The sequence below is a fragment of the Adiantum capillus-veneris genome, chromosome 21, assembly GCF_014529385.1.
Source record: "Adiantum capillus-veneris isolate H3 chromosome 21, ASM1452938v2, whole genome shotgun sequence".
Classification (NCBI taxonomy): Eukaryota; Viridiplantae; Streptophyta; class Polypodiopsida; order Polypodiales; family Pteridaceae; genus Adiantum; species Adiantum capillus-veneris.
The window spans coordinates 40,253,073-40,325,161 of record NC_140951.1 but is presented as its reverse complement, the minus strand read 5'-3'; the positions used below and the strand labels follow the sequence as shown (position 1 = coordinate 40,325,161).

At 40.9% G+C, this 72,089-nt stretch overlaps 1 pseudogene; it reads right to left on the bottom strand.

Annotated features, from left to right (window-relative positions):
* Nucleotides 1–30,921: 30,921 nt before the first annotated feature.
* Nucleotides 30,922–36,883, bottom strand: LOC147430826 (uncharacterized; annotated as a pseudogene).
* Nucleotides 36,884–72,089: the final 35,206 nt, after the last annotated feature.

Here is a 72,089-nt window from a genome sequence, read left to right as displayed (position 1 = left end):
CACGTCGGTCCATAAAAATCACAAACTAGAAAAAACGATAGATAATACCAATGTTAATGTCAATCTAGGGCAATGTGATCCGGGCTCATATTGTTGCCAATCAGTCTTCTCATCGCTATCTGCATCAACTGCTGAAATAACACGTACACATGGAGACTTGAAGCGTGAAAGATGTTGATGGAAGACCTCTCGATCACTATCTATGCAGAGACAGTGTCTAGACAACTCAACGCAAACATTGCCCAAGCCACCACATCCAAAAAACATATCAACAATGTAGGTGTGCTCCGCAGTAAATGTCCGCACAAGCCAGCTAAAAAAAGAAAAAAATATGCGTATTTTTACTTTATGTAACATAGTCCAATAACGCATAGCAGGAAGCATATATTCTTACCGAAAGAAGTTAAGGCTACACTCGGCGACACCTCTAAGAGCGTGTCCTCCAATGTACTCTCCGTCGGCGCGCTCCACCGGTATTCTCGACTTGGCATTGAAAGAGTTGTTGTCCACGCTCTCTCCATCTCGTCCATTGTAGATAGGACGTTGACCCTTATGATAAAGGGTGAAAGCATGTTAACCTGTCACGCTTTTTGTGCTAGTTAGCAGTTTCAAGTTAGCACATCTTCAAAAAGTTGGGCGTCCGGTAAATTTTTTACAAATAATATCAAAATTTATCGGGGGTTGTACATTTGAATTCCTTGTTTCAAGTGCTTTCTATTGATATATAATATGTCATAGATCTTGGGGATGTAGCTCAAGTTATTGTACTAGTTAGAATATGTCAAAATTGTGCTAGTTAGCATTGTCCGGGACATGAAAAAACATGACCTGTTAACATGCCTCCACCCTAAAACAATCCTAGCAATAGTGTTTCCACCTACAAATTACAATTAGAATGTGATCTAATTGAAGAAAACTACGAGCATACTTTTCAATCAACAAATAAATTTACTTACTCTCTCAATCTCAATGGTCTTTCGCACATAACCATCGGGGATCAAAATAAGGATGGTGTGCATCATTTTGAATCCCATCTTGATGGCATGGCTAGACACAATGCCAAAGTGATCAGTGGAGCTTAAGGTGATGTACCACCCATTGTCTGCCACATACTTTAAAGCTATTATGGCCACTTTCTTACTTAATTTTTGAGAGAATTGATTCCATGGAGGGACCTGCATAATACGCATTGTTAATTTAATTTCCAAAACTATCATAGACTGTCCATTGTGGTTTTGAAGGATGCATACCTCGTTCTCCAAAAAAATTTCAACTTTAAAATTTGCTGGAAAATCCACAAACAAAAGAGAGGCCACTTCTTTGCTCTTTTCCCCATCAACATGGGCTGAATGAAGAAAATCCAAGATCCTGCATACGATCAAATACATGTATTTCAAACATTCACAACACACACCACACATAGTTATTCTTTCTTTTCACATATGTTTACCATTTCTCATCATCGAGATAAATTTTGTAAACATCTAGCGTGTTGCCAATAACGGTCACATCACAATCTATGAAAGGCACTACATAATCAGAAAATAAAATATTTCATCAAGAATTGTTGAGTAGAAAGAAAGTGACAGTTAGATATCTTTACAAGAAAGTTTACCTGTGGAGCCTTGAGCACCTTTTTTGTTCTTTTTGGGAGACTTCTTGGGCTTCTTGGATCTAACAAAATCCAATCGTTTCTTTATAGAGGAGATTGTACTATTGTTTACTCTTTTCGAAGAGGTGGCTTTCTTGGAAGCTGAGCCAATCTCCTCAATACCATTTTCATTTCTTTCAAGAACGTGCTCTAAAGAAAACCAAAATATATTTCTCACAAACATAATCTAAATAGTATGAGCACTTTAATAATTTTGTAGTTTTTATAAATGCCAAAAATAACCTTTATATAAGTTCCCTTCATCACGTGGGTAGGTGCCTCGAGTGTAATCTAGCCACCAAGGGCAATACTCAATTTCCCAAGCAATCAAACCATAATCTCTCATCCATAGTGGATACATACACTCCTCACAAGAGAGGTCCCTCCAACTTTCAACAGCAACTGGAAACTTCTCCAACAAAGTTTGATCATAAAGCTGAATTAGCCATCTACATAAAATGCAGTTAACTTTATTTGAGCTCCTTTCCTAAGTGACTTATTTATTATACAAACTCTAAGTAAAAAATAGAATAACAACCATAAAGATATCAATTGTATTACCTGAATAATACTCTCCTCGAAGATTCCATAAGCTCTGGAATTTTTTCATCCGACTCTTTTGTGTTGAGCTTACTCCAAAGCTCCACAAAAGCTTTATCAATGTGGTCCCTCAATTGGTGATGAAACCATGCTTCAAAGCCCTCCGGCATTTCTTCAATCATTTTCCATTTGATTCTCAAGCATTGCTTCAAGATACTTCCCCAATACCACTCTTTACGCAAGTACATTCTAAATTTCATTGCACCAATATAACGCTCAGAAGTAACATCATCTACACAGCAATGCATCAAAGAGTGCAATATTTCCTTTTTCCTATAGAGCAAACAATAAACAAACCATAAATGCATTGATTCATTTGATGATTTCATGTGTATTTTTTATCCAAAAATTATTACCTCTCTGGTGATATTTTAGAAGTTGCCAAAGAGTGGACCTTGTCTCTTGTAAGTCCCACTTGATCCTTTTCTCTTATCCAATTGAAGTTAAATAACAAAGAGAAGAACCCCTGGCCATTGGCGGGGTTGGCAATGGCCAACATCTATGTTGCATTAGCACGAGATCAAATCAAATCAATTTTTCAATCAAATAAATCAAATTCAAATGACATGTCAACTTACAATTTTGTAGAAATTCAAACGTGAAGGGTGAGAAGAGAAAGTGTTTACCTTATAAGCTCTTTCTTTGAATGTTTTTTCTACTCTTCCTCAAGCAACCATTTCCTTTTCTGGCAGTGAAATCGAGGGATCATTGATCTCTTGCATCTCTTTGATAAGAGACAAGTCAAAGTCTTCCTTTTGTAGAGCAAATGAAAAAAAAGTAATATTTTACAAAATAATGTCAAGCTTTAGAAATTACATAAAAAGTGTACTTTAAGGAAAAAATATACTTTCCATATGATCATTTCTAATAAAAGAGCAGGAGCGTTGTACCAACTCCCGTTAGATGCCTTCTTCTCACAAGCAAGCTCTACCTCTATCCATCGAACCCAATCTTGGGGAAAGTCTTTCATTAAAGAATCTTTGCTTGCCACAGCCAGTTTTTGGAACAAGAAGATCTCCTGCCCAAAATTTGCTCACACTGGTTCTACCAATCCTAAACCACGATATCTTAAATTAAATGGCAAGAGAATGACATCGATAAAGTAATAGCAATAACTTTCAAAACAACAAATGTGCCTACTCATTTTGAGAGCGCAAAGCTAGCATAAGCTCCCCCTTTGCACTTCTATCAACATAAACAAATTGACACTTGACAGAACAATGTTTCCACTTTATCATTGAAAATTCTACAACAACAAAAAAGAAAACTAGAAAGCATAGAGTAATACAAGACAACTTTACAGTAAACAAAAAAGAAATCACTTACGTGTTTTTATTAAGCGCATCCAAGTTTTCAAACGGTGATTACCATCCCAAACGATAAACTTTTTTCCCCTTAAGTCTTCCCACTCAAGGGAAAGGGAATTATCAAAATCATCGCTTATTTCTCGCCAAATAGGCCCCCATTCATCTTTGTCTAAGTCGGAAACATAATGTTGTTCATGGCCTGGCTTCTTAAATGACACAATAAATGGAGCTCCAAGCACACTGTATCCAGACATCTCAAACCTTTTCACCAAGCCCTCAGTTCCTGGACCCACCGCTCTACTGGCTTCATTTTCCATCAATCTGCAGAGAGGAATGCGAGGAGGTTCCCCACATCTCTTTACAATAAAACCCTCTACAATCTCCTCCAATATTCGACCATGAACATCCTTTCCAAATACTGTTGGATGATCGGGAGGTTTAGCAACAATTGTCGTTGCTTCAGACACGCTGTGAGCCACCAATTCACCTAGTGTAGCATGAATATCTATGAACACCTCTTCTTCATGCACATCACTCAATATATCCTCTTCTTCATGCACATCACCCAAAATATCCTCCTTTCGACGGACATTGGAAGAAGCAATGGAAGATCATGCATTGGCCCTATGCCCTGTAGTGCCAGACCTTAATGTGTATCCTACTCCTACAAGCAAAAAACAATAAGAACACAACTAGTTTAGTGAGTATGTGGAGACAAATAAAAAGAACACAAATAGCTTAATGTATTTGAACTTACTTTGAGAGATACCTGTCCTGCCACGTTGAGATGGTGTACGAGCCATAATCTATCAACCACAAACAACAAAAATCTTCTTAGCAATGACAATACAAATATAAACTTCTAAATTTCGGCAGCATAACGACATAAAATGAAAATTTAAAAAAAAAACATTCTCAACTTGCTCATGGCAAGGAAAAATACAAATCCACTTTGACATTTGTATACCCCTTCTCTACAAAGACCTGTTCTTACATCGTTGTAATTGCTACTGTAAGTGTGACTAGTATGTGTGTATGCATGGTGTCTTGTATGCAAGTGTCTTGATGTGTGTGAATGCAAGTGTTTATATGTGTGTGTGTGTGGATGCATGATTGTGTGTGTGTGAATGTTACTGTAAGTGTGTCTAGTATGTGTGTATGCATGGTGTCTTGTATGCAAGTGTCTTGATGTGTGTGAATGCAAGTGTAATATGTGTGTGTCTGTATGCATGATTGTGTGTGTGTTTGTGCTATGTATGCAAGTGTGTTGATGTTGTGAATACAAGTGTTTATATGTGTATGTGTGCATGTATGTGTGTGTGTATGCAAGTGTTTATACATGTGTGTGTGTGTGTATGTATGTGTGTGTATGCAAGTGTAATGTGTGTGCGTATCCATGATTGTGTGTGTGTTTGTGCTATGTGTGCAAGTGTTTTGATGTGTGTAAATGCAAGTGTGTATCACTGTGTTAGTGTGAGTGTGTGTGTGTGTGTGTGTGTGTGTGTGTGTGTGTGTGTGTGTGTGTGTGTGCTTACCTGCGTAGGCTCGCCCGATCCACCGGAGGAGGTCCAATAGGAGCTCCATTGGAGCTCCCCCATGCCTTTCAAGGCATGGTGAGAAGGCAGCGCGCGTGCTGCCCTCTCACCATGCCTTTCAAGGCATGGAGGAGCTCCATTGGAGCTTCCCCATGCCTTGAAAGGCATGGTGAGAGAGCAGCGTGTGCGCTGCCTTCTCACCATGACTTGAAAGGCATGGGGGAGCTCCAATGGAGCTCGTAATGGACCTCCTCCGGTGGATCGGGCGAGCGTGCGCAGGTAAGCGCGTGCACACACACACACACACACACACACACACACACACACACACACACACACACACACACACACACACACAGAGTACCTTGTCTTCTTTTACTCCTTCTTCTTCACAGCAAAACTCCACTTTCATCCCAATTACTACTTTTTTCACACACACCATATATTACAAAAAATGAAATTGTGGTATAAACACTCACACACACGCATTCATTTATATATATATATATATATATACACACACACACACACACACACACACACACACACACACACAAAGATATACAAAAAATGGATTCATATATATATTTTTACTAAAAAAATACTATGTTTTTTACACACACACACACAACCATATATTAAAAAAAATGATTGTATGTGTTTGTGTGTATAAAAAACGTAACATTCTTAAAGTTAAGTTATATACACACACACACGTACACACAAGATGGAAAAACTATGTGCACAGTCATACATACACTCTCTAGAGATAATTATATATATCTTAACTTAAAAAAATGCTATGTTGTTTACACACGCCCAGAAAATCATTTATACACACACACAGTAATGTATAAAACTTAACTAAAAAAATTATATATACACACTACCAAAAACACTCACACACATATATATAAAATGGCAAGATGGAGGCTTATATATAACTTAACTAAAAAAAATGCTACGTTTTTTATACAAAGTCAGTCATATAGAATGCTACGCTTTTTATACACACACTCACACAATCATATATATATATATATATATATATATATATATATATATATATATATATATATATATATATATATATATACACACACACACACACACACACACACACACACACACACACACACACACACACACACACACACACACACACACACAAGATGGAGACACTATTAGACTGCATTAAATGCAGTCCTTGAACCACCATTTAGAAATGAAATGGCCCCTCAAATTTGATGACATATTCCACTGCACATACATTCACAATCGTCATATATTAAATGCACTTCTTCAATTATTATTTTCATTATTCTTTGAGCCATCACAAGATCTTATGCAACTGTGTTTTCGTCTACCTACCACTCTTTCACTTTCATAACCTTCACATCTTTCATTAACCTTCACCAGTTTCATTAACCTTCACTTTACCTTTAACTTTCATTAACCTTCACTTTACCTTTAACTTTCATTAACCTTCACCACCTTCACTTAATCCACCACAGTTTTCTCGCATCTCCACCCTGTAATCTTTTGCTTGAGAGAATATGTCCAACATGAAAGTAACAATAACTTGGAAGGTTGGTGGTCAGATAGTCAACCGCGACATTCAGTTGAAGGGAAACTCATTGTTGCTTAGTGCTTACTATTTGCAGAGTTTGCTGCCTCCATCTTGCCATTTTCAATCACTATCTGCTCTTATTGAAAGTGATTGTGCCCTAACAAAAGTCTTACTGCAACCATAGTGGGATATCTAAGGTCATCAGCATTTCTTAATAGATGGATATTTTTCGAGCTTGTTTGAGTTGCTTCATTTAGACACATTTATACAGGTATCTGACAATGAGAAAGGAAATGACAAAGAGATATCTGAAGATGTTTTAAGCATTGTGCATCTTGAAAGTAGTGGTGATGATATAGGACAGCTCAAAACTCAGTCAATTGTCATTTGGATTCAACAAAATCCAGGGGCAAAAAAGTTAAATGATCTGTTAACATTATGTGGAGCTCCTTTGCAAGTTGCTGAACTTCCACAACATTATGATGGAAATTTTTGTTTTGAGTTACCTGTGACTCAAGATAAAACAAAACGAATGACAGGGATGGAACAACGCTTTGATGGTCACTTCTGGACTCGCCCATCTGTGACAACCATGGCAATAGCATGCACAATTCGTCTAAGCCACTGTTTGGGATGCATGCAGTGAAATTATTCAACATGTCCTCATTATATTAAAGAACAAGAATTTAATAGTAGAGATTTTCATGGATATTTGGACAGACAGGTCAAAAAGGACTACCTTGCAATGGAAGAGAATACAACAATAACTTGTCATTATTGTCAGAAGGTTGTTACTTGTGTTGCTGCTTGTCCCTGTAAAATCTATTATGTTTTGCCTAGAGATGGTACAATGTCGTGACTGGCAATACATGTTGGTAAACATTGTCATAATGTTAAGGCAGGAACCTCTAGGGCTGCTATTTCAAGAGTGCGGAAACTGGTAGGTGCAATACTAAAAATAAAAAAGGATGGCCCAAGAAAAATTCAAATGTTGGTGGCTCAACAACTTGTGCTTCACTCCTTGATTGGTGAGGAAGATGGAGTTACATCCGATGTACAATTCAATGATTTTTTGGAAGAAATGATGCCACTGGTTCAAACCAAAGGGTAAGAGAAACTCAATTTTGTTCCTTGAAGTTGTTAATTTTTTAACTATTATAAATTTAGCTTTCTTGTGATGCATCGTGTAGGTTTTCTTCAATTGTTTCAAAGGAGAGGAAGAGTCAAGGTGTTGTTATTGGGGATGGATATGATAATATTTTATTGTTTCAAAAAAAGTGCATGTTTTCTTTTTTCCATGGGAGTAGATTTCCTGGACAGGGTGAAGAGGATGACAAGTGCTTCCTATTTAAAATGTCCACTAAAGGACCAGGTTCTGGGATTGATCTAGTAAATTGGATGAAAAGAACTGAAACTGGTGACTTAAGAAATGCGTGGGTACATTTTGATTTTACCCATAGAATAGATGGATGGGCAACAATGTCATGCTCAATTTATGGTCCAAGGTAGTCTTTAAGTATTTAAATATCTTGTATTTTTTTATCATTAAATAAAAGAAGATGTGTGAAAATGTTTATGTTGAATATCTTGCAGCATACGATCACTACAAATAATTGCTATATGTGAAACTAAAGAGGAGGATGCAAAGACTCAAGTTATTTTTTGGGAGAACCTTAATTCAACAATGAAAAAGTATGGACATGGTGCAACTGACTTTGCAAGTTTTATGTCTGATGAGGCTGGTGCAAATTGGAATGCTATTCAAACAGTCTTCAATGGCGGGCCAGATAATATCATGGAGGGACGTGAACGGTCATGCCTATTTCATTGGAAGCAGAGTCTCCACAAATATGCTAAAAAGTGGATACCTCAACATCTAACGAATCAACACATTGATATGTGTGAGGAATGGAGAGCTTGTAAGACCATTGTGCTTGCATCTCAAAAGGCACTTTCAATTCAAAAATGGTGGAGACAGCATCTATCTACAGAGAGCATCACAAGAGTGAGTAGATGGTTTAAATGGTGGGAGCAATGAATTTCACACTGGGGAGGAATTGGAACAGATGTAAGTACCTTTATGACAATTTATATTTTTAGAAAAATTTATAAGCTTTTCATACATGAAATTTATAAATTTTCATTCATGTTTTTTGAATTTCATAGGGTGGTCTAAGTCCATGGGAGCGGGCACAAATTCCCAATGTTAATTTATCAGAAAGTGTACATGCCAGTTGGTTGGCGGGTGAAGGTGGAAAGAGAAAAATATCCTTGTATGATGCATGCGTAATAGATGTTATAAACTCATATATTCAATGTGCAAAGCGTTTGGGATATACTACTGGGCGTTATATAGGAACGGGTCCCACAATGGAGACCTTGCTTTCTCGAGTTGAATCTCAGCAAACTCCAACTCCAACCAACGTGGCCCATCTATTATACGAGGCTGTTGCAGGGACTCCCATGTATGCGCAGCCAATTTTGCATGGAGACAAAGAAACAGTACAACGCAAAAAGAGGGGCAGAATAGGAACAAGTAGCTCCCATCGGCCGGAATATGTCATGGAATCTAAGCAACGAAACCATCGCGGTCGACCCAAAAAAATCAATTTTGATACCCAAGGACCAAGTATTTCTAACATTCCGCTGCAAATTAGTGACAGTGATGATGATATTGGATCTCGAAAAGAAACAACCACACCTTTGTCATCTCAAAGAAACAATGTGTTTGAGAGTGATGTGCCACGCACTCAGTGGGCCCTCAGGAGAATGCCCATTCAAAGTCAAAGAAAATGTTTTGGAATAGTAGGGAGAAAAAATTGTGACAATATCTTGCATAGTCGCTCAATTGGTCTTGTTGCTCCATGTATATGGTCCGAAAGAATGTTCAAGGGTAAAACAATTGAGCAATAGTTATGGTTTTGTAATCATGATATTTTGCATACTCAATCAATCAAAAGACAAGTCAAATATTTACCTCCTGCTCCAAACGTTTGGCCAGTAGCAAGAGGGACATATATCTCCACATAGGAACTTGCCACGCTGCATCAGAGTGGATTTCGGACAGAGAATTCAATGGTAAATCCACAACCTCTTGCTGGCGACGGCAAAGAAGGTGGTGGTAGTTCGCGAGCATGTCTACAATGCAGATACTCATGTATAATTGATGTAGCATACATCATTTGATTGCCTAATGTCCAAATAATCCAAATGCGCCAAAGATCATGCCATTAAACTTGATTGAGGTTACCGAGGAGCCATCACAAAGTACACCTATGGTACCAATAAACATACTCACATGATCGATGCTCCAAAAACAAAATTATATTCTTGAAGAAAGAGACACAGAATCAATTTACCAATCTCAGAAGAAGAAAAAACACGAAGAAAGAGATCGCAAAAAGCAGCAAAGTCAGACCCCAGTTCAAAGACCAACATAGAGATTGGTGATGACCCCTGTTGGAATTAGGGTTGCAGAGAAACACACACAGCTTGGAGAAGACGAAGGAAGCTCAAGGCACACAATAGAGAGTGTGTTACTTAGTGTGCAATAGAAAGATAGTTAGCCCTAGAGTGATGGGCGTATATACAATGCACGGGGGAAAAAACCTCCTAAAGAGGGAAAAAATGCCCCGACGGTCCTAGTGTGTTCACACACATCACTACCACATGTATATGGTAACAAATCCCCCCTGGAGTGATGCGGTGAACAAGAGCTAGCACATGAGTAAAGGGAAGTGCCATGCCCTGAGGACAGGATCAGTCCACAAAGGGGAGTAAGCCCAAAGCTTTGCGGAAAGCTTCAAGCTTCTCACGAGACAATGCCTTTGTGAAAAGATCTGCAAGGTTGTCCTGTGTTGGCACATAAGCCAAGCTGATCTCTCCTGCTGAGAGCCTCTCCCTGACATAGTGGTAATGCACCTCAATGTGCTTTGTGCGAGCATGAAAAACTGGGTTCCTCGCAACTGCCAATGCGCTCTGACTGTCAGTGTAGATAGTGTTGGCAGTGTCCTGTCCAACACCCAAGTCAGCCATAAGGTGTCTGAGCCATACACACTCAACCGTAGCTGTGAAGACTGCCCTGTACTCAGCCTCACAACTCAAAGTGGCCACAGTAGGTTGCTTCTTGCTCAACCATGATATACATGAACTGCCAAGCATGAAACAAAAACCACTTGTGGACACTCGCATGTCAAAACAACCAGCCCAATCTGAGTCCGAAAAAGCATGTAAGTCTGGCGGCAATGATCCCCCCTTGGGATAAAACAAGCCAAGATGTAAAGTGCCACTAAGGTAGCGGAAAATCCTCTTGACAGCCTGCCAATGCTTAGACCCTGGGCTATGCATAAATCTGCTGACCTGCGAGACTGCAAACTGAATATCTGGCCTCGTGTTGCATACATAAATGAGGCAGCCAACAGCAGTTTGGTAAAGAGTGACATCAGCAGGATCGCCAGCATCATGTAGACTCAACTTCAAACCTGTTTCCATGGGAGTGGCAATAGGTTTGCAATCCTCAAGTCCAAACTTACATAGCAATGTCTCTATGTAACTTTTCTGACACAAGGCAATACCACCATCACACTGCTTAAACTGTATACCCAAGTAATGATGCAACAGCCCCAAATCTTTCATCTTGAAAGTAGCATTCAAATCAGCCTTAAATTCAGCAATATGTCTCTCATTTGGTCCAGTGATCAGCAAATCATCAACATAAAGAACCACAATGAGAAATACATCATCCTCACGCTTTACATACAATGTGCTTTCTGTTGGACTGTTATGAAAGCCTCGTTTAACCAAATGAGTGTCAGCTTTCTCATACCAAGAACGAGGAGATTGCTTCAACCCATACAAAGCCTTCTTACATTTGCACAATTTGTCCTCTTGTCCTTTTATGACAAAACCGCGAGGCTACGTTACATAAACTTCCTCAAATATGTCACCATTCAAGAAAGCAGTAACAATGTCTGATTGATGTACATCCCAACCAAAATGAGCTGCCAATGCACATAGAAAACGCACAGTAGTCATACGACAAGTGGGAGCAAAAGTCTCTTCATAATCTATGCCTTTTTGTTGTGCATAACCCTTTGCAACAAGTCGAGCCTTATGGCGATCGATCTCACCATCCGGCTTGCGTTTCAACTTGTAAACCCACTTTGTACCAATGGCCTTTTTGCCAGGAGGCAAATCACATAAAGTCCATGTGTCATTCTCTATAAGTGCATCATATTCTGATTTCATGGCAGCAATCCAATTTTCTGAATTCTGTGCTTCATCAAAAGACAGAGGCTCCTCAACATCATGTAAACTAGACACAGCCAAAGCATAACAATTTGATGCATAAGATGCATGGTGAGAGCCTGAACGAGTACGACGAGATAAAGGTGCATCCAATTTACTGTCACGCAAAGTGTGCACCAGCCATTTTGGCATACCTCTAGCCTGCTCATTTTCAGCCCTTTCCTCATCAAGTACATCATGTACATCTGCATCAGTAATAGGCTGTTCTAAAACATTTTCAGAAACCCCCATAGGCTGTACATTTGCCTCATTGGAACTTACATTCGTATTTCCACCACTGAAAAGAGGCAACAAAGTGTCATAAATGTCCTGTGAGCTTACATTACTGTCTCTAGTACATGACAGCAAGGGCTGAACAGAGTCTTCCACAAACACTACATCCCGTGAAACCAGAATATGTTTTGTTTGCGGATGATACAACCTGTAACCTTTTCTTTTAGCACTATAACCAACAAAAATACATTTGACAGCCTTATCATCCAATTTTCTGCCCTGCACTTGTGGCACCAAAGCATATGCCAAACAGCCAAAAACACGCATGTGCTCAATAGAAGGTTTTCTATCATGCCATGCTTCATATGGAGTAATAGACTGCAAAGCTTTCGTAGGACACCTGCTAAGTACATAAGTGGCACACATGATGGCCTCAACCAAAAAGAATGCAGCAAAGCTTGCCTTTTGACCATACATCGTGCCATTTCCGTTAGTGACCTGTTTTTCCTCTCCGCAACACCATTTTGCTGAGGTGTATAAGGCACTGTACATTGGTGTTTTATCCCACGACTAGCCAGAAATGCATTAAATTCATGAGACATATACTCCCCCCCTCGATCGGAACGGAGGGTGCCCATAGTACATTTTGAGACATTTTCAGCCATAGCCAAAAATTGTTTGAAGCACATAAAAACTTCGGACTTCGCTTTAAGCGGAAATACCCATGCATGCCTAAAGTAATCATCAATGAAAGTCACGAAGTACAGGTAATTGCCCAAGGACGGAGTTTGCATGGGCCCACAAACATCACTATGCACAAGCTGCAACCTGCATGTGGCCCTAACTGAACCATCCTTTGGAAACTTAGAACGCTGCATTTTACCCAGAATACAGCCTTCACAAACATGTTTGACAGGTGCTTCAAGAGGCGGCAAAGAAGCAACCATATCAGATTTCTGCAAACGCAGCAAACTGGCAAAATTCAGATGACCAAAACGTGCATGCCAAAGTTTTGCATCTGAAATAGCCCTTGAATCTGCAACAGCATTTGCAAAATTTTGTCCACACTTGTCATACAAAGTGAGCTTATACAGCCCACGGCACAAAAGCCCAGATGCAACAATTTCATCACCAAAACTGAGATCATGAACTGTACATCTGTCATCCACAAATTTGACTACAAGTCCAAGTCTAGCAAGTGCGGATACAGACAAGAGATTCTTCTTGATCCCAGGTACATAAAGTGCATCAACAAGTGTGAAGGAACTGCCATTAGCAGTAGTGAGCACAATCTTTCCAACTCCCTGAACTGGATAAGAGGCGTTGTTGGCACAAGTGACTGAATTCCCATGAGGGACAGACTCGAGAGAGGTAAACAATTCACGATGTGAGGTAATATGCTTTGTAGCACCACTGTCGAAATACCACACATGTGAATCTGCAGCAACTGACAAGCATGCATCATGGACAGCAGGATTGTAAGTGCACTCTGCGCTAAAAGCCCATTCTGCATCAACATCAGCATCACAATCTCCTTTCACAGAAGACTCAACAATGGCTGCATTTGTAGTGGAACCAGCATTTGTGTGGAACCACCCTCTTTCTTCTTAGCCTCTTTGGCCTTCAACTTAGGACACGACTTGATCAAGTGATCATTGGCTTTACAATAATGGCAACGCATCTTCTTTTTGCCCTTATCACCAGAATTGCCAGACGAAGTGCTGCCACCAGAAGCATTAGGAACATAATTTTTGCCACTCGCAGCAGAACCATAAGAAGTGGCTGCATTACTGTTACCACCCTTTCTTTGAGAAGCAATAAAAGCCTGTTCAACTGCACGCTGCCTAGTCCTGTTTTTTCTAGAAAGTGACTCTTGCAACAGCAATGTGCATAATGCATCAAACTTGACAACTTCAGGATTTCCTTGGGTCATCAATCTCCAAGTACTAGCAAAAGTCTGGTAGGAATCTGGTAAGGCATCAAGAACAGTCTGCACAAGGGAACTGTCCGAAATGACTTCACCTGCAGAAATGAGTTGCTCATTGATATCCTTGACACTAGCAAGGAAAGTGTCCATATCATCTTCCTCATGCATAATCTTCGACTCTAGCTCTTTACGCAGCAAAGCAATTTTAGCCTCATTGCGGCTTGCATAAAGACCTGCTAGAATATCCCAAGCCTGTTTTGCAGATTTTGCTGAACGGATGTGAGGAATAATGGTGCACTTCACAGACAACGCAATCAATGCATGAGCCTGCGCATCCTTAACATCCCAACGAGCTTGTTCTACCGTAGGCAGAACAACTCTAACAGCTGCAATCCTTGCCGCAAGACCTGCAACATCCTCAACATCGCCTACATCTTCAAAACCAGGACGTACATCAATGCCCTGCACAATGTTCCAGACACCTTTTGACACAAGAACATGTTGTATCATATAAGCCCACATAGGGTAGTTGTCCCCATCCAACCTGTCCTCAGCAGCAAACATCTTGAACACATCTGTGTTGTTGTTGTCAGCCATGGTAAATGCTGCACCTGATGTGAAAACTGCCCGAAAATAGGAGAAATGGAGCGGGAACAACTTGTGCTATATAGCACAAACCGTAGAAGACTATAAGCCACCTGTTATGTAGAAAACGGCACTGACAGAAAATCTGCACAAAATGACAAAATAGCCTGTGCAGGACTGCCTGTAGTGGAAACGGAGGCCGAAATGAGCCCAAATCAAAATTCTGAGCAGACCAAGCTCATCGAGCTCTCCCAAAATATTTGTCGACCTGCGAACGCTCGCCAGAGCTCACTGAAATCGGAGAAAGTGAGCAGGCGAGTGCTGGAGCAGCTGGCGACTAAGCCCGGGAGGACGTGACCTGCTCTGATACCAATTGTTGGAATTAGGGTTGCAGAGAAACACACACAGCTTGGAGAAGACGAAGGAAGCTCAAGGCACACAATAGAGAGTGTGTTACTTAGTGTGCAATAGAAAGATAGTTAGCCCTAGAGTGATGGGCGTATATACAATGCACGGGGGAAAAAACCTCCTAAAGAGGGAAAAAATGCCCCGGCGGTCCTAGTGTGTTCACACACATCACTACCACATGTATATGGTAACAACCCCGTACATATGAATGATGCTGAAGAGTATTCTAATTCAGGTGAAACCATGGAGACCAGAATGACCACTAAGAAAGAAACCAACAAGGAAGATCGTCATGAGCCACAAAGGATCTAGAACCAGCACCTAGATAGATCTAGATCGTCATTAAGGAGTTTGGTAGAAGATACCCAAAAGGATCTAGAACCAGCACCTAGATAGATCTAGATTACAAACACATTGTTCCCTATGCAACAACAATCTCACAAAGTCCATAGACCCCTAGCCATACCTAGTGTCATCCAAGAAGAAAGTGACTTAAAGTCATGGGAAAGTGGGCATACTCACTTCTTGTTGGAAAGAATTTTTACTGAGAGAATACCTGATCCTATCAAAGAAATGGAGATCCCATCTTGCCCATGTCAAGGGATTGAAGTCCAAAAGGTGCCGTTAAATATTGCCAAATTGATGGATTTCATGGCTTCAGAAGTTAGAACCACCATAATGTCCAAACTATATGGAGACCCTGAGCTATTGTTAGCTCTTTGAGCTTTCCTCCATGGAGAGCTGAAGGTTGGGCTACCACAATTTGCACAGATGGATGGAGCTAGGGAGATGCCAATAGAGGAGGAACACTTAGATCCACAACCCAACCTAGATGAGAACCCTGTTGTAGAAATACATGTTAACAAGTTGGGACAATACTTTGAGGGCGATGGAGCCAATGCAACCATACCAATCACTACAAAGGGATTAATTGTGAAAGGAATCTTTGATAGTGGCGCTGGGGTTAGCATTGTGACTAAAAATTTCTCGGAAACTATGGGAAGACCTCACCTTGGAACCACAACCATAGTAGTAAAGATGGCCAATGGGTCTATTGTTAAACCTATTGGGATGCTAGAAGATCTCAAGATCAAGGTCTTTGGACATAGAATAAGAAATACCTTCATTGTTATGGATTTCTCCAATCACACTATGCCATTTGAGATAATCCTAGGACGTCCTTTCATGAGGGAAGTAAAAATGGTGCATGACTGGTCTAAAAACCATGTCTACTTGCAGTTCCAAGATTCTGTTATTCGAGTGGATCTTGTAACTGGTCGAGCACATACTCTGGGAAACAGGTTTATAATTGATCATAGATCTGACACCACAGTTCACTCGGCCCCATTGCAGTATTGTTACACATTTAAAGTGGACACTGATGTTGGGGAAGATTCTCCTTATATGGATGTACTACCTGGGATGACTGAGTCGGACAATGTGAATTGGGTCCACTTAGCAGCAACCATAGACACTTGGGGAAACAGGGGGACAACCTAGGTAACACCTGAGGGGGATAAAATGCCACCACTCATACCCTTGAATATGCTAGAAGCAATGCATATAGCTTCTGATGACCTACAAGATGAAGGTTTGACTGGCGTTGAAACAAGTAGCGTCTCACAAGACTATAGCCTACACAATTTGGGGTCAGAATCATTAATTGAAATTGACTCCGAGGACAAAGAATCTGAGTTAAATCTTAGTGAAAATGTGGGGACAAACCATCTAGGGCCCAATGGTACCCTAGATAACAATCTATCCAAGGGATCAGAAGACACAAGTAGCGATTCATCTAGTGACTCTTCACTAGAGATCGGCCATAATTGAAAATTAGACAAGAAGAGTAAGAGATATAAGAGGCAACGATATCGAGCAAATGTGCATGCTAGAATAAATGAAAATAGATCTATCGTAGAATGGCTTAATTATATAGGGGAAAGTGATGCTCATCAGAAGTTGGTAGATAACTGAGGTGAATATCTTCAAAGCGTTATCTGGTGTAGTTCACAACCCATTGACATCGCACAACTAGAGGCTATAGAGAAGCCAAAGTTGATTTGTACCGTAAGGAGACAATAAAATCGAGAGTTAGCTCAAAAACAAAAGGAATCAAAAGTGAAATCACAGTCCACAGAACAACAGGACCCTACAGACTTACACCGTGCACCTGAACATTTCAAATCCTACACCACAGAGGAACGTACCAACGATAGTTAAGTAAATAGAGTTAGCAGACCTAGGAGAAGAGTCCAAACCTATTTTCATTACCCAAGATTTGACAGAGACTGATGAGTGTGTACTTACAGAACTTCTCAAGGAATTTAGGGATATATTTTCTTGGATATATCATGATATGAAAGGTGTTCCACCTTCCGTGGTGCAACACACAATCCCCATGAATAGCATGGCTAAACCAGTTCAGCAACGACCCTACCCAATGAATCCTAAATATGCAAAGATAGTCCAAGAAGAGATTGAAAAGATTTTGAAATGCGGATTCATATACCCTATTGAGCACTCAGAATGGGTTTCTTTGATAGTGATTCTACCAAAAAGGAATGGGAAACTCATAGTGTGCGTGGATCTCAAGAAGGTCAATGCCGCCACTAGGACCCCTTGCCATATTCAGAACATGTGCTTGAAAGAGTTGCAGGAAAGGAAGCTTATAGCTTTTTAGATGGGTACTCTAAATACAATCAAATCACAATTGCACTAGAGGATCAAGCTAAAACCGCTTTTATAACCGAATTTGGAGTGTTCGCATTTTGTGTTATGGCTTTTGGCTTAACCAATTTCCTTGCTACCTTTCAAAGATTAATAAACAGTGCTTTTAGAGAATAATTGAGGGAGTTTTGAGAAGCTTTCTTAGATGACCTTTGTGTTTATTCCTCTTGGAAAGAACATCTGTCATGCATATGAAAAGTGTTTGAGAAGTGCAGATTGTATCGAATCTCCTTAAACCCTTTCAAATGCCAATTTTGGATTAAACATGGAGTCATTTTAGGGCATATAGTGTCCAAAAATGAGATTTCCACATATGAGAGCAACATGAAAGCCATTGCTGAATTGCCACCACCTACAAACTATAAAGGAGTTCAAAGGTTCATGGGCCATGTTGGTTATTACCGACGGTTTATTTTAAACTTTTCCGAGATAGCTTGTCCTTTGTACAAGCTTCTTATTGAGTTCCACTGGACCGCGGAGTGTGACCATGATTATGAGTCATTGAAAAAGACCTTGACAAGCGCTCCCATTCTACGAGTGCCCAATTGGAATATAATTTTCCATGTGCATATTGATGCATCAGACTTTGCTATTGAGTGTGTTCTAACTCAACCAAGAGAACATAAATTGGACTACCCCATTAGCTTTGCAAGTCATCAATTGAATGATGCCAAGAGAAACCACACCACTATAGAGCGGGAAGGCTTAGCTATTATTTACGCAGTGAATAAATTTTGCTACTACCTTCTTGCCAACAAGTTTGTTTTCTATGTGGATCATCAAGCCTTGTTGTATGTAGTAAATAAACCTTGTTCCACGGGAAGAATTACATGATGGTTGTTAATTCTCCTTGAGTTTGATTTTACCATTGTGGTGAGACCTGGTAAAAGATGGCGGATCATTTGTCTCGCATACCCAATGGTGAAGCCCCTTGGATTCGATGATGAATTGCCCGATACTTCCTTATTTCTAGTTGAGACCATGTCTGAATGGAGTGAGAAGATTGTGAACTTTCTAGTTAATGGTTTTCCACCCAAAGAGCTTCATAAGGACATAGCTGGAAAACTGTTTAAAGAATGTGAACCTTATTCTCTCATTGTAGGAACTCTGAATCATTTGCTAGATTAACCCTTAATTTTTTGATTGAATGCTAATTTAACTTTAGATTCCTTAAGTAATTTGGGAAGAAAATAATGTATACCATTATATAAGTAACTCAAAGTTTTACATTATCGACTTATAGTGGTTTACAAAACAGCCTATTGTTGTTGAGCTCTAGGATTACTAGCTGTAGCCAAGAAAGTGGCTCTTTCATCTTCCTCGTTCATTAAGGTTGGTTCTCCCATGATTGCATAAGCTCTAGCTCCTCTTGCTCTTCCTCTACCTCGTCCTCCATTTCTACCTCCTCTTAGATTATCTCCTTAATTTTGAGGAATGTCTATAGCAGTAGTTTGAGGGTTTTTCTCTTCAAGACACTTATTTCTATAGTGCCCCATTTGATTGCATCCATAGCACCTAACGTTTGGGAAGGTCTGCTCTAAGTTCGCTGCTGCAGCTAATCCACGTTGTTGGTATCCTTGGTTGAAAGTTTCCCTGGCTCTTCCCCTAAAGTTATTAAATCCATTATAGTTCCTTATGGAGTTGGTTCCTTCGGCTGCAAGAGGCTTAGCCCTAAGAAGGGCATCCTGTATTGATGTAGGCCTCATGGCTTTGAGACGTGTACTCAGGGGTTTGTTGAGGCCTTGACAGAAACGGGCAATTTGTTGCTCCATGGTCATCTGGGGAGCATAGCGTCGTAAAGACACAAACTTGGTGTAGTACTCCTCTAATGAAAGTCCTAGCTGACGTAGACCAAAGAATTCGTTCATCTTGATAGCCTGATGTGCAGGAGGGAGATAGCGTTCTTTGATTGCCTGCTTCATTTTCTCCCAAGATGGACTACTCGTGGGATTATCTTTGCAGTGTTGCTTCCACCAAAGTTTGGCATCTCCGCTGAGACGGAACATACCCAACATTGTTTGGTTTTCCTGAGCAGTTCCTGCAGTTTTAAAATAGTCGTCCATAGCATCTAACCATGCTTCGACATCTCGCTCTAAATTGGGTCCCTCTCCCTTCAAAGTAGGGAATTGAACTTGCTTTAGTAGTAATTTTTTCTCTTGAGCAACAGTGTAAAGGCTATTTATATGAGTATTTTCCTGAGATTAATTTAGTGGAATTTAGTACCAAATGAAATCTTTCTTATTTATGCTTTTAACTTATTTTCACACAAGATGAAGACAATTGCCAAGCCATAAACAAAACTGCTTATAGCATACCCATGAGAACCATAGTATGTACAAGAGTTAATACAATCCATAAAGGTCCTAATATGTACAAGGGTGACGATAATCCTATACTAGAATCTTGTGGACTTTGGGTGGATCACTTATAGGATCAAAATATACATCTTTTGCTCCATTAAAACTAGGGACTACACCTATGGGTCTAATTCTACCTGGGTAGGTTACTTTAGACACTTGATCAAACACCCACTGATTTTGTGATTCTTGGACATCATCTATTACAAGGGTTTCCTCTGGATTCTCCGTTCCAATGAAAAATTATACTTCAATCACTTGAAGATCTTCGGCCCATTTGAGTCTTTTCATATTTAGTTCTAAACCTTCTAAATCTCTCGCATCAATGAAGAAAATTCCACCAGATCCTGACTAGTTGATCCTCCAAGTGGAAGGAGAAAATCTCTTATCTAGCCATTTCATCACGTTTTTTCGCATTGAATAGTGTCAGGATAGGCAAGCTCTCATAAACCTAATGTTGAAATCTATGGATTTGCGGTAGGCCTGATGGAAATCTTCCTGCAAAGATGGGGATAATTATCTTTCTTTCTTTCTCTCCTTCTTTTTAATTAAATATCTCTTTAATTGAATTCGTCAAAATCACTAACACCTTAACTTTCCCCTAGGTCCAAGACTGTAATTAACACACGCTCTGATACCACTTGTGAGATCCCCAACCCGCCAATACCAAGATCGGGATGGGATCCTTGACAGGTCTCTAGATCTGATAAAAATAAGAGTCTCTAAACAAGAAAAATCCAAGGAATAGACCTTTACCATTGACAATGGCTTGGGTCTATAGCCTTAGAAGAAGACCTAGTCCTGTCTCGTAGCAAAAACGGGACAACGAATTAAAAGTCCAGAAAACTATTTCGGCCCTATAACTTCCACAAATTGGGCTAAGGTATCCTCAACCAACGCTTTGTTCCCCCTAACATATGTGAGGGCACAGCCGTTGGTGGACTTCTCTTCCAAGTGAAGAAGTTTTTAAACATATTAGTGCGTAGGGATGGATAGTTACGTGACTAATCAGGTCCACCCGTCCATGATTGACAACCTTAGTCAATCCCCACTAACCACCCTGCACTCACACATGATTCAATTAATTACTATCACATTGTTTTAACACTTAAAAATAATGATTTCTTTTAACTTTCCATAGCATTGAAATCATTCTTTCAAAAAAAAGACATCTTTAAACTTAAACAGGGTACTGTCAATCCAAACATTGTCCATAATAACCAAGACCAGTACTCTTCTTGTCTCAAGACCACCTAAGGGTGAAAAAAAACGGCACCCATTCCTTATTCATAATCCGGAGTGGATAAACCCCCACCCAAGGTTCCGGGTGTCCATACACCCAACCAATTGCCCATACAACCGGGCGGCTCCCCTAGGGTAAAGAAACGGTATCCTAACTTATGTAGAAACATCAAGACATGACACGGAGTAGAAACTCAACGTTCATGGGGGTAACCGACTTATCCGTGGCTAGAAAGCTAATCATTATCATCAATTTATACCTAGGAGTCGGAGGTGTCTTGAGACAAGCTGTTTTAAGGATGATCAATCATATCTTTCCTAATTCAACCAGTTTTAACCCAAACAATTCTTTCCTACATTATAAACAATGCACGTTGGAAGTTACCTTCCATTTTTGGTCAATTATTCCTTTTCTGATTCTTACTCATTCCTTACGTATGCAATGCTAACTTATAAAAGAATTTAAACTATTTAAAGATTTAATTGAATAATGGGAAACCCACCTGGGATTGATTGGCCATCTGCTGCTGCACTGGCGCCTGGAGACTCTCCTCCGTAGGCCTACTACTAGGCCCGGCTTCGTCGTCGTGCGACGCTCTAGTTTGTTTTGGAGCTACCTCCTCATCATCAGATGTAGGATTTGCTCGGGTCCTTTTAGGTGCCATAACTTCTTATCCTTATAAAAAGGACGTCTAATCATTAGGTAAATTATCCAAAAGCTAAACTTAACCTTTGTATCCAATTTTACCCAAATCTAGGTTAAATTTATAGTCTTAATTGGTGAATTCTTGACCTAGTAATTTCTTATTTTCATATATAGACATGATAACTTTTCCCACAGCTTCCCTAAGGGTTTTCTAAGTTATCTTAATTTTCTTATAATTTTGTATATCTTTTTCCTAATTTTTCCATCGAATTTTAAGCTTGGAATCTGTTTATTTCGAGCTTAATATTGATTCTATTTATTTTCTCTCAAAGAGTTCATTTCCTCCACTTTATATTATAGGTTTACACTTACTATAATTTTCCTAAAACTTTTGATCATAAATTCTATTTTTTTTAATTAATCTTTTGCTAAAAATAGAACTTTTGGTCAATTATAATTTTCCAAACTCACTAATTAACTATGGTATAATTATCACAAGGAGATAAGGATGTTTGCAACCTTTGGTAATTATCTTTTAATTTTCTAACTCAATTATCTAATTTCCATCTTTAAGTTTTAGCTAAAATTAGTATAATTTGACTTAGATAAATATCTATACTAATTTTCTAGCCTTGACATAGTTATCACAGCCTCTTTATCATGTAATCTAACTCTCATAAATAGCATGTAATCATATAGCATGATTTACAAATTTACCCCTTTAGTTTCTAGCTAGAATTAGTATAATTTGACTAAACTAAATATCTATACTAAGTTTCTACCCTTGACATAATTATCATGGTCTTTCATCATGTAATCTAGTTCTGATAAACTGTATGTACTGATATAGCATGATTTACTAATTTTTCTGTTTAGTTTTCAGCTAGAATTTGTATAATTTGACTTAGATAAATATCTATACTAAGTTTCTAACCTTCACATCATTATCACAACCTTTTTATCATGTATTCTAACTCTGATAAATAGTATGTAATCATATCACATGATTTACTAATTTCTCCATTTACTTTACCCTACAAAATAGTGTTTTGCTACTAAGCTAATTATCTATGGTTAAGATAATTATCACGAGTTTTTTAAGATGTGATTTACCTCTAATAATTATCTCAAAGGTTTTTAGTTTAATTTACTATTTTCCCCCATCAAAGGTTTTCCTACTGAGATAATTAGTTGAACTAATTATATGAGATTAAGATAATTATCAAGGGTTTCCTAACATGTATTTTTCCTCTGATAATTATCTCAAAGCATTTTAGATCAGTTTGCTATGTTCCCCTATTGACTTTTCCCTAAAAACAGTGTAATTTTGTTGAGATAATAAGTTAGACTAATTATCTGAGATTAAGATAATTATCACGTGTTGTGTAGGATGTGTTTTATCCTCTGATAATTATGTCAAAGCACTTTGGATCAATTTGCTATTTTTCCCCTTTTAATTTTTCCTAAGAACAGTGTAATTATGCTTAGATAATTAGTTAAACTAATTATTTGAGGTTAACATAATTATCACAAGTTTTATAAACTATCATTTATCTCTGACAATTATCTCAAAGAATTTTGAATAAATTTTGTTTTTCCCCCCGTTTATTTTCTCCTAAAAATAGTGTAATTCTATTGAGATAATTAGTTAGACTAATTATCTGAGATTAAGATAATTATCACGGATTCCATAAGATATATTTTACCTCTAATAATTATCTCAAAGCATTTTGAATTAATTTGCTATTTTTTCCCTTTTAATGTGCCCTAAAAATAGTGTAATTCTGCTAAGATAATTAGGTAAACTAATTATCTGAGGTTAAAATAATTTTCACGAGTTTCGTAAGATGGGGTTTACCTTTGATAATTATCTCAAAGCATTTTGGATTAGTTTGATGTTTTTTATCTTTATTTTTCTCTATAAAGCAGTGTGATTCTGCTTAATTAATTATGAAAATTACTCAAAAAAATACAAGATAATTTTGCTAGCATAATTCTAGTTTAACACAGCTCTGATAATTATCTCATCTTAATCTAAACTTAATTAGTATAATTATCATTAATTTATACTTAAAATGAGTAATTTCAGTCGTAATATGATATAATAATTTATTAGCTTAGTATCCCTAAGTTTAAAATAATCAGCATAGAATTTTGAATTAGGAGAGAATTTTATAGTATTCATAGGTTTAATCTTCAATTAATTAAGAAATTTGTAAATAGGTTAACCTAGCTTTACTAATTAAGAAAGGTTAGTGCTAATTACCGTTGATTAACCAACTAGAGCTTTGTTGTCTAGTGATTTTTGCGTAGAGGTCTCTCTAGATGAGAGAGAATTTGCCAAGGCTCCGAGTCTGTCTAAAATGTGAAGCAAGGGGTCCTATTTATATGTTTCTGACACTCACAAGCTCTCATAGGCTGAAAAAAGCAGTTGCTTGCAGCTCAAGTAGCCCCCAGGCCCAAGATGGCGCCCCCTGCTGCTAAATCTGCCCCAGACAGATTTCCCACAGCTCCACACAGCCCCCCCAGCTTCCAGAATCGATTTTTACTAATTTCTCTGATTTTTAATGATGAAAATTGAAAATATCAGTAATTTCTAGAACCTTAGGATAAGAAAGTGTTTATTAATAATAATTAATGAAACCATCCAATTTTACTTAACTAATTAAATTCCTAGTGTAACCTTTCAGAGCCCGTAACTTTTCTAGATTTTATCAGAATCTGATTCTGAAAAATTCTAACCCTAATAAAACTCTGGTTACGGTTCCAAAAATACCAATATTTGCCATAGTTGGATCATTCTACAGTGTTTTCTTAACAATCAAGTTAATTTGATCAGGCTTTGTATTATTTCTAAGGTTTCAGAATCTAGAAACCTTACAATGACCTCCTTAGGTTCTTTCATAAGAGTTGTAAATAATCCATTTAAAAATATTAGAAATCCAAAGGACTCTTGAATCATCTTGCACTCCCGATCATGTAAGCTGCACCAATGGGGCTTGTACATAAGAGACAGTTGATTATACTTCTTGTTAGACTGTCTTTTAGGATCATAGTCTTTTAAATGGACTACCACCATTTCACCAACATTAACCCTGCCCTCTTGAGTGTGAAGATCAAACTTCTCTCGTTCTAGCTTCAAGTGTTCACTCTGTTTAGCTATAAACACATCAAGATTAAATGGAGCATTAAAAATGCAAGAGACCAAATCAAACTTATCACCAGTCCCAGAAGAAAAATCTAAAAGCCTTTCATCAATCACTGTAGGGTCTTCATAAATAATTGTCTCTTTTTTCTTTTGGATTGTTGCAATACATTGGGCACTCTGCAAAGTAGGTGTTGAAAAATCCACTTCTCTCTTAAGTGAATTGGGTACAGTAAATTTTGGAGTAGAAGGGGACTCCAATTCTACAGATGGGTCAGCATCAGGCTCCTCGAAACCTAGAGCAGGCTCCTTCGAACTACTGGTAGGCTCTGCAACAGTTATATCAATGGGTTCTGTGAACTCTACATTCCTCTTCATTGAAGTTTTTAACAACTCTGGCAGTCTTCTTGGAAGGTTTCTTTGGCCAACAATGCGCTCGGGATCTACTTTCTGCATGTTCCTCCTTCAATGATATACAAGTGGATCACGGTGCGAAGAATACATAAACAAATATCCATACAGCTATAGGCGTGCCGTGATCCACTTAGTGGGCTTTCAGATAATAAAATAGCTACCAATACATCAAAGCAATTGTACTTTCAGAAAAAAGTTTGTACAAAATCAAAAGAGGATCACGGCGCATGGAGTATGTAAATTAATGTTAAAAACACTGCTGGCACGGCGTGATCCACTTTGCAGGCTTTCATGCATTGAAATACCTACAATATTATTATACAAAAAATCCCTTTGTAAATATTAGAAGAGGATAACGGCGCACGGAGTATGTAAACGAATCTTCATAACGTAACTGGCGCGCCGTGATCCAATTATGTAATTTGAAAGGTGAAATGATCTTTTACATTTTGAAGCACACTCACAAAACACAACTAAACTAAGGACATAGTAAAATTGAAGAGATTGGCTTTACCTTTGCCAAGACTAGACATTGTTGTTGGAGTAGAGGTTTCGGAATGGGAATGTAGTTTTGAGTCTTCAAGCTTCTGATTTTTGCACCTTGAAGGAGGCAGAGGCCTTCTTAGGTGTCTCTTTCCCACTTCCTCACTTTTTCTCTCTGTCTCTCAAGGCTTTATCTCCGTCTCTTTCGAGGTCTATAATTAGCTTCACCACACCAGTTAATCTCTCTCTCTCTCTCTCTCTCTCTCTCTCTCTCTCTCTCTCTCTCTCTCGTTATTCTCTCTCTCCTCTCCCCTTTTCATGCAATAATAGATATTACCATTGGCGTTTCTAACGATGCGAGATGCATATATTGAACGCGTGTTACAAGGACATGCATAATGGGCGGTACGACCAAAAAAGTGATTTTTAACAATCCAAAAATATGTGTATATTTATAGTAACAAATGCACACTTGATTTCATGATAAGAGAGAGAGAGTGAGAGAGAGAGATATATATAGAGTGAAATACAAAGAGAGAGAGGGAGAGAGAGAAAAATCCTGCATAGACGACCTCTACGAGAAGGAGAGGGAGATAGCTAACGAAAAAAATGACCTCTGTGAGAGTTAGAGAGAGACAAACAGACACCTACGGCCAAGGTATCCTTTGCAACCAAGACGCAAGACTCCTACACGCGTTTTCTTTTATTTGAATTCCACATAGAGAGGTATTTCCATAGTGATTTTTATAGATGAAGAGTCAAAAAGAGATAAAGAGAGAGAGAGAGAGAGAGAGAGAGAGAGAGAGAGAGAGAGTTGACGATAGTCTGTTAGGTTTGGAAGCTAAAGACAGAGAGAGATCGATGGAGAGAGTGTGAGAGATAGTATTTTTGAAACTTTGCTTGGTTTGAAAGAAGAAGAGACAAAGATAGAGAAAGACAAAGAGAGCGATGTCATAAAATGGATCATGGAGCGTGGTAGAGTGTTCTCTTTGCTTTCTTTTGTGTCTGTGCGCCGTGATCCGTACAGAGAGAGAGAGAGAGAGAGAGAGAGAGAGAGAGAGAGAGAGAGAGAGAGAGAGAGAGAGAGAGAGAGAGAGAGAGAGAGAGAGAGAGAGAGAGAGAGAGAGATAAGGAGAGAGAGAGACTCAATTTAATAATCATTAAAATTGGGGCTTGTTGCCTAAAAGGCTTGAAGTAAGTTTCTAATTTTCCTCCTTTCCCTTGTGGATCACGATGCGCAGTAGGCTATTAGCCCATGTCAAATCTGTGCCCACGCGCTGTGATCCCAGAAAAAGGGAGAGAGAGAGAGAGAGATCCTCTACATTTTTCTCTTTTAGTGTAATGGCAAGAACCAAGGCAACAACAAGGAAGGCAGGGAAAGGACCAGGGCTTGCAAAGAAAGCATGTGGAAGGTCTGCTAGTAAGAAGAAAACTTCAGGTAAACCAATGAAGATATTTAAGGGCCAAAGAATGAAGAATATTCAAAGAAACATGGGTTTATTTAGGGAGATCAGGAAAGCTCAGAAATGTATTGAGCTTTGTGTCCCTAAACTTCCTTTTCAAAGAGTAGTGAGACAAATCTATGAGGAAGCATGTGCTGGTACAATGAGGTGGAAGAAAGTTGAAGCAGCAAAATATTTTCTTTTGGAGTATTTTAATGATATTACCATTGTTGCTGCTCATGCTCACCGTGTGACAATAATGGACAAGGACAGTGAGACTCTTAAGAGAGTGCGTTGGAGATACGATAAGCTCCTTATCCCTAATGAGTTTATTGATCCCAAAATAAAAGATATACTGCTAATATCACTAGGCCGCCAAGTTCAAGGGGTTAAGATTCATGAGGTTACTCATGAGGTGAACACAAGAGCTAGAGCTGAGCAAGAAGAGAGACTTCACTCTGAAGCAGAGAAGTTAAAGAGTATACAGTTTGCTGCTGCTGATGAAGAGGCCCAGAGGAGAAATTATGGGCAAGTTACCACAGAGCTAAATGAAAGAAACAATGATGTTTTACACTCCATGACAGAGGGACTGTTAGCAAGCATTCCCCTTGTTGATGGCAGTAGGCAATTAGCACTTGACTATGTTGATATTGGGATATTGAAAGATCCAAATGCACAAATTACCAACTCTATTGTTTATGTATGCCTAAAGTAAGTGCTCATCTCTACCTTTAAGATCTTTCTTTGTTGGTACTTGGCCTCTAATTAAATCCTTGTTTGTGATTGTAGCTTAATAAAGAGCCAGCTCCCTCAAGAAACCCAAAATGAAATTTATATTTTAGATCCACAAATGTCTGTGCCACTCCGAATAAAGAACAACCCTCATGGCACATTGGAGATATGGTTTGTCCACTGTCCCATGCTCCAGGTGACAACATTGGTGTTGCCATACGAATCAGTAAATCATTAGAGCCTTGTATGCATAGAATTGGACAAACAAGTGGTATGGACTATCAACTCCATACAAGCAACACATTCAAAGATAAGAGTGTAAGTGTTGATAAAACCTTTAGTGTTTATTTGGGGTATGGTTGATGACCTGAATATTGTTAATAATAAATAACCTTCACTATTTACAGATGTATAAAAATATTACTTCATGTCTATGGAAAACTCTGTGGAAATCATGAACTGTACAAGTCCACCTTTAAAGTTGTCAAAGTCCCTAATTAGACAGATCCAATTTCCTGTGGTTGGAGATGTCTTCTCCATGTAGATTATATACTCCAGAGTTTTTTTGCTTTTCATCCATTTATGTCAAAGGTATTTCCTTGTTATGGTATGCACCAACATTAGTGCTATTATTAATTAAAGTATTGACCACAAGTTAACCTAATTTTGCAGAATGCTGTGGAAAATTATACATTGGAATATTTACAAAGGTACTGCGCTTCAATGATTCAACATCTACTATCTCTTTCAACCCCCAGAATTTTAGTGCAAAAGACAGTTTTGTCGACGACCATATTATAGCTTTAACAATGATCGGTGAAGAGGCAGTCAGGCTAGTTTCCAACACCCTAAACCAAATTCCTCAAACTGACCCCATATTAGAGGAAAAGACACCGGTAAGCTTTGCAATTGGAGCGGCTGAATCCGAAGTTGGGGTTGAGCAATGTGAAGTAGACCAAGCCCCTGAAAATATAGATGTAAAATGCTCCTTAGAGAGGAAGAATGCAACAGAAGTTCTAGGCCAAGCAGAGGAGGATAAGGGAGTGCCAGGGGAGGAGGCCAATGTAGAGGAGGAGGCCAATATTGCAAATCAAGGCCAGGAACAGACAATAGAACAAGTTAACCATTCGGCCATGAAAACACAAGATTCATGTACTGCACAAGCACAAGAGGTGGATACCCTTGGCAATACACAAGGAAATATCGACACTCAACAACAAAATGTCAACATTAGAAATGACCAGTATGGACTCTTGCTTCAAGTAGATATGGTTGTTCCGGTAATATCCATTGTACTTAAATAATAAATTCTTTTTTTTCTCTAACTACTTATATGTATGCACACAATGATTGCAGAGACTGATTATCTTGGATCTCAATGGATAGCCGTACAGTGTACATACAAAGTTCTCCAATTTACGTAGTTTCCGCTTGGGAAATGTCAGAGTATTAATTCAACCAGGCACAAAGGAATTTTTGAATTTTTTGATTCCAAGGTTAAGGGTTGCTATCTGGTCTTCAATGCAGGCCCTTAACCTGAATCCCCTTGTTTCCATAGTTTGTAATTTGGCTGAAATTCAGAGATTGGCTTTTTATTTTCTGTATAGTCAAAGAAATTGTAATACCACTGCGGGACATTTCCGCCCAACTAAAGCTAAAGTATCACTTTTCTACAAGCGTTTTGAGCAGATCAATGTACCTTATGATGCTTTCAACACTTTGTTGATTGATGACACACCACATAAGGGTTTACTTAATCCCTCCGGCACTACTAAATCCCCACCTTCATTTGAAGGGCATCTTCACGATTTTTACTTAGAGGACATTTTGGTCCCATACTTGCAAGCAATGTACTTAAGCCCATTGAGCACATCGGAATTTGTACTTACAAAAGTACTTAGTAATTCATTGATTATACCTTAAATTGATATTGTCTATCTGTCTATGTGTTTTGAATACTTAGAGAGAGAGAGAGAGAGAGAGAGAGAGAGAGAGAGAGAGAGCCTTGAGCAAACACTTGATATTAAGATTAAACTAGTCAAAAATGTTACATTTCATTGAAGCCATTCAGGGATGATTACATGGGCACAATTTGAATACGGCCAGAGAGATCTCCATAGAAAAAATGCTTCTCCCTTCGTTGCATTACTCTTCGTCCGTCCAGCAAGAAAGAAAAGTTTACGGAGTCAATGTCGGTAGTCTCCTCCACTATGTCATGTCAAAGTTGCAAAAGATTGCATTACTGCCTTGTTGTAATTAAGATTTAGGTCTTTGTCCACCACTTCCACGTCTATGACAACATTGTTTGCCAAACTTGCTGCCTCTTGATCCATAGGCACATAGAAACCTTCAACAATGTGAGAATGCTTGTACCAAAAGGAGATTATTAATGTCTGTGTCGCAAGCATATACTTGAAAATGAAAGTGTCAAGAGAAATATTGCAACATATGCCATCTATTTCTTTCACATACCACCATCGATCAAGAAGCTTATCACACAAGAGGGAATCAAATGATTTGCAGAGTAGCATTGTTTTAGCAACATGTACTTTGCAGGTATGAAATAACTCAACAAAGAGACCAATATGAAAAAAATTTGCAAGTTTCACCAATTTAGTGGGTACAGAGTTTCAGAGAGACCTCTGAACATCCCTATAGAGCCTGCTCCTCAATGCCTCACTCATTGTTGTGTCAGGAACGGGCCAATCCACGGAGTTCCAGTTGGTTGATAGTGGAACCTTCACCAACACTCCTCTCTAATTCCTTTGATTGAGTTGGTAGAATTGGTCATAGAAGAAAATACTCTCGTCTACCAGGCTTTTTCTAGTTCTGCCAGCATATTGCAAGACTCCAATATGAGCATGGGTCACAGAGATGAGACCTATAATGTACTCCAGTGGCTCCCATTCCTCATATGACGAAGGATAAACATTTGTGAATGTAATAGAATAGAAATAAATACAAACATCTGTATAACCTAATTATATACCTGTGATAAGAGAAGAAAAAAACAGATTCTCATTTGAAAATTAAGATAACATTTATAGAGGAGTGCTAAATAATTAGCTTACAGTTGCACCGTGGATTATGCACCATGGAGACATCACCGCCATTAGCAATCACATCAGAGTGAGTGAAAAAATGTTGAACAAAGACTTCTTTCATAGTCTTCTTACCGACCTCGACTTTGAAATCTAGAACTCTTGCTTTCCATGCAAAACGAAATATGTTTGTTTCTTTTGAGTTTTTCCTCCTTCTTGGCTGCATAAGAACCCAAGAACCTTTGCTTATCCTCTGCTCTTGCCACCTATTATCTATAGTGAGAGAGTTTGAGATTGAGATAGTGCTTATGCTACTACATGGTCTTCTTGGGACACTAATGGTGATGCTGGTTGGGGACAGTGTAGAGCAACCTTTAGAACTTCTTGGGCGGGTAGAAAATGAAGCCATAGGTAAAATGGAGGGAGAATGAGGTTTGAAAGCCTTTCATAAAGGTAGTGGATATCTTTTAATGAAGGGAGAGAGCTAGCTATCAATCAGTAGTTAGTTGTCATGAACTTGATGGCTACCAGCAGTGGGCCCTACTTTGTAACACAAAGAAGTTACCTTACGAAAATGGGACAAAACTCAATGTTTTAATTCATTTTTGTTATGCTTTCCATGTATTTCTAAGTTATGTAAGGTTGCTGCTCATTGGCTGTGCCTTCTTTTCTCTCTCTTCAATAAGGCCCTCCAAATGACCTCCAAAATTTCCTAATGGGTTCCAAGGCAAAACCAATCTATTAGGCTTAGCTCAGGAAAGGGGGAGTTCCATGAAGCTTCTAGCTCCTCATGTAAAGCATCCATAGAGGTAAAAGCTTCTACACAACCTCCACCTACCATAGGCATCCTCCATGAAGCTACAAAAGATTCGACACTTCCCATTGTTCAATTATTACCTGATGCACTACTTCAAGTTCGTTCATGGGAGAGTACCTTACCACCCTTGCAACTCGATGGGGCACCCAAGGTAATAGAGAACTATTGGCTAAATTCCTCACCTGTTACCAATTGGAATAATTGGTTCCAAAAGGTGATGGCATCCTTTTAAAGTATGATCTACCCAAGGAAGGGGGGAGTCTTCATTCACGTCAACCTATTGAATTATTTCCCTCTTACCCTTCTTTCCCTGACCCTTGAGCTTTTCGATTTTAGGGATTGTATATATATATGGATATATAGTAACTAACCACCCTAGTTTAAAACAAAACTAAACAAAAAAACAAGTAAAGAGCAAGAGCAATTAGTAAACGAGTGTACACAATACTAGTCAAAATCATTGACCCAGATCTACACATGTCACATCAGGTACACTGAAACAAAAACCTATGTCATCAAACACCTAACCATCCTCTATTTGTGTTCACAGGTATGGCTGATTCTTACAGATGTTCTTTTTACCTGTCCCAAGTAATGCATTTATGTTATCCTCATATTTCCTCTGAATGGGATTCAATTGAAACACTCACTTGTGATAGAAATGTTGAGGAGTTAGATTGGTTGGTCTGCCTCCTGACTACGACGGATCCCTATTCTATCCAGGAAGTTTACCCTTTTTCCCAGGCTGAGTATGCACGCCTCGTGACATTCCTAATACTATTATACACAAAAGAGGATGAGGATGATAATGGTGATTGGACAGACAAGACACACGGCCTTACCAAAAAGGATTACACATACCTTGATGATGAGGATGGCGGTTTATCCTTAGAGCTACCTACCGACTTTCTCCAGCCTCCACTTACTTTGATCTTCATCACTTGAGTGATGGAGGGTAGGTAGGATTAGTACAATATGAGTGTTTCTGTTTTAGAGTTTAGTGATTAGTAAAGTTCTTTTTTCCCATTGATGTGCCTCTAGAAGGTGGATGTTCGGCGTGTAGTTAGTTATGACATAAGGATGCCTTTGAAGGACAAAGAGAATGGATGTTTAAATGTCACAACGGATATTGTCCATTATATCGGGTGTACTACTTTCTTTTATCTATGCTTTCCACAATTACATGTTTGCATCTTGTCATTTGAGTTTCTAACAATGCATAAAATTTATGAAGTTGTGACATTGTCAGTTTAGATGCTATAATTTTTTCAAACTTCTAGTACCTTGTTCTTCTCTTTGAGTTTGGTCTATTAGTTGGCTTTAAGAAGGTATCAGGACCTTAGGCTAAACTAAGCCACTTAATTGTTGACTTTAATTCCTAAATAGTCTATTAATTGTAGTAACTTTAGTAATGTTTTAGGCTATGAGGATATAGTTCTCTCTAGTTTATTCCACCTAAGTGTGACTTGTGTTGTGAAAGTCCATGTGTTAAGCTATTATTTGAGACCTCAAGTCTCTCGGCTAGTTTATGCTCAAGCTGGTATTTGAGACCTCGAGTCCCCCAGCTACTTATAACAACTATGATAAAAATAAGAAAAAAAAGAAAAAAAAAAGAAATCAAATAGCACAAACTTCCTTGTAGTTTATGTTGATCACACTTAAGTGGTATAAGTGACAAGATCACTAGTCTTTAGACCACGATGAGCATTCCTAGGGTTAACTACTCTTTAGTCGACATTTTTTAATTAACGTTGGTCAATTTACTTACTTTAGCCCTAGCTCTTGTGTACTTCTCTTAGAGTCAACCTAATAGACCTTAACTCAATTGCATTTTATTCAGGTACTACGCTTGTTCTAGTTGGCAATGTTACAATTCATGATTTTTTTTGCATTTACTAGAATATCATGTATGCATCTCACTTATTGCACGCCTGCACATACTGCCTTTGAGCTTTCACAATGTTGTTTTTCTTATGCTATAGGTACTTCTATTGTGGATCCCGATGATGCATTGTCATATTCCAAGGGTGAAATCTACATCAGGAAGGGGTGCAGGTTAACCACCAGCGTCCACTTCTAGTAGTCATGGGACGGGCTTGTCGATCCAATAAGAAAAGGGTAAGAGTGATCGCCGATGAGAGGCGCACTCTAACTGGAACATTCAAGGGTTAGTTGGCTAAGCATGGGTGCCCAAGTGTGAATGGGTGAGCTCATATAAAAATCACCTAAACCTAAAAATCACTTATTCTCTCATTTGTGCAATTGAAGAGTGCTCTTGCTCCATCTCCATCTTCTTCTTCATCTCCTTGTGTGTGTGTGTGTATGCAAGAGAGAGAGAGAGAGAGAGAGAGAGAGATTGATTGATTGAGCATTGCGACGGCACGCCGGCGGCGAGGCGGTTGAGCGTGGAATGGTGGTAACTCCCTCTTCTTGGCGGTGAGGAATCCTCCACGAAGGTGAGCGTAGGGCAGTGAGTGACACACCCTTGCTCTCTTGAGCTTGCTAGATTAATCTGGTTGTGTGCTTGCAACCATTTGTGGCTCGCACATAGTGTACGGCAAGTTCCTTGCTTTGACACGTGTGATAGATGTGCACAATTTTCCCATTTACTGGGGATTGCATTGCTCAATTAAACATTGAGATAGAATATGGTCACCTATGAAACTTGCAAAAAAACTATTTGGATTGCTCATCTAGTGGGAGATTTGTGTGTTAATTTGCTAAGATTTTAATATTGCATTGTGATAGGCAAAGTGCTATTCAACTAGCACAAAATCATTTGTTTCATCCAAAGACAAAGAACGTTGAGATCAAGTATCATTTCATTTGAGATATTCTTGAGGATTAGTGCATCTAGGTTGTCAAGGTGCACACGCATAACAATCATGTTGACCTTATCACAAAGGGTTTATCTCCTAATGTTTTTTATACTATCATGACTTGGGGAATCAAATACAGCCATCATACTCTACTTACCCCTTTCTCTGCTTATTGACACTACCTTTAACTAGGAGGTTGTTGGAGATAAAATCCATTAGGCCAATACCATCACAGACTAACTACTCACTAACCCTAATCTCTTTCTTTCTTATTGATAATATAGAACAATAAGGAGATCAAACGTAGTGTGACACATTGTCGGGGGATATGTGTTCGAAATGTGAGCCGCGCAGGCGTCGGGCCTCTGGTTGTGGGAGGTGTGAAAGAGAGAGAACAAGAGACAATGACAGCTCTGCCAATCACCGTAATCATCAATTAAATCGATTAATATGTTTGAGTACAACTTAATCTTTAGCCAAGGCGGGCTGTTAATAGCGCCGTCAATTGGATCATCTGCTAACCAGGAGTTTAAGCTGCTGATTTACAGTATTAACCGGGCTGTTAACGACATCGAGCTTAATAGAATGATTGATCAAACATTAGCTCATGACGGTCATGAAAGTTATCTTCTGCAACTTTAGCTGCTTCAACTGCCCTTAGGTTTAGCAAGCTTCAACTATATTAGTTATTCCGCAGCTTCCTGCTTTGTGCGCTTTGCACTACCTCGTGCTTTCCTCTTGCTTCTTACCTTGCTTTTGCCTCCTCCTGATTTCTTATCTTGATTTGGTTCAAGACCAAGAGTGCTTCTCAAGATTACTTTCTTTAATCCTTGACAAGATTCTTCTCAAGCTTCGACCTCCATCTTCCTTGCTTGCATGCCTCGACAAACTTGCCGCCTTGTTTCCTCGACCAAGCTTGCCCTTTTTAAGCTTGCTTTTGATTACCTTAAGTTTCCCGCCTTGGTTGCTTCGGAAAAAGCCTCAAGCTCCTTCCTCTTCTTGCTTGATTTGCTTTGACAAGTTTCTCGCATTGCTTGCTTCTTGTTCAAGCTCGAGAGGGAGAGAGAGAGAGTCTCTCCTTTGCTTGCCTTGAGGACGAGAGCGAGAGAGAGCCCCCCTTCCCTTCGTTGATTCGCTTGGAGTTCTCATCGTTCAACTTGCCTCGAATACCCTATCATGCAAAAAAAACCTCCTATTTATAATTCCCTCCCTCCCTTAGCAACGACGGCGCCGTCGTTGCAAGGGAGGCGTAAAAACCCCCTCGTGCTGACGTGGCAGCGAATTTTCCGACCAGCACCAAAATTGGTGAGGCCGGGGCCAAATCGGAGCGCCATGGCGAGAGCTACAAATTTCCCTTCATTGCCGAGCTCATCCGATCACTGTGCTGGCCAGCACGAGCTCGGATCTCCTCCTGCACGCTGCGCCCTTGCTGCCTGTTGCTTCCACGCCATGAGGCTTTTATTTTTTTCTTGTTTACACACTCATTAAAACCCTTGTTTTGTTTTTGGGTGGCCACCCCATGGGCGGCCATTTGGCTTTTAATGAATGGGCGGCCTAGCCCTTGGCTTCGTTTTTTACCCTTAAAGGGAACCCCATTGGCATACATATCGACTTTAGAAAGCATCACGAGGCTCAACAACTTTCTTAAGCAGCCCCATCCAACAATCTCATCATGGATTCTCTCACCTTGGGATAAAATCCCACAGTCAATGCATTTTAAGTGGTCACATTCCGAACACAAAGCTCTTCAAGCACTTTCTTTGCTTTCGTAACGGCACCATATTAAGCATACACGCTGGCCATCCTCGTCAAGGCTCTCATTAGCCCTGACAATAACATCGCAAATGTTTCTGCCCATATCAGCATCTCGAATAATGCCAAGATTACCTAGCTCAGTAATGCCGAAAATTGTCATCGGCCTCAAGCCCTATTATCTGATCAAGCCGAACTCTGTGTAACGAGTCATAAATCCCTGTAGACCTCTCAAACTGCATAGAATGTATACAAACCCTGCTGAGGCTGCAAAATTCCCAGATGGCACACTGATTGAGCGGACCGGACTGGTACGGAGCCGGCCCCCGGTGAATCTTTAACGGCCCATATCTTGGCGACCGGGACTCAGATTGCTGATCTAAAAAGATCGACGCGCTCCACAAAGTGAGCACTTCAGGCCCGTGCATTCATTTCATTTTTGTCACCTCAGCTGCTGCAGTTGCCCAATCCGGTACGGATCTGCAATCGACTTGAACTTTAAACTGCCATAACTTCTTCACCGTAGCTCCAATCGACGAGCCATAAAGACAGGCCGGTAGAGCACTTCAAGCACTACAATTCTAGATCATAAACTCCCATCTGTGCCCACTTTAAGCATAATCATTTTTGGCATCATTAAGGCATTTGTTGGCCCTTTTAAGCCGCATCTGGCATACATTAATCATTAAACTTGGTCTGTTAACAAGCCCTCATCACTGACCATTAATCAAGTAGGCTTCAAAGAATCTTAGCTTGCATTTCTCTGCTCTTTTTCTTATCATAGAAGCGGAGCTACACGACATCCACCCCCTCTGAACCTGCAGAGCCTCCGGTTTGTGCCAACTGCACTTCAATCTACATCTGCTTTAGGTACCTTAAGCTGTTTTCCATCGTCTGATTCACATAGCTGGTAAACGTATGAAAAATGAAATAAGGCTTATACCCTATCATCAATGTTCTAGCTTAATCATTAGGTAGCTGTCCATCAAAAATCTCTAAACTGTATCTCCCGTATCCTCAAAGCATTCAATCATGGATAACTTGTTTAGTGAACCTCGCCAGACTCAAGTGCTCCAGTTACTTAGCACATGGCTTGACCATTAAGATCTCTTTAAGGAACCGTGTCAAGCTCAAGTATGCCTTACTCTGTCTGCACACGGAATGGCCGTCAAGTCCTTTACTTCAAGTTCTGTTAGCAGAACTAACTCAAAAGATGTGAAGATACTTCATCAACTGTCCAAAGAAGTCAACTGGAAGCCAGCCATGTAATCTTATTGATTGCATAACCAAAAACTCTTATGACTTAGCATAGATCTAGAAAAAAAAATCTTGTACCATGCAACCTGCTACAACAAATAACTGGTACTCTTTAAATCAGCAACAACTGGCACTTTAGTAGCCACCGGGATCAAACGAGAAACCAATCAATTGCCCCACTGTGAGAATTCCTTTAAAACTTTTCCACCATCCTCCAGGATAATAGGGAAGATACAAGAATTTCCAATCATTACAGCATAAACATACATTAACCCACAAATCTTCATGCAAACCGCCTGGATCATATGGAATATAAGTCAATTGCCCAGGACCATGCATATATTTGTCACCTCCTCGGTCAAAAGCTATATCAAATTCCCCTACATCATAGGGTAATATCAAATTCCATATAGCATTGGGTAGCATCAGATACTGCCATATCCCCTGTGCAACTGGCTCATCCAATTGTTGTTCATCAATCACAGGTAAAAGCATTGGCAGTGCACCTTCACTCTCACTAGTATTGGAATCCCAATCATGCATATCTGAATACATCAAGTCTCTGGTAAAATCCTCTTCATTAGGCTCAAAAGATGCATCTGAAAACAATTCTCTATCTCGTAGAGAGGCTCAAAATCAAGTAGTGCATCATCTAACAACTACATAAGTTCATCGTCTGCTGAATCTGAACAAACTTTCTCATGCATGATTCTGAATTGATTGGTATCCTTAGCATCTGTGTTTGAGAACCCTTCCAAAGCTTCGTCCAATAAGCACATAAGATCTAGGTCCACCACTTCAGAAGGTTCCTCCATCTTGCACATCTCAGGTTGCTGCAATAAACCAGGATTTCCACATGTGACATGCATACTAAATGCATCTGTTGTAAATTTCTCTTTAAGTCTTTCACCCTCATACAAATATCTTTGCACTTCTGTAGCACAAAGTTTGGCATGCACATTGAAAATTTCATCTACTGCCCTGTCTGTATCATCCGCACAATGAAACCAATCATAATCATCAACAAGAGATTACACTTCACTATGCACCACCTCTGAATCAGCATCATCAATTTCATATAATCATTTTGCCACAGTGTGTGTCTTGTATCACAAATTGTTGATAGAGAAGAAGTTTGCTCCCTCTCTAATTCATCATCATCAAATTCAGGATAAGTCTGCCCCAGTTCAATAGCTCTAGGTCACAGAAGCGTGTCAAAGGAGGAGTCTGCACCCCCTCTGATTCATCATCATCACATTCAAGATCAATTTTCCAATTTGGTAGATGTGCTTCACAAAAGCTTGTCAATGAAGGAGTCTGCACCCCCTCTGAATCAATCACATACTCTTGCTTAGCCAAGTCCTCAAAATCTGGTACATCCAAATTTGGTAAATCTGGCATACCAAAATCCATGGTCTTGCTGCTCTCAACAATAGCCCTGCTTTGACCTATGAAATATTTATCATTATTTAACTCTTTGGAAAAACCTGTACCAGTATCATCAATCACCTCTATGGTAGAATCTGCACCAAATTATTTTTTTCTCTAATTCTGGTTCAGTAGCAAAAGTATCACATGTAACCGAATCTTTCTGCATGTCTACCTGAATATGGCTGCACTCATTCACCTGCACATCTTCCTGAGCTTTAGCCAATTCATTGTCTTTATCCCATGATTTCTTTTCTTCCTATACTACAGGTATATGTTCTTTGAAAAATTTACCTTGTGTAGTTTGAGGCTGTAGAGACTCACCCTCAAGGACTTCTACTTCCTGCAAGACATCTGCAAATCCCAACTTTGCATACACAGCTTTGACTATGTCTTCATCATTAGCCTGTCATCACAAGAAGGTATCATCCTGTACAATAAACTCATCAATCACAGCTTCTAACTTTGATAGTACTTGCCCTCGGATATGTGCGTAGTCCGGTAGACTTGCACTCTCATCTTGATAGCCTTCATACTGCTCATAACGTACTTGCACAATAGCTTCTTTGAAATACTCCCAGTCATCATTGCAAGCTTTGGTAACTTCTTGAATGTGCTCCTTCACATCTGAACTCACTAACTGCTCAAAATTTTTGATCATCAACTCTTCTGGTAGCCCTCTTACCTTGGTCTCCAGCTCATAGCACTCTAGGTAGCCCTCTGGATTGTATCCATCAAAGAGTCCTCTCTCGTCATATACTACATCTAAAGTTGCATCCAAAGCTTCATCGATTTGATTTTTCTTCTTCACACTCTCTATTTCAACCAGAGATCCTTGAACCAATTGAAGCATCTTTGTAAAATTTGGAACTGTTGAATTATCATCAAAACCGTTCGCACTTAGCTCTGCAATTATCTTCATCATCTGCTTTAAATTCTCCATCTTTACCTCCCACCCCGGCTCGTTTCAAGTCGGGTTCACCAAAGATGTCGGAGGATATGTGTTCGAAACGTGAGCCGGGTAGGCGTCGGGCCTCTGGCTATGGGAGGTGTGAAAGAGAGAGAACAAGAGACAATGACAGCTCTGCCAATCACCGCAATCATCAATTAAATTGATTAATATGTTTGAGTACAACTTAATCTTTAGCCAAGGCGGGCTGTTAATAGGGCCGTCACTTGGATCATCTGCTAACCAGGAGTTTAAGCTCCTGCTTTATAGTATTAACCGGGCCGTTAACGACACCGAGCTTAATAGAATGATTGATCAAACATTAGCTGATGACGGTGATGAAAGTTATCTTTTGCCACTTTAATTGCTTCAACTGCCCTTAGGTTCAGCAAGCTTCAACTATATCAGTTATTCCGCAACTTCCTGCTTTGTGCGCTTTGCACTACCTCGTGCTTTCCTCTTGCTTCTTACCTTGCTTTTGCCTCCTCCTGATTTCTTATCTTGCTTTGGTTCAAGAGCAAGAGTGCTTCTCAAGATTCCTCGCTTTAATCCTTGACAAGCTTCGACCTCCATCTTCCTTGCTTGCATGCCTCAACAAACTTGCCGCCTTGTTTCCTCGACCAAGCTTGCCCTTTTTAAGCTTGCTTTTGATTACCTTAAGTTTCCCACCTTGGTTGCTTCGGAAAAAGCCTCAAGCTCCTTCCTCTTCTTGCTTGATTCACTTTGACAAGTTTCTCGCATTGCTTGCTTCTTGTTCAAGCTCGAGAGGGAGAGAGAGAGAGTCTCTCCTTTGCTTTGATTGCTTCGTTCAAGCGCGAGAGGGAGAGAGAGAGAGAGTCTCTCCTTTGCTTGCCTCGAGGACGAGAGCGAGAGAGATCCCCCCTTCCCTTCGTTGATTCGCTTGGAGTACCCTATCGTGAAAAAAAAACCTCCTATTTATAATTCCCTCCCTCCCTTAGCAACGACGGCACCGTCGTTGCAAGGGAGGCGTAAAAACCCCCTCCTGCTGATGTGGCAACGAATTTACCGACTAGCACCAAAATTGGCGAGGCTGGGGCCAAATCGGGGCGCCATGGCGAGAGCTACAAATTTCCCTTCATCGCCGAGCTCATCCGATCACTGCGCTGGCCAGCACGAGCTCAGATCTCCTCCTGCACGCTGCGCCCTTGCTGCCTGTTGCTTCCACGCCATGAGGCTTTTATTTTTTTCTTGTTTACACACTCATTAAAACCCTTGTTTTGTTTTTGGGTGGCCACCCCATGGGCGGCCATTTGGCTTTTAATGAATGGGCGGCCTAGCCCTTGGCTTCATTTTTCACCCTTAAAGGGAACCCCATTGGCATACATATCGACTTTAGAAATCATCACGAGGCTCAACAACTTTCTTAAGCAGCCCCGTCCAACAATCGCATCATGGATTCTCTCACCTTGGGATAAAATCCCGGAGTCAATGCATTCCAAGTGGTCGCATTTCGAACACGAAGCTCTTTAAGCACTTTTTGTGCTTTCGTAACGGCACCATATTAAGCATACATGCTGGCCATTCTCATCCAGGCTCTCATTAGCCCTAAACTGACAATAACATCGTGAATTTTTCTGCCCATATCAGCATCTTGAATAATGCCAAGATTACCTAGCTCAGCAGTGCCGGCAATTGTCATCGGCCTCAAGCCCTATTATCAGATCAAGCCAAACTCTGTGTAATGAGTCATAAATCCCTGTAGACCTCTCAAACTGCATAGAATGTATACAAACCCTGCTGAGGCTGAAAAATTCCCAGATGGCACACCGATTGAGCGGACCGGACTGGTACGGAGCCGACCCCTGATGAATCTTTAACGGCCCATATCTTGGCGACCGGGACTCCGATTGCTGATCTGAAAAGACCGACGCGCTCCACAAAGTGAGCACCTCATGCCCGTGCATTCATTTCATTTTTGTCACCTCAGCTGCTGCAGTTGCCCAATCCGATACGGATCTGCAATCGACTTGAACTTTAAACTGCCATAACTTCTTCACCGTAGCTCCAATCGACGAGCCGTAAAGACAGGCCGGTAGAGAACTTCAAGCACTACAATTCTAGATCATAAAATTCCATCTGTGTTCACTTCAATCATAATCATTTTTGGCATCATTAAGGTATTTGTTGGCCCTTTTAAGCCGCATCTGGCATACATTAATCATTAAACTTGGCCTGTTAACAAGCCCTCATCACTGACCATTAATCAAGTAGGCTTCAAAGAATCTTAGCTTGCATTTCTCTACTCTTTTTCTTATCATGGAAGCGGAGCTGCACGACAATGTAGTCTGAGAAGAAGATCTACCAAAAGCTCTTTCTCTCTCTCTCTCTCTCTCTCTCTCTATCAATCCTAATCTCTCAGCCCTTGCATCCATCCTATATTAGCACTCATCAATAGTAGAACCATGTTCTCAGAATGGGGAACCAAGCTAGGGAGAAGAGACTTGGAGGAGCATTGAGCCTCTCAACACTCAACACATCCGGGAGAAAATTGCATTTTGAGAGAGCTAAGAGACGCTCTCATTCATATGGATCTTGACATCTAGATGGGATAAAAGCAAAGGTTCATACGGATGTTTGTGATTCTAGTAGGCATAATAAACAAACATAATCACACACAAAATCTAGTCATGGGAATGGGCTTGACGAGAATATAGAACCAATGATAACTACAATGAAAAATGGGAGACACACATGGACCATTATAACAAGCACAAACATTGGTAGAGAAAACCTAATCATCACAAGGATAAATATAGATGTTGAGAAAAGAAATCAGATCATTCAGAGAGGAAACCGGATCATCACAAGAATAAATCTAGACATTGAGAAAAGTAATCAAATCATTATAAATCCAAACACATTGAACAATCCACTGATCTAAAAATCAAAGGTTGTAGAAAACTTGGAGGGTCACTATATATAAAGTGTGTATATCATGTGCATTCAAGGACTATTTCTAAGACTCCTTATGAATTTTTGACAAATAAAATATACCCTGTTCCTATTCAATATGTTTTTTTTTTCAATTTTCATTTTATGGTACCCTTTTGTATGTGAAAATGCGCAATAGAATGAAATTTAATAACGCCTTATACTGCACTCACGTGATAGTCACATAGTATTAAGTGCCCCACCTCGCCTCTAAGGCAAAAAAGATGATCTAGATGTCCTTATACATATGTGCCTTTCAACAATATGCTGATTTGAAGGACATCAATGAAGATGAATGAGATTGATCTGTAATTTTCTGTTCTTTTTCTAATACAGTCACTCACAATTGTGAGTTTTGCCAAAAAAAAAAAAAGATGAATGGGTAGAGTAAGTAAGCTAAATGATTAGAATTTATAGTAAGTTGGAAAAGGATTTCTTGCTAGAGTATCATGAAAGCTGAGAGAGGATTGGATAAAATTATATAGGATAATCTATCTATTAGGAGTTAGTGGAGAAGATTAGGGAATTGACCAAGGAGTTAAATGAGCCCCCATCATAAAAATGCATGCATCCATGGTTTTTGAGTGGGTTCAGAGGCAATAATTGAAGAGACTAGGAAGTGGCAACACCAACTTGGAAGTTTAAATATCTAGTGCAAAGAGCTCTAAAGTTAGAGAAACATGCTAAGAAAAGGAAGGAAAGGAGATTTTTAATTCTAGTGAATCATCTACTAAAGGATCTAGGACCAGCTCCAGCTCTTTGGATAGTGTTTTGGAGGACATGTACAAGAGTAGGAAGAAGGGATCCTGTACTAAAAATATTGAGGTGAGATATTCAAGGCCGGACCTTCAATAGAAAAAGTAGAGATCTGATACACAAAATGAAAATTAAAGGAGCATAGGATTGATAAATGCTGCCAATGCACTGACCATTGAACTCGATGGTATTAGATAAAATTAGGGATGTAGGAGATGAAACATGCTCCTTTTGGAATCAAAATGGCAGAGCAAATTATTGTCTTGGTCAATGTTTTGATTGAGAACCTTCATATCAGAGTAGGATCAGAGAATAAATTTAAAACCAGCTTTTTGGCTTTGGATGTCCAAGGTGCATATAGCATGCTCTTACCAAGGCCATGGATGAGGAGTGTTTGAGACATACATGATTATGCAAGCCAAAGACCAACAATACAAGGGCTCGATAGAAGAATCCAAATTAAAACTAACAACACTAGAAGCTCTATAAGAGCATTTCCCCAGAGGAGTTATGAAAGAAGTATATGACCAAGACGATAGAAAGGATGCTAGATATATTTACCATAGCTGAGACATGCCTAAATGTAGCTCTTTTATATCAACAAAGGGTAGAACAACAAAGACAACAGTACGTGGATAAATTTACTGAGTCAACTCAAGGAAAAGACCAATTATTTTGGATGGTAGTCCTTCAAAACATGAAAACTAGAAAATTGGGGGAACTAAATTAGATGAAGAGGACATGGGAAATAGGCAGCAAAATACACATGTACCTAAATGCAATAGGGTACCAACTAATTAAGAGGGGGATGCATCTAATATAGATAATCCTTACAATGAATATGAAAAAAAAAAGAATTGGAATCACTCGTAGATAGAAATGGGGGAAATGGGGAATGGGCTATTACGAGATGATCAGGAAATAGAGGAGTGGAACGTACGTTCAGAATCAGATCCTAAGGTGATAAACATTAATAAACATCTCAAACCAAGATAAAAAAAAGAAAGGCAACTATTTCATAAGTATCGAGTACTTTCTTGCTTGGGAACAGACGGACCTAAAAGACATTGAATCAAGGATGTGCTAGCATCGGAAACCAAATGCACAATCAGTATGACTCTAGAGGTATAGGATGAATCAAATTCTGTAAATGAGGTAAAGAAGAAATTGATAGCCTACTAAAGGCAAGGTTAATCACTAAAGTAGCAAGCACTGAAGGGTTATTTTCCATTGTGGCAGTTACAAAAAAACAACGGAAAATTCAAGGTATGTGTATACTTTAGGAAATTGAATGCTTAAAAAATTAAAGACATGTGTCCATTACCATTCACAAACATGATGCTAGATGATATAGATGGACATGAAATGTACAATCTCATGGATGGATACAGTGGGTATAATCAGTTGAAGATATCAGAAAAAGATTGGCAAGACAATATTTATTACTAAATGGGAAGATTTCATGTTTTTGGTTATGCCATTCAGTCTATGAAGTGCCCTAGGAATGATGGAGATTGGGATTTCTTGCATAAGTTTTTGATAATATCTTTTCATTTGAAGACATGCATCTCCTTTTTCTAGAGATGGTATTCGGAAGATGCAAAGAGAAGATGATTCATATGAATCCCTTTAATTCAATATTCATGGTTTGGAAGGAATGGCTACTAGGGCATATCATATCAAGAAATCATAAAGATGATTGAAGACAAGATTTAAAGTGTCTAGCAGGCCAGAGCACCAACAAATGTATCTAAACTGAGTTTGTTTTTGGGTTGCATTTATTTCTACCAAAGTTTTATTCATATGTTTGCAACAAAGGACATTCCATTATAGGAATTAACCCAATTTTGTTTGGATAACTTCACAATCTTCTCATCTGAAGACATGCATCTCTTATTTCTAGAGAAGGTATTTGAAAGATGTAGAGAGAAGAGAATTTGTCTGAATCCCTTTAAGTTAATCTTCATGTTTTGGAGGGATAGTAACTGAAAAATATTGTATCTAGAAGTAGCACAAAGATGGATGAAGACAAGATCCAAAGTGTCCAGCAAGATAGAGAACCAACAAATGTATCTGAATTGAGCTTATTTTTGGGGTACATTAATTTCTATCAAATTTTTATTCATATGTTTGCAACAAAGGCCACTCCATTATATGAATTAACCTAAAACGGAGTTAAGTTTATCTAGACTCTAAAATGTGAATGGTGAAGCCAGTTTCCAATATTTATACTTGAGAGTTTTGGGAAAAATAAAACAGTGACTCCAATAGCCAGATAACAATAAAAACCGTGCCTAGCTACATCAAATAGTTTGAGGCCAAGTTAAAAATCATGCCTATCCCTAATTTTGGCTAGCCTCAGCCAACATCTTTACCTCAAAAGAAAAAACATAATGACTTCTTAGCAATTTTGGAATCCCCAGTCACATACATGATTCCTATCTAAGAAGACATGCTAAAAATACAACATTACTTGTGGCACAAAGTAGCTAAGATCAAGTTATATCCACGTTGTATAGCGTCTTCCACCTCAGGCTATCATCCATTTGAATGGCCTCTTTGTAGCAAGTGGGTTCACTACCAATCAGTGTAGCTCAAAACTTTTAGGTGCACGAGATGTACGGGTAGACATCCAAATTTCCTGACTGCTAGATTCCACTCTCTCTGGAGAAACATGTGTGTGTGTACTAGTGGAAGGTGCATCACTAGCACATCCAACATTCTGTGGTGAGGCAACATCCTCAACCACACTCTGGGATACCCAATGTCTTTTATTTGATTTCTATGCATCTTAGACTTGTTGAATATCATGTATGAGTTGCGTATAACCTTCTTAGATTTCGGGTGCCAAAGACAATATCCCATCTCTCTCTCTATGCTATATCCAATAAAGATGCACTTGTGTGATTTGGGGTCCAGCTTTTGTCTAAGAATTTTTGACAGATGTGAGAATGCCTCACACTCAAATACAGGTAGCCTATCATAATTGGGCTCTTTGCTTGTCCACATCTCCTAAGGAACCTTGTATATTAGTGGTGTACTAGGTGAATTGATCAAGTAAGCAACCGTCATAATAGCTCCACAAAATTCTTGAGGTAAGTTGGCCGTAGACAACATAGAAGTGACCCATTCTTGAATGGTCTTATTCATCCTCTCAGCCACACCATTTTGGGCGAGTGTGTAAGGCGTGGTAAACTGTATTTTAATGCCTCTTTTATTGCAAAAGTCCTTGAACTCGAAGGAGATGTACTTGCCTCCATTGTCACTATGCAAAGATTTAATTTTTTTACCCGATTGGTTCTCTACTAATGATAAGAACTTCTAAAAGACACTAAAGATGTCACTTTTCTACTCCAAGAGATAAACCCGTACCTTTCTAGTAGAGTCATCTATGAAGGTTAGGAAGTATAACACCCCCCTAGAGATTTGACTCGCATAGGTATGGACAAGTCGCTATGAACAAGATCTAGATGACTGCCTGACTCCTTGTCCAAAGGTGTTGATGTCAACCTAATCTGTTTGCCATAGAGGCAATGCTCACATAAAGAGAAGTAAAAGTAATCTAACATAGGGATATAACCAAAATGCTGGAAGACTTTCATTCCATTTTGACTCATATTTCCTAGCTAGCTAGGTATGCCACAACTCTGTAGATGGTAGCTTGGCTACACAAATAGAATTCTCTTTCACAAAAGAGACATAAAGTGAGTACAATGAGCTAGGATTCTGGCCTTTAAGCATGACCAAATTTCCCTTCTTGATAATCCAAGAGCCATGAGAAAATATGGTAGTGTAACCCAAATCATCCAGCTATCCAACTAGCACTAAAACGTTTGTCAATTTGGGTACACGTCGGACATTATGCAGCATAAACTCAGTATCATTACGCATAGAAAACTTGATGTTTCCCACACCGCATATATCAAGCTCATCACAATTGCCTAGCTTCACTGTGTCATGCATGGCAGTGTATGAAGAAAACCACTCCTTGTGAGGAGTCATGTGAAAGCTAGCAATTGAGTCCACAATTAACACTTGTCAAGAGCTAACAATGCATCAGGACTCACATCCGATGTGAAAATCAACACAACATTTGGCACGCCAAAAACTGTCTCAATGATTGGATACTCAACCACACTGATCTCTTCAATTTTCACGTTGCTTTTAGGTTTATGAGACTTTGCTTTCTTTTTTTCCCTTATCACGCTTCATTGTGCGGCAATCTTTCTTCAAGTGTCCCTTTTTATGGCAGTACTAACTATTGGGGTATAGGCGCCCGTGCCTTGCCCGGCCGCCCAGAGTCTGGGCACCCACTGACCCTGGGGGATTCACCATGGAAAACTTATTGCACCACGTAAGTGCAGGGGAGGGGGGTTTATTTACAAGTTACATAAGTGTATAAGTGAGGGGCAGGCCCCCAATAATTTATCAATAATTTATCTCTCAAGCTTAAAAATAAGGGAGGGAGGTATTATATTTATGGGGGGGGAGGGAGGGTCAAGTTCCCCTGGTTGATTACTTGTAAGGAATGGTCATCGATGTGCACTAGAACTCCAATGAATTTTGAAAAAGTTTTTTTATCAGGTCACACATAAAATTTTGCATCAAGCCAATCATAGATAAGGGTTGATTTGGAGTAGGTCAAGGATTGATTTACACTAGCTTTGAATGGGTCACAATTGGATTAGTAGCGAGAGTGCAGGCTGATCGAGCACATACTATTTGAAAGTCATACTAAAACACATTGAGGGTACATCTAGTTATCAAGAGAAGTAGTTCCTTACACATTGAGGGTACATCTAGTTATCAACAGAAGTGGTTCCTTAGTACGTTGTCAGTCACTCTGCTACACACTCTTTGACTAGTTTTACTCAGCTAGATCATGCAAGACCTAAATTCTATATGTAAGATAGGGGTATGATAGTTTTCTTCATTGATTTTTGTATAAGTGTAGAAAGGGGGGTCATATTCCATAATATGAGTCGTATATAGGGGTTTTATCAAAGTTGTCCGCTCGCAGGTGGTGTCATGTATTGTATATAGAGTGAATCCCCCGGGCCACTGACTTGTATACCTTATACATAGCATAAGTGTATAGGGGGCTACTCACTCTTTGAGTCTCCCCACCCATATCTGTGTGTCATGTGTCTCCTTCTCTCTCTCACTCTCCGTCTGTGGTGCTCTCCGATCCCCTTCAATTGGTATAAGAGCGACAGGTGTGAGAGCGTAGATGGACGGCTTCGCAATGAACTCGTCGGCTATGACGGAGAGGTCACAGATATGAGCAAAGAAATAGAGGAGGCTTGTGGACAGCCATACAGAGGCTTGCAAGAGAGCTCTCAGGAGCTTCCTAGTGCTCACAGATCAGTCCACAGTTCCTCTACAGATCAGCCCACTGTGTACATCATCTTCCCTCTTCTCGACAAGCTTTGCAACGGTTACATCGGCGACAAATTGGAGCTTGGAGATTCCATAGACATGGAAGCATTGTGAGATTGATACATTCAGCTCATGCATCAAGGTGGGAAGTGAGTTTGAGCCTTTCTATGAGCTCAAAGAAGCACAGAAGAAAGTCAATCAGTTTTTGGCAGTTTGACAGCAGTCTACTGTTTTGCTCATAACTTGAGCTACAAAGCTCCGATTCCAAAACTTTTTGGTTCAAAACGGAGCTGGCTTCAAGCTCTAAGACTTTGTAGAAGGAATTGTTTTCTAGTTCGGAGTGCAGGTGGGTCTGAAATTAAAAACACAGAGATGTTTTTCAGGATAACAGTTTTGGGCTCTGTTGTTTTCTTTGCTGCAGACAGCTTACCCATGCACATTGCAGGTAGCAGGCACATATGAGGTGTTACAAGATCGGATTTGACTCCCAGGTACAGGTTGAGTCTAGTACTCCCACAAGGGTTGCCAGTTGCAGTTGAGTGGTTCTTTTGCAGTGTTGTGGCTTGCATACATGGTCACCTGTGGTACTCTTTGTGAGCATTTACTGGACACAGGTTTGCAGAGCTTATGCATGTATGTTGAGTGTAGTTTGATGCGCATTGATTGCTCATTGTATTGAGCTTGCAGGACAATGGTTATTTTGTGTTGATAGCCATTGTGTGTCGAAACTCTGGCGAAATTTTCCCAGGAGTTTTATGCGCATAAGTTGATGCGATCCAGGTTGTGATTGTGATTGCACTTAGTGATTACGTACGGTGTTCTCCGCAGGTGGGATATTTGTGCAGGTGTATGCATCGATACTGCACAATGTGGGCTTGGTGATTAGCTCACAGATTACAGTGTGATACTAGAGCAGGGGAGGCTTGTATTGACATTACAGGAGCTCTATTTTGGAGTGTGTCTCACAGGTTTTACATTGTGTTTCTAGCCATATTTGTAGACAGTTTCCAGGTGTTGTTGGTGAGGTGGTTTTGCTATCTAGCTTGCTACTTGTGCTCATGGCAGAGACAAGTGATCGCTCAGATTATGATCTCTCACAGATGCGCGTGTTTGATGGGTCAGACTTTGCGGCATGGAGAGATTGTATTCTTGATGCACTGACAGAGCGAAGGTTGCATCGACCATTGAGTGGTGAAGCAGATAGACCTTCAAACATGTCTGACGATCAGTGGTGGCAGGAGCTAGAGGAGATGGCACTATCTACACTCTCTTTGCACCTTGCAAAATCTGTATATGCTCTTGTTATGTATGAGACTACTTCGAGAGAACTTTGGCGCAGATTACATGATATGTATGATAGATCTGAGTCATCAAGGACTTGTGTGAGACATGTACATTCACGAGTACGCCGACAGGTGATATGTTGGTATTGTGGTCATTTTGGACACGTTAGACGACGCTGTTTTCGTCGTATGCGACATCGTAGGAGACATGGCAGTCTCAGAGATGTATGTAGTGATGCCATGGACTCAGTTGCTTTGACAGTTGAGGCAGATGTGGTGTCGGAGTATACTAGTGAGGACGGGGATGTCACTTTTACCTCGAGCTATGCACGAGATGCTATACATGTGGATAGTGCACTCCCTTCGCAGTGGTTGCTAGACGCAGATGCTATGTTTCATGTCACGTCACATCATGAATGGTTTTGTAGCTATTCTAGCGGGATGCTTGGCAGTGTACGTTTGACCGATGGATCGGTGCATGCGATAGCAGGTGCAGGAGATGTGAGACTGTCATTACCGAGCGGTGCATCATACTTGTTATGACATGTGCGCTATGTACCAGATTTGACAATGAGTTTGATCTCAATTGGTCAGCTAGCTTAGAGATTGTGGATGTCAGATTTCGCTTCGAGAGTGAGATTTTGTGATGCATTTGGGTTCTCTAGTGATTGCAAGAGGTGCCAGGAGTGGCCCAGGTTACCCATTGCATGTGGATCACGGGAGAGACGATGTTGTCTCTGTGATCATGCAGCCAGGTAGACAGCGAGAGAGCAGGCAAGTCTCTTTTGCTTGTGGGTTGCAGGGTGCTTTGCATGGAGTGTAGAGTAGTGAGCTTGTTGTGCACACAGTTGAGGCACGACTTGAGCAGTCACACAGAGAGGTGACAAAGTCAGACATGCATGCTTTGCTAGTGACTGAGCAAAGCAGAGAGTCAGTTGTGCGTGATACTTCTATACAGGATAGACAGGTAGAGCGGTCTTGCTCTAGTGAGTCACGACAGGAGGACGTTGTGCAAGAGTCTATGCATAAGGAGTTAGAGCATGAGAGCTCTAGTGAGTCACATCAGATTGAGTAGTCATGTTTGCAGTGGATGATTGCAGAGGAGGCTGAGATGTCAGTGATTATGCAGTCATTACTTTCTATGCTTGACAGTGAGCATGGGGATATAGTTGTGCAGGATATGTCTTCCAGCAGACACCTAGAGCAGCTGGTTTGCTCTGAGACTGCACGACAGGTTGATGCGTCTTTTGCGGACAGTCAGGAGATGCATGTGGGTGACACGCCTTGTCAGTCAGAGATGCCTATTGCCAGGGATATATATGTTGATGCATGCTCCGTAGAGCTAGCAGGGCCCGCTAGCATTGCATCGGCATTCGGTGGTCTCATGTATGAGATGCTGATCTTGAGACTGGATATCGCAGCTGCAGTGGGAGCATTTGCAGTTGGGGTTGTCAGTTGTTTGTTGACTGATGATGGCATAGTGCACGAGGGAGATATGCAGGTATTGCGTACATACTTGCAGTATGTGTGTGGTATGTCTGGTGGTGTGTATGGACTTACACGGGAGCAGGACAACCGGATGCACACGATCACAGCTAGCCAGTGGGCATTGATTGAGAGCGATTTTCTCTCGCCTTTTGTAGTCTTTAGACTAGGTTCCCTTGCTTAAAGGCACAATCGCCTTTAAGTGGGAGGTTGGTGGGGTATAGGCGCTTGTGCCTTGCCCGGCCGCACAGAGTCTGGGCGCCCACTGACTTGTATACCTTATACATAGCATAAGTGTATAGGGGGCTGCTCACTCTTTGAGTCTCCCCACCCATATCTGTGTGTCGTGTGTCTCCTTCTCTCTCTCACTCTCCGTCTGTGGTGCTCTCCGATCCCCTTCACTAACACTCAACATTTCACATGTCTTTTCTGTGACTCTTTCTATGACCTTACCTGCGACCCTATGAATGAACGCGGTTAAGACCACACTACCTTTGCTTCTCACAATTTCCACTAGCCACATATGCATCACCATGCCCACTAGCATCAAGAGATTGACATTGAATCTCCTCTGTAAACAACACACCAACAACATCCCTGAAAACTAGCTTGCCATGGGTGCACAATTGCTTATGGCTATGTTGAAGTTATCCCATGATGATGGTAGCGAACATAGCAAGAAAATGGGCTTCATTTCATCATCAAAATTGAGACCTTTTGAAGTAAGCTGTGAATACACGTTGTTGAACTTGTTCAAGTGAGAACTAACATTACTGCATTCTTTCATGTTCATGCGCATCAATTACTTCATCAAGAAACCTTGTTCGAGGCAATGTTGCTATCCCATGCTTGACATAAAGCATCCCACAAAGAGAACCCTATTCAAGGCAATGTTGCTATCCCATGCTTGACATAGAGCATCCCACAAATCTTTGGCATTAGTCCTATCCATTATGGTAAAGCAAATGGATTCACCACTCATTATCAATGTACACATTCTCTCTTCTTGCACGCAAGGGTGCTATCAAGCCTTTGTTGATCAAAACATCTTGCATACGCTGTCGCCAAATGGCAAAGTTTGAACCATCAAACTTTTTGATGTAGTACTCTTCTCTTTCAGAAGCACTACTTGTAGCCATGAGTCAAGAGAATGTAGCCAAAAACTTAATGGAAAATTGTCTGGATAATTTTGATGGAGTTTCCCCTAGAACAGGAGCAAAAACTCAAATCAAAGTAGTAAAGTCATTGTGTAAAAAAATCAAAAGTGCTAAGAACGTATAAAATGGACTCGTGGGAAAAATCCAATAGAGTCCTCTGTACGGGTAGCAAACTCTCAAACCCAACATACCAAAAGTAAGCACATAAACTGCTGAGAACAACCATTGGGCATAAATTGCTCAAAAACCAGTGTTGTATGACTGCGAACTCGGTGTTAAAAGCATAAAAAACCGCTCAGATACATATCCTATGGGAAGGGTACCGTCAGAGGTGAACTCCACCTACATGTATCACCAAAGGTGACCCTCCAAAGGCTAATGCAGACACAAAATGACTAATTATAGTCTCAAAAAGGGCTCTTTCGGTCCGAGTCTCAAAAAGGACCGAGAAGACTGCCAAAATATCCAAAAAATGGCTCCACACGTAGTACAATAGGCAGTGTTTGCAACTCAATGTACATGAGTGACTGCACTGAAACATGCACCAAGAATTGCTGCATACAGTAAAAGTGATCCTTGCGGGGATATCTGCTCTCAAAAGAGTTGAATAGCACAATGGTGTTCTAAAACAAACATGCATCTATCAATGCATCTGTCTGTAGAGATACGATTGTTAAAATGAATAGCAAAATTGCATGTAAAAGCATTGTGTCTGTAAGTGTCTAGAAACTGGAGAATCTGTGTGTATACGATCTAAAAAGCCCCCTATAACTTGAGTGTTTGTGTTGGTATTTGCCAATTAATGTTGTTGAACAAAAATGCGCTAGTCGAGTAGCCACCAAGAAAGCCGTAGCCAAAAGCCGTGCCATGAAGAAGTACGATCGATGTGCTCAGTGTCAATGTTAGGTGTCACTCCTCTATGGTAGAGGCACCTGACCTGTGCATGTCGCAAGCAGAATCATCCGCAGGAAGATGGTCATCCGCAAGAACGCGGGCGTCAAGGTCGGATGTCAAAAATCCACCGTGTAAAGAGTGTCACCAATGTTAGTGTCAAAGAATCACTGAGAGTTGATGTTGAGGTGCAAATACGGTGTCAAAACAAATGCAATGTCAAGGACTAGCCAAGAGCTAGTCAATTCACTCATTTGCTCATTCGATGTCGGTGACGGTGCAGAGCGGCAAGTCATCTCAATGTCTGGGTTGCTGATGTCGAGGGATTGGTGTCAAACCCCTGCTTGCTCTCTCTCTCTCTCTCTCTCTCTCTCTCTCTCTCTCTCTCTCTCTCTCTCTCTCTCTCTCTCTCTCTCTCTCACACACACACACACACACACACACACACACATGCTTGTTCTCACTCTCACTCGCTCGGTAAGTTCGTTCGCTCACTTTCTCTATCTCTCAAGCTTGGTATGAGTGGAGTCGGAGAGTCGGAGGTTGGGTGCCGAGGGCTCCATGGGGAGCGGGCCCTTGCACACAAAGGCTCATAGTTTAAAAAAATTTGATTTCTGTTCACTATTTGTCGATTGTCGGATACGACGAGCCTGTAGATGTGTCCAAGATGGGAGGTGTGTATGTGTGTGCGCGCACTCGAGCCTTACTGCAGCGTTGCCAACTCGCTCTCAAGCTGCCAACTCTGATTGGTGCTCTCGTTCGCTTGCAATTGTTACTTCGTTAGCGTAGTGGAGAAAATCACAAATCTCCCCTCTCATTCACCCACGTGGAGGCGCTTTCCAGCGCTTAAAAAAACTCCTGTCAAAAGCTCCTGCGCCATCAAAAGCTACGCGGAATAAAAGTAAACAGCGGAGCAGTTCGGAGGTTGACAGTGCACAGGATTGATGGCAGGTTGATCTTCTCTAGAGGCAGGTTCGCAGTGTCAGGTTCTCTCTCCACAGGCAGGTTCACAGCCTCAGGTTCTCTCTCTCTCTCTCTCTCTCTCTCTCTCTCTCTCTCTCTCTCTCTCTCTCTCTCTCTCTCTCTCTCTCTCTCTCTCTCTCTCTCTCTCTCTCTCTCTCTCTCTCTCTCTCTCTCTCTCTCTCTCTCTCTCTCTCTCTCTCTCTCTCTCTCTCTCTCTCTCTCTCTCACACACACACACACACACATCCACAATTGCTCCACAGTCTGCGGTAGTTCTACGCGTGCTGGCTGAAGCACCACGTTCCACAAAACGGGATGGAAGGTGGGAGCATCATGATCGTCTCCTTTTCTTTCTCCTTCGTCATCAGCCATGTCTACGCCAGCAGGAGCTAGACCACGAGGAACTGTGGGAGCTTGCAGGAGAAGGGTTGGGGGAAGCGGTGCAGGCAACACGTCCCTTGGCAATGGAACCACTGGCGGCAGCGACATGCTGCGTTTCTACACAGACGACACCCCTGGCTTCAAGATGAACCCCACCTTCGTCCTCGGCATGAGCATCTGCTTCATTGCAGCTGTCGCACTCCTCCACGCTGTAGGCAAGATCTATGCATCTCGATCTGCTGCTTAGCTATTAAGGCCTCTTTTCTTGGTTTTAGTCATAATTTTGTAAGGTTGTAAGGATCTGCATCAGAAGCAGATCTGGCAGTGAAATTGAATGCCTACAAGTCTGTTGTAAAATCTCTTGAGCAATTTTGCATTGGATACATCTGATTCATCACGAGACGTCGTCGTTTTTGACAAGTTTGGATATGGCTGGATGCTTGTGAGTCTTTGTGTATACAATAATGTATATGTATACAAGTTCCAAAGTATGTATGTGTGTTGCTTTTCTAAGATTTAATGTTGGTCTCTACTGCTCAAATGTGGAAAGTTAAGTCACACCACTTCACTTATGCTCGTGGGTGACTATGATCAGCCTTAACATGAACTCCCAGTGTGTTGCTGTGTGTTTGCGAGATCGATTTCCTCAGCAGCTATGGGTAATTTGTTTGTCTGAGGCAATCATCATATATCAAATGCAAGATGTTTGCTGATCTCGTTGCCACGTACATGGAAAATACCTCTATTGATACAATGCAGTTCGAGGGGAATCGCCTCTTTTTTGAGTGCACGTGGCTCTGTAGATATAGTGCTTGAATGTCAGAACCTGAGGATTTCCCCTTAGTGAGAACTCAGCATGTCCACTGTACTCATCGCTCATGATGTGATTATGATGCAAATATGGAGTGATGGCAGAAGAGTTGCAAATCTTGCAGGAAGCAGATCTTCCAAGTCTTGTGCTCTCCAGACATTGTCGATGGTGATGCATACAGATGCTCCTGATGTTTGTAGAGTTTCTAGCCTTTCTTTCAATTTTCCTTTCTCCGCTAGCACACTTTGGAAGTATGTGGCTTGCCCTCCTAATTGCCACAGCAGGGATGATTGCGTCTCTCTGATCCCCATACTATCAGGGCTTTCATTCACAAATTCCACATGTGCCACATGATTGAATGCACATTGCGATTGTTGCAGCTCTTCTAAAATGTGAGCCAAGAGCGTCTCTCTGCCTAGCCCACCTTGGCCCACTATACTCACTAGACAGAGCCGTGGTGCCCTAAAATTGGCTGATCCTATGATAAATTGCAAAACCTCTCTAGCTTGCTCCAAGCCTATTTTGGTGATGGGAGCTTCATCAGTGAACGTAACATCAGAGGGGAGCTTGGCAAGGGAGGCAAAAATAAGTGTGATACTATTTACAAGAGAGTTTAGCTCGGTGATTGTAGCGTCGAGCTCGTTATTAAGACTGTGACTGTGAAGAAGGCCATAGAAAGGGAATGAGAGTTTGCTTCACAGCTTGCAAACTTATGGCAATACCTGATTCCTCTTCACCGAGGCGTGTGCATTTTGGAGTTTTTCGTCTAGCAGTTTTTGCACCCAGTTTGCATAGTGTCATACTTTCTCAAGCTTCTGTGATAGCTGAGAGCCATTCATGGTTCTGCGGTAAGCACACTGGAGAGCTAGATTTGGTTTTGTAAGCAATGTCAAGATGCTCAAAAGCCGATAAGGGGATTGGGATGACAAAGAGGCTCTATAAATCAAGGTGTCACAGAGCTAGTCCGAGCCTGAAATAAAACACACGTCTCATCAAGGTGCCACAGAGTTAGATTTTGTTTCATAAACAATGTCAAGATGCTCAAAAGCCGGTAAGGGGATTGGGATGACAAAGAGGCTCTACAAATCAAGGTGTCACAGAGCTAGTCCAGGCCTGCAACTCGACAAAGAGCAATACTCTCGAAATATGCTTCTTGCATTCTTGAGTTCGGGCCTGCAACTCGACAAAGAGCAATACTGTCGAAATCTAGTTCTTGCGCTCCTGTTGTAGAGTAGCCGTGAACATGCAAGTGTAGGTGATTATCATTGTGGATACGTATGAGCTCTAAGCGGCTCAACTGGGTGACAATGCATTGCTGGCTTTTCCAATCAGATCTTGCGCAATTTGTTGTCCCCCTTTGCACTATTCATCTCTCAAAAATTCAATGCTCCAGGGTTTGTGGCGATGATGTAGGGTGTGGTAGTAGGGTTGGTGCAATACGATCTACTGCATGTTGTCGGTAGGAGTACTTGGAGGACCTTGAGGGCCATGGAGTACACAGATGGCGTTAGCAAACCAAGGCTAGTCACAACGCACAACACTACTAGCAAATCCCTCTTATCAGCTCTAATTGTTTGCTTGGTGATTCCTCGTTTCACAATGCTGCCAATTGTCCTGTAGATCTTCATTACTTGCTAGTGCATCTTGCATGGATAACTAATTTGATGTTTTGAGACCATGTCCACCTTGTGCAACGTCTAGGAGGGGAGAGTTATTATGCACGGGTAGGGGGTGTCCATGCTGAGGATAAAGGGGTCTCACTAGCAATTATAGCAGCTATGTGTGTATGTCAGTTATGTGTGTATGGTGTTCCTTACTCAGCTCGTTTCTACAGGCGCAACTACTTATGGCCTAACTCTACCGTGTTTCATTGCAGGAGGCAGATCAAGAGAAACTTGGACACAACTCCTCTACATTTGCAACGGCGACATATTCCAACGTGCGGTGAGTACAAAGTGCCACATTTTAATCTTGAACGTTGAGGACATAGTAAAATGGAACACACCAAAAATTGCATGCTGCCATGGGAATGGCACATTCCCTCGTATTATAAAAATTGGGGAGGACTATGCAAACTTCCCCGTGCAGGGACACCAGCACGTTTTCTTTTTTTTCTATAACATAAGAGATAAAGAACACATACAAATAATGAGATTACTCTCAGAACCTTAAACATTGTGCTATTACTTTTCTAACGCTTCGTACTTATTCTTTGCAAGGGGCATTCAAGAAATTAGCTACCACTTGCCTCTTCTCAGTCCGAAACCCCACAACAGCGCAATCCATCACCAGGTACATAGTTGTTTCAAACGCTTGAGGTGTCCGTTGCTTAGTCGTGGCTAGTAACTAAATATCACAAGGTTCTGATCGCATTGAACCGATAAGATTGAGTCTGATTGAAGCCTTCAATGGACCATCACCAAAAGCGTAGGATACACCTCAGCAGGTCAAAAGCGAGACATTGCACTTCAATCAAGAAGAAGGCTAGATTTCTACCATGCTCACAATCATGGATTGATATCGTCAATTTAGTACACCGATGGAGTTCAGAAATAGCAACAACATTCAAACCTTTAAGCATATGCTTTGTTTGTGGTGTAGTTTTCATCCAAAGAAGTGCCTCTTTTCATTGTACTTGAGCTCCAGACGAGACATCGATTGCAATGTTTGCTAGCAGTCTACTGGTATCTAGCTTAGAGGCTACACAAATAGAAACACAATGGGTGCAGTGCTCCACTTGTGAGAACTCAAGTGCACGTCGCAGATATTGTGTTCCGTTACTTCCAGACTACACAAGAAGAATACTGAACGGAAATCAGCTTCACATACAGCTACTGAGCGTCATTGACATATCTATCAACGCCATCTCAACAGTGACAACAATTGCACGTGGTACACTAGACAGACGTTCAATATTAGATAACCCTCTTCTATCATGGAGTAAAGAGCATAGAACAACCTTCACAGAGCAAGACCTAGCTACATCACAAGTGGCAGACATACTTGCATTCAATCTTGAGAACAACATTGTACTATAGAAGTACATGTCGATGGCTGAACGACCGAATAAGAAGCTTGGCCTCTGCATACTAAGTCAAGATAGTGTGAGCAAGATCACTCCGCACCAACAAGACAACGCACCATTTGCACTTATGGCGCAACTTGACACGAGTTTGATGTTTGGCTGCCGCATCAAGCTCCGTGAACGACATCACAATAGAGACGGCAGCATTTCCATTCCTGTTCCCTTTCGGGAAAGACCAATATGATGGTAAAATCAACTTCAGTATACATGTAAAGATACGTGCATCGACTCTGTTCTCCGTTTACACCCTGTACAAGCCATACCTGCTCATAATGTACCAACTAAAGCAGGCTCTTATGTTGGCTAACAATACACACACGAGCTTGTTGCAAAGGGACATTGACAACTACAAAAAGGCCAATGTGGTTTTGCCAGAAGTGAGCCGCCTCCGACAACTCGTGCTCAGGAAGCAACTTCACAAGTGCCGTACAAGTTGTTACCACGGTCAAAGAGATGGAGTATGTAAACACGGTTTTCCATTTCATGTGCAACCAAATCCAAACCCAGTCTTCAACGAACAAAATCACAGATGGAAATACTTCAGGCCCTGGCATGAAGACAGAAATGTCGTATCGTACCACCCTACACTGCTTCTGCTATGGTTTGCACATATGAATATATAGCGGGTCACCAATTCATCGTTGTCCTATTACCTTCTGAAGTATGCACTCAAAACTGAACCAATGGGCCATCTCAACATCCACTCAGAAGATGCAAAGCGCTTAGGCCTAGGTGGCCTTCACACTGTGAAATTGAAGCTGATCTCAGCCTCTCTACTGTCGAAGCCCATCTAAGCAACAGAAGTGGCATTAAATTGTTTGCAAATCCCAATCATTTCAAAGAGTGACACCGTCCAATATGTCGACTCATCACCCCCTACACTACGACAACGAATCATTTCTCACAACAATGATGTCGTGTTGCACCCTGTCGATTTGTACTGCGCACGACCACAAAGTCTGGAGAATCTTATGTTCTATGACTTCCACAAGAATTACACAGTGACAAAGGGAAAAAAAGTATTTCAGAGGCAAACACCTACGGCCAATCGCTGGAGCGGCAACACCGACTGGTCCGTTTCACAGACTTCCACCCAGGGCATCATCCGGAGGCTTTCTTTTACAACGTGCTGCTAAAGAGCATCACCTTCAGAAACAAATCCCAGCTGCTCTCACCGGAGAACACATCCAGGTCATACTATCTTGAGTGCAAACCTAGAAATTTGATACTGACAGATGAGGACCTTGAGATGTACATCACAGAGTATACACAACGAAATATGCTCACGACATATCAAACACACCAATTTCACAACATGATACTACAAAAGACATCCTCAACAAAGGCTGCCTCATTTCAATCTCCAGATGTGCAAACAGACTACGAGAAACAGGACATGACTTCTCGTATCTCTGCCCTTCTAAACGAGCTTCAAAACGTCCAGAACGCATCAGTGACATCTGAACAAGCAGAGATCTACAAGAAGCTCACAGCAGCAAAGGGTGGTCTACATGAGATCACAGGCACTCCTGGCAGTGGCAAAAGCTTCCTCATAAGATATATCACAAGCCAACTCATAATGCAAGGGAAAACTGTCACACTCGCTGCTTCGACTGGTGCAGTGGCCACGAGGTTAAGCAGCATCGCAACAACTGTCCATTACCAATTCAAGATACCAGTGCGCACACAACAGTATCCCCTGTCAATCTCCGAAACTGATGACAGATACGTCAGTATCAAAGAAGAAGACACGATTATCATAGATGAGATTTCTATGTTGACAAAGCAAACTTTTGATCTCATAGTACGACAAATTGTGAATGTCACCAACGGCACACTACTAAACCCATTCAAAGATAAAAAGCTCTTCTTGTTTGGTGATTTGGCACAGTTTCTCTCCGGTATGCAGGCATCAAAGTCATCATTGCTACTCATGCCACATCACAAGCTCCACTTATTGGTCCACTGCTGCTACGTACATTATGTCTTGCTCAGTGCGCCATGCAAAAGATATCTCTTTCATAGAGTCAATACAATAAGAGTCAGGCTCCCCACAAAGAAAGATATCCACGATGCGCTCGGTGACCGCATCATAACGCAGGATCAAATACAGCAACACATGGATAGGAATATGACAATCATTTGCACACACAAGAGTGACGCTCAATATTATAATAACCTTCTCTTGGAACTCTTCCATCGGCATAGTCACATCATCCAAATCGGCCTCAAGACAAATGCACACAACGTCCCTGAGCTCCAAGCATGGCTTGAAGATCCCGACTTCCACATAATTGACAGAATAGCAGAAGGAGCAAAGGGTCTGATAACAGAGAACATAGACTTAACAATTGGAGCAGCCAATGGATCACTATGTCGCGTATACGAAATCCTCCAAGATGAATAAGGAGGTGTCAAAGCAATCAAAGTCACACTCGACACATCCAAACAGGAACTTACACTTCGATGGCAAAGCATAGCAGACGGACATTCAATGGGCACTGGTACCATAAATCCACATTCCCACTAGCTGTCGCTTACTCTATGACTGGACACAAGTCCCAAGGCGCAACAATCAACTCCAACGTCTTGCTCATTGTAAAAGAAGTTTTCGCCCCTGGCCTTCTATACGTGATGCTATCACGCGTCACTGAGCGAACTCGGCTACATTTACTAGAGCTACCTACGCCAGAGATGTTCACACCATCTAGATTTTTGAACTTCTAGCCGGGAATGTTTCCTACGCCCTCTTCAGTATCAATTCCTCTTTCTATTAAATAGATGAAATCGCCTTGTAACTGCCTTCTATATAAAGCAGGAATTTTTTAACTGCTTGTCTTCTCTTCTGTGGACTTCTCATGTTCAATATGTTGCACTGCTGAGACACCTTCCCTATCACCCCTACTCACTCTGATCCACCTTTTGTAAATTTACTGCTCTTCCCTTTTTCACTTCATTCATTTGTGTTTAAACGTTTGTCGGATCTTATGCTTCAGAAATACTGCAAGAGGTCATCAAAATAAATTTTTTTACGTGCAGGAAACTGAATCAAACAATGGATCACAACACGGTACATTTTGCACGCTTCTCTTATCTTGCATCTGCCTGTGTATACACATGCAAATCAATCACTCATCTTACTGTGCAGCTCTTCAAGCAATACACTAACAATGCAAAGGAAATGCAACGAGCGATACAACCTAAGAGATTTTACGTCACGTGACTAAGCAGATGAGATTGGCAAACTCAGCAGGCGAGAAACCCCATGCGTATATTGAGGGGTTCCATACTTTTCAAGAGCGTCGCAACTTCATGAATAAGTGCGACGCAAGATATAAAGCTCTAGACCAAACGATGGCCACACCAAGCATAGACAAAATGACAACAGGTACTATTAGAAAAGAAAAATATAATGCCTTCTATCTGTCGTGCTAACCACCTTGCTCCTACATCCTGCAGGTCTCATGAAGAAAATACTTGAAGAGCTTGACATCCAGTACGAGGATGATGAGAGTATGTTCCGTAATGTTGAAGCACAACAACTCCTCGACACAAAAATTGAAGGAGTTACACTGTAACACGATGGAGCGGCAGCTGCGGTTTGGTTACAACATTGATTTGGCTGAACTTTCAAAAGCTACTCAAGAAAATTGTGCCGCTATCTTGACAAATTTTATGACTTCGGCAAACCACACGCACGATGCAACTAATCCACCTATCACAATCCAGAAGGTAGCATGGCACTACAGTAAACACAAGGCAGTAAATTACGGACAACCAGCCTCCCCATACAAGCCAGTTGCAACAGACCAAGGCAAGTATGCATAACAAGTATCACTAGCTTCCATTCATTTCTCCGTAGCACCGTCATTTTTTAATCTACCTAACCAATCTGCATGGACTGCAGATTTAGACACTCATTAACAACCAGAGACAAGCATCGGCCTTCCACCCCAAAAAAAGCTACGTCGTGGCAAGAATACATAGTCTACAGTATACGCTGCACGAAAAACGATAGGGTATATCGAAGTTACAAATAACGTCCATAAACGTGTTGGCCAGCACAAGCACAATCCTCTGAGGAGAATGCAAGCGGACATGCAGACACATAGTCCTTTCGAGGAAAAATTTGAAATTACCACTTTAGCAACCAGTACCAATATACATAAAGCTAGAAACTTAGAACATTTCTATATTGAACAACACAAGACAACAACTGTATTAGGTTATAACGTTTGTTTTGGACATCCACCAAGGTTGAGAAAATATTATTTTTTGAAAAAAAACAAGAAGGTATAGCTGTGAACTTCTACCATCTTCATTTCATTGTTTTGTTCACTGTCTTTGTCACATAATGTTAGTCACTAGCTACAACAATGTTTTTTTTTTCATTCAAACTATGGCAGACATGACAACTTATCAACTTCTTTGATTGAAATGCTTTTTCTTTTCAGTTTAGAATGGGTAGGCCGATTCCAGTTGATCTGATTGAGCAGCAGCAGTCAGAATTTCAGACTCCAATGTACATGTTGCATACTGTCTTTACCCACATTTGCAAGAGCGGGTGCTCAAACACTACATGCATAAATGGAGTGAGTTCATTCCATGGCGAGTTCAACCACCTACCCCATGGCATCCACATTACATCACTTGGAATACACTCGATCGGCAAATCACCATCGACATCGCCGTGCTAGCTGGTTGCTCCACAAAACACCATTGTATGTTGTTCGTTCAGATTGCGGACGTGCTCGGCCTATTCGAGACTATAGAATTAAATTACTCTAACGTGGTCCCCAACCACCTTCAGTCAGCTAAACAATTCGTTTCGCGCTATTTTTCTGTCAACCAGTTTCCCACACGCGCAACTCTGAAGAGCATCTTGCCGATATAGTCCTCCTCCTCTTCTCCACAGAAGATTTGTCCATTTCATTGTAAAGAAATCATTGCATGCTACATTCAAAGTTCCGTTCTTAATTCCTCAACTTTTTGGCATACTATTTTCATCAAATTGTTTCAGTCACTTACACTCACTTGGCGTAAGAAGATTTGTGCAAAACAAATAATAAGTGCTCTCTCTCTCTCTCTCTCTCTCTCTCTCTCTCTCTCTCTCTCTCTCTCTCTCTCTCTCTCTCTCTCTCTCTCTCTCTCTCTCTCTCTCTCTCTCTCTCTCTCTCTCTCTCTCTCTCTCTCTCTCTCTCTCTCTCTCTCTCTCTCTCTCTCTCTCTCTCTCTCACCTTTCATTTTGACAATCTTCTTTACGGATCTATACTCTTGTTCAGTGCTTGCTCTCTCTAATTGCAATCGCCTTGAAGGCTTGTACCTGTATACCATTTTGTTATCCACTTCCGGTTATACAAGCTAACGAAGCACTCTAGTTGCCCTATTTCTCAGATTGGATCTTAACTGCTTCCAAATTGATTCCTTGTTCAATCCCCTTGCTCAAGCTTTTTGACTCTCTCCTAATCACGGGCTACGAGTGCTCAGAGGCCTTGTGACATGCTTTGCCTGTCTGAGCTGATTTGATCCTGTTTTGATTTACCTTCAACTTGTACGTGATTTGACTAGCATGCTCTCTCGATTCTCCTGCTGCTGCACCCGATTGCTCCAAGGTGCAAAAGCCCAAGATAATTGTTCCTTGCCAAATTTTCTCTCTCATGTTGCTATCCCGACTCTCTATTAGCCGAGCTTCTAGAGCTCGCAAGCTCTCAAGCTAGGTTATGAGCTACTACCGACTCCCCAATTCCAAAACTCCTTGATTTTTTTATGTGCAAAGCTTTCCAAGCATCCAAAGATTCCACTCAACAAGGAGAGCTGCACACATGGGGTAGTCGGGGCTCAAGATCGGGATGCCTTGAGCTCTGATACCACTTGTAGATGTTGGCTATGGAGTGCAAGAGAGGGAAGGAGAGAAGGGGAAGGGGATGCAGTAGACACGAAGGGAAGGAGATGGAGAAGACACGAAGGGGAGGGGATGGAGCAGACACAAAGAGAAGGGGAAGGAGAGAAGGGAAGGGGATGGAGCACACACAAAGGGTAAGAGGATGGAGCATTAGAGAGTATACACTCTCTTCTCCTTATTCTCAATATAACCAAAGAATACAAGAGGGCGCGAGGCCATACCGGCCATGGGCCACTGGCCTATAACCCAACACGATAATGCATCATGCTAGTGTCATTCATCATAATATTGATGATAATATTTTTTGCAAACACTCCCATTGCAATTGCTATATCAGGTCTCAACACTAAAAGCTCATACCTGAAAGTTCCAAAGTGATGGATCCAATCCGGTGAGTGTAAGAGAGGGAGGGAGAGAAGGGGAAGGGGATGGAGAGAACACAACATATGGTGGAGCTTGTGAGAAGATGTTCTCACTCTCCTTATTATATTATAAGCTAAAGAATCAAATGGGCGGGTGCCCAGACACAACTCGGCCACGGGGCCACTGGCCTGTAGCCTAGCAATCTCCCACTTGAAGGACAACGTGGCCCAAGTGGCTAAAGAATGAAGGGGCTATTATATACAATTGTACAAACATGAAGGATGATTGTAGCTTCACCCTACGTCCATCATCTCTATGCAATGTGCAAACCGCTATGAGGCTAAGCTCTTCATTAGAGCATCCACTGGGTTTTCATCCGTGTGAACTTTGACTAACTCAATACGTTTGCTAGCCAAAATATCCCATACCGCATGATACTTGACCGCTATGTGTTTTGACTTAGACTGAAACAATGGAGTCTTGGCTACCACAATTGCACTCTTGATTGTCGCAATGTAGCACTAGAGTCCAATGTATACCAAGGTCTACCACTAGACGAGATAACCACACAGCTTCCTGAAACTGGAAACTGCAACGTACTCTACCTCAGTGGTAGAAGATGAAGTGCAATTCTAAAGACATGATCTCCAAGAAACTGCCGCTCCAACGAACAAGAAAACGTAGCCAGATGTGAATCACTTAGTGTTCACACAACCCGCATAATCCGAATCAATGTATCTAACTATGGATGCATCACTGTTCCCAAAGCGTAAGCACTTGCTAGCTAAGCCCTTGATGTATGTCAAGATGTGCTTCACTGCTTCCCAATGCTTTCTGCTTGGATTTTCCATCTACTTGCTGACCATTCCCACTGGAAATGCAATGCCTGGCCGTGTGCTAACCATAACATGAGACTACCAACTACTGAAGAATACAACACCTTTGGCATCTCTGCCTTTTCAGCATCCAATTTGGGACAATCATGCTTGCAAATTTTTTTGTATGCAGCTATTGGGGTACTCAATGCTTTCCCCTCTTGCATATTAAAATGTTGCAAGACCTTGTGAATATACTCTTCCTGTGAGACTTCAAGTATACCACGTTTTCAATCTCTCTTGATATGCATACCAAGAAAGTGATGTCCATCACCCAAATCTTTCATAGCAAACTGCTTGCTCAAGGCATCCTTGAGAAGTACAATCTCATCTTTTGACTTCCTGGCTATGAGCATATCATCCACGTACAAAATTAGAATGATAAGGGAACCATTGTGTACAAGCAGTGATCCTATTGGCTCTGTACGTAGCCTTGGGACTGAATGTACTTATCGAACTTGATGTACCATTGCCTTGAGCCTTGCTTTAATCCATACAAAGCTCTCTTGAGTCTACACACCAGTTTTGCCCATGTTGGCTTCTCAGGCTTAATCACAAAACCTTCTGCCTGTTTCCTTTCTACATCCTCTTCAAGATCCCCATGAAGAAGCGGTGTGTTCACATCCATTTGGACCAATTCCATGTACTTGATGGGGCTACTAGACCAAGAATAAGATGCAATGTACTCATCTTGACCACTAGAGAAATGATTTCATCAAAATCCATGCCTTTCGTTTGCTTGAACCCTTTTGCAACCAATCTTGCCTTATACTTAGGCTCGAGAAGTGACCCATTCCTGAACGGTTCTATTCATTCTCTCAACCACACTGTTTTGGGCAGGTGTGTAAGGTGTGATAAACTGTCTTCTAATGCCTCTTTTATTGCAAAAGTCCTTGAACTTGGAGATGTACTCATCTCCATTGTCACTGAGCAAAGATTTAAGCTTTCTACCCGATTGGTTCTCTACCAATGTTAAGAACTTCTGAAAGACACTAAAGACATCGCTTTTCTGCTTCAAGAGATAAACCCACATCTTTCTAGTAGAGATGTCTATGAATCTTAGGAAGTATAGTAGACACAAAAGGACTAGCCATAGTTTTAGAAAGGGCTCTTCCAATCCGAGTCTCAGAAACGACCGAAGAAACTGCCAAAATAGCCAAAAAATGACTCCACACGTAGTACAATGGGTAGTGTTTTCAACTCAACGTATATGAGCGATTGCGCTCAAACAGGCACCAAGAATTGCTGCATGCAGTAAAAGTGATCCTTGCGGGAATATCTACTCTAAACAGAGCTCAATAGCACAATGATGTGTTAAAACAAACATGCATCTATCAACACATCTGTCCGCAGAGAAATTGCTGTCAAAATGGCTGCCAAAATTTCCTGAAAAAAACATTGTGTCTATACGTGCCGCAAATCCATATATAGGCATATACATAAACTGCCAAAACTATGGAAACCAAGCTCACTCCCACACAAATGGCTTTTTGGACAATTCTGTTAGGAAATAAGACGTAGCTAAATAGATTTTTGAGTAGATTACTTAATGGAGAGAGATAAATTTCACACACAAGAGACTATAGAGTAGAGAGAGAGAGAGAGAGTACACACAATATACGTGGTTCACCCAATGTGGGCTACGTCCACGGGAAAGCAGCCACTCAATGTCTTTAGCACTTCAAAAGAAGAAGTAGTTTACAAAGGGATTAAACCCTTGATAGAGCTCCCGCCTTGCTTCACTCTCACCACCTCACACTCACCTTGTTGCATCAACTTCACACTTCACACTTAGGTCCCTTTTAGATACCTAAGTATCCACTTCACAGCTTGCCAATGCTCTTTACCTGGGTTGTCCATGAACCTACTCACAACTCCCACTGCATGTGCAATGTCTGGCCTTGTCCAGACCATAGCATACATTAGAGAACCTACCGCTGCATCATATGGAACTTTAGCCATATAGGCTATCTCCTCTTGTGTCCTTGGACACATATCCTTTGTTAGTTTAAAGTGACCAGCCAAAGGTGTAGAAACTGGTTTTGCATTTTGCATTGCAAACCTTTCTAGTACCTTCTTGATGTAATCTTCTTGAGATAGCTTTATTGTCTTCTTCGTCCTGTCCCTTGATATTTTCATACCAAGTATCCTCTTTGCAGCACCTAAATCTTTCATTGAAAAATATTTAGAGAGTTCCTCTTTTAGGTCTTTGATGTCCTGCATGTTAGCACTTGCAATCAACATGTCATCAACATACAACATTAGGATGATAAATTTCCCATCTCCTAAATTCTTCGTGTAGACGCAGTGATCCGAGTTGCATCTTGTGAATCCATGATACAACATCCATTGATCAAACTTCAAGTACCATTGTCTTGATGCTTGCTTTAAACCATACAAGCTCTTATTTAATTTGCAAACCATTTTCTCCTTACCTTTTACTTCATACCCCTTTGGTTGAAGCATGTAGATTTCCTCCTCTAAGTCACCGTGAGGGAATGCCATATTTACATCCATTTGCTCGAGATTTAGATCATGAGCAGCCACAAGGCTTAATACAAGCCTAATTGAGTTCATTTTTACAACAGGAGAAAATATTTCATTGAAGTCAATACCTTTCTTTTGAGAAAAACCTTTTACCACAAGCCTAGACTTGTACCTTTTCTTCCCACCTTCTTCTTCCTTCAGCTTGTACACCCATTTGTTTTGAAGTACCCGCTTACCTTTAGGCAACTCAACCAACTCCCATGTTTGGTTGCGATGTAGTGATTCCATCTCCACTTGCATGCTCTTCGTCCATTCTTCTTTGGATTCATGTTGCATAGCTTCTTCGTATGATTCCGGCTCTCCAGAATCTGAGATCAAGAGATGGTTGAAGGAAGGAACAAACCTTTCTGGAGGTCTACTTGCTCTTGTAGATCTTCGGGGAATAGGTTGAGGCTCCTCATTTGGTTGACATTGTTGCACATTGTCACCGTTTGCAGTCCTTGAGTCTTCATTGTCCTCAAGCTCCATGTACTCATCACCTGTTTCTTTTGTTTGTTTTCTTTCCAAGTAATCTTTGTACATATTTTGTTCGTTAAAAATTACATCCCTACTCCTTAAGATTTTACCATCTTCAGGATTCCATAGGCGATACCCAAAGTCTCCTTCTCCATAGCCAATGAAGAAACACTTTTTGGACTTTGCATCTAGCTTTGATCTTAGGCTTCTATCTATGTCCATGAAAGCCTCACACCCAAACACTTTGAGAAATGCATAATTCACCGGTTTACCTGTCCATGCCTCTTCTGGAACTCTCCCATCCAATGCCGTTGAGGGTGACCGATTGATTAAGTACACAGACGTACTTACAACTTCCGCCCAAAGCTCAAGCGGTAGGCCTGCATGTAGCCGCATGCTTCGTGCTCGTTCCATGATTGTCCTGTTCATCCTTTCCGAAATCCCATTTTGTTGAGGTGTCCTTGGGGTTGTCCTTTGCCTCCGAATGCCATTGCTAGCACAAAAGCTTTCAAAAGCTTGGCTGCAATATTTGCCTCCATTGTCGGATCTGAGGCATTTAACCTTGGTACCTGTTTCATTCTCCACAAAGGCTTTCCACCTTTGAAATATGGAAAATACATCGGATTTATTCTTCATGACATAAACCCATGTTTTTCTAGTCGCATCGTCTATGAATGTTACATAGTACAATGAGCCACCAAGTGATGGTGTACTTGCAGGACCCCAAACATCAGAATGAACCAACTCAAGTTTTTTATTTTTTCTTTTATTTCCTGACTTTTGAAATTTTACCCTCTTTTGTTTACCATAAACACAATCTTTACAGAACTCTAAGTCCACTTCTTTCAAACCTGGTAGAAGCTTCTTTGTTTGAAGGATTTGCATTCCTTTGGCACTCATATGCCCAAGTCGGTAGTGCCACACCACACTGTCAACTTCTGTAGTTGCTGCACAAGCTGAAGGTTGCGTGCTAACAGTACACAAGTAAAGTGTACCGACTTTTTCTCCCTTGGCAACCACCAAAGATCCCTTTGAGATCTTCCACCGTTTGTTTCCGAATGCAATGTTGTGACCTTCATCGTCCAATTGTCCTGTAGAGATCAAATTTTTGCGAAGAGAAGGAACATGCCTAACATCTTTAAGCTTCCATTCATTTCCGTTAGCAGTTTTGACAGAAACTGTACCTTTGCCGACAATCTCACAAGCTTCATCATCTCCCAAGTATACATACCCAAAATTACCTTTGGTGTAGTCTTGGAAATGTTTCTTGTGTGGTGTCGCATGGAATGAAGCCCCGGAATCTACTATCCAGGAATTAGACACATTGTCTAATGAGAGAATTAGAGCATCTTTCTCTACTTTACCTGCCACATTGGCCTCCGATGTTGTCTTGTTGTTGACGGGAGCAAAGCGAACCCCGAACCCCCGACGGCCTCTAAAACACCGGGGACCGAATGGCGCGCCTCGAGCCTGTCATGGTAAAGCAAACAGGGGGCACCACCTAGCTTCAGCGGCTAGGACGCAAACAACACACCACCATAACAAAGTTTTCATCCAAGAGAGATGGATGCTTGGGAGTAATGATGAAAAGGAAAGGGAATGAGATCAAGTGAGAGAGAGAGAGAGAGAGAGAGTGAGGGAGGGGGTATAGCGGCTTGGTACTTAGGCATCACAAAAGGATGGCGAATCTGCACACCCTTCACATATACACAAGCTCACTCCAAAACACAAGACTAGGTGGCGATTCCGCACACCTCACATGGGCAAAAAAATGCAAGAAAACATACTCACAAAACCTCAAGCTTTATTTAGAGAATTAGGCGATGAAATGGGGAGCATAGGGTAGGGGAATGAGAAGGGAGAGAGTGGTAGAGCACATGGCGGATAGGTGGGAGTTGATGGCGAAGACTCGCACGAGGATTATGGCCATCATCCTTCATTTAGTTGCCCTTCATCTTCCATAGCCAAGGGAGTAGAGGTCATGCTCAAGACAAGCATGGTGATTGCGGTGATGGTGATGGTGTGGGTGTGTGTGTGTGTGTGTGTGTGTGTGTGCACTAGGCACACACAGTGCATAGTGTGTTCTTTGGTGATGTTGTGTGTCTTTAGTGTGATGGTGACCCCTCTTTATATAGGGGAGGAGGGGGGAGAAATTCTAGAATTTAGAAATGAAGAAATCATTATCTACATAGGCCATGTGACTGTGGGCCCCACTTGTCTGGCTGTGTGTATATGTGCCAGAACAGCAGTCTCATGAGAGAGAGACTAAGAGAGAGAGGTGGGTTGATGAAAAAAAGTGAGAGGTGACATGGAGAATAAAGTAATTACAAGAGGGGAGAGAGGGGAGTGTGTTCAGAGGTGAATCTGTGTGCAGATGTGTGTGAACACAAGAAAAATCAGGTAACCACCGGGTGGGGATGGGTCTGTGGGCACCTTTTTCAGTGAAACT